General features: G+C 45.4%; 1 protein-coding gene and 1 long non-coding RNA gene across 2 annotated transcripts; both read left to right on the forward strand.

Moving 5' to 3' along the window:
* The first annotated feature begins 13,079 nt into the window (after positions 1 to 13,079).
* On the forward strand, positions 13,080 to 50,816 carry LOC147668990 (uncharacterized). The gene is made up of 3 exons (XR_015303759.1): positions 13,080 to 13,200; positions 39,727 to 39,908; positions 50,066 to 50,816. It is a non-coding gene; the product is annotated as an uncharacterized LOC147668990 (long non-coding RNA).
* A 488-nt stretch (positions 50,817 to 51,304) lies between these two features.
* Positions 51,305 to 53,344, forward strand: LOC147668991 (uncharacterized). Its single transcript, XM_086948304.1, has one exon. The coding sequence runs from the start codon at positions 51,473 to 51,475 to the stop codon at positions 53,342 to 53,344; it is 1,872 nt and encodes a 623-aa protein (XP_086804430.1). The 5' UTR covers positions 51,305 to 51,472.
* Positions 53,345 to 72,089: the final 18,745 nt, after the last annotated feature.

A 72,089-nucleotide genomic window follows, 5' to 3' on the forward strand; every position in this document is an offset into this window, starting at 1 on the left:
TCTCTGGCGATCTCGACCGATATATATATAACAGTGGATGAGGTCGCTGGTGCTATACGTTCCCTTCGATCTGGTAAGGCTATGGGGCCCAACGGTCTGCCAATCGAGCTTTACAAGTTGCGTCCTGACAAGATGGCGGCATGCTTGCGAAATATGTTCATGGAGGCCTTTGAAACTGGCCTCCTTCCTCTTGATCAGCGCTTGGCCACTATTGTTGTCATACACAAGGACGGTAAACCTCGTGACCGATGTACTTCCTATCGCCCCATTTCTTTGCTTAACGCGGAGCCTAAGATACTGGCTAAAGTGCTTGCTACTCGTTTGCTTGCGGTCATCTGCGACCTGATCCATCAGGATCAATCCGGTTTTATCCCGCATCGGAACACTGCACTTAATCTTCGGAGGCTTCATGGAGTTCTCGCGAGAGCTGGGACGCTGACCGAACCCGCCATTTTGGCTTCCCTTGATGCCACCATGGCTTTTGACACCATCGAGTGGCCCTATCTCTGGGCGGCTCTCTCGAAGTTTGGTTTCGGCCCCAATTTTATTGCCTGGGTCAAACTCCTCTATGCACAACCACTGGCCCAGGTGGTGGTAAATGGCAGGGTGTCTGGTTCGTTTACACTTGGGCATGGCACCCGACAGGGTTGTCCGCTGTCTCCATTGCTTTTTGCCCTAGCGCTGGAGCCGCTGGCAGAGTGGCTTCGGTGGGAGCCCTCGATCAGGGGCAGCCGGTGGGCCCCTGATCTTGAAGATCGTGTCTCGCTATATGCTGATGACATTCTCCTTTATTTCACCTCACCCCAGAAGTCACTCAATGTGCTTTTTGACGTCCTCACCTCTTTCGGGGGAAATTCGGGTCTCGTCATCAACTGGACCAAATCCTGCGTTTATGTTCTGACAGGGGAGCTCCCTCCGTTGCCTCGTAGGTTCCCGATCCAAGTGGTTGAAACTGGTTTCAAGTACCTGGGGATTCATATCTCCTTGGATTCTTCCGTCCGTTATGACCGCAATTTGTATGCTCCTCTCCGGCGTCTTAAACTGGACGTCCAGCGGTGGCGTCGCTTGCCCCTTTCCCCGTTGGGGCGTGCGGCTCTTTTCAAGATGATGTCGCTCCCTAGATTCTTGTACGCACTTCAAAATTTCTTCGATCCTATACCCTCTGGGTATTTCCGTGAGGTTGAGAGCCTTCAGAGGCAATTGATTTGGGATGGGCGAGCTCGTATCTCCTTACCCAAACTTACTTTGCCGTGGTACGATGGCAGCTTGCCCTCCTAGATATCAGGCGCTACTACTGGGCCTCCCAGTTGAGTGCGGTTAATCATGTAACCTATTCCCCTGGTTTTGCTCCTGCTTTTGCGATGGACAAGCTCCTCCTGCCGGGTGGGAATTTTAATAGGGCGTTGTATTCCAAGGAGCCATTGCGCGCCCTGACTGGTCCCACGAAAAGTGCTGTACGAGTGTGGAGGGATGCAAGTGCTGCTACGGGATGGGGCGACAGGTTGACACGAATGACACCGCTGTATGACTCTGATAGATTGGGTGGCTTGTGGAGAACGAAAGGATTCGATAAATGGGACACGATTGGCATCAGCAAGGTGGAGGATCTCTGGTCCAAGGGCACTATTAAGTCCTTTGAAGCTCTTAAAGTGGAATACGAACTTGAAGACAAGGAGCTCTTTAGGTACCTTCAGGTGCGACACGCCTTGATCTCCGTTTTCCCTCCGGGGACGGAGATTCCCCAGTCGTCGCCGCTTGAGGATCGGATTCTAGATGGCCATGTGCCAGACAGTACAATATCTCTGATCTATAAAAAGCTTATTAATAACAGGGCGGATCTCCTTGTGCGACTCAGGGCTTCGAGGACCGCCGACGGCTTGGAACTCGATGACGAGGATTGGCAGATGGCCGTCTCCTCCCCTAAGGAGGTGGCCATTCCAGCTCGCCTTCGTTTTGTACAGCTGAAGATCCTTCACCGAGTATATATGACTGGTATGCGACTGGTGTGGATCGGTTACTCGATTGATGGGTTATGTAAGCGTGGCTGTGGTATGAGTGGTACCTTTTTACATATCATTTGCGAATGCCCTGTGGTGTCTGCCTTTTGGTCTAGAGTGCATGCAATTATGGAAAGGGTCACCGGGGTCTCTCTCTTGCCTGGGGCCCGACGGTGCCTGCTTAACGTCTGGGAGCCCACGGATTGTACTGCGGCTCAGACTTTTTGGGTTACTCTTGGTAACATGATTGCCAAGAGGGATATTGCTCAGCTCTGGGGTTCCCCTAGGCCACCCATGATAACTGCTTGGAAGGAGAACATGGACTGGTGCATGTTCAGGGAGAAGACGGTCTATGTGGCTCGGGGCTGTCCTAAGAAATTTGGCACGATTTAGTCCCAGTGGAATGCATATCGTGGGAATATTTGCACCCCCCCCCCCATTTGACTATACCATTGATGCTACATTGTCCCCGAAGTTGACGTTCCGGACGTTTGTCTGTGGTAATTTTTATATATCAAGCTGCTCGTCACTCCCCCATCCCTAGCCATATGTCTCACTATTCTATGGAGTTTGGTTCCCTTGCCCTCTCTACTAGAGTCCCTGGAATCGTTCTTTGCCATGTGTCTGTGTGGTTTGTTTGTTAGATGTTCCTTCACCAAAATTTTAAAATAAAACCTATTTCATCCTTTTGCTTATCCTGTACTATGCGCCTGATGCACCGAGAAGTTGCTGATCTATGTACGAAATGTAAGCTTCAAGATACAATGTTATGATGCTATCTGTCATAGCGGCCGGCCCGTTGGGTTGTAGGCAGACGCTGTGTACTGCGCATACCGGAAATAAAGGTTTAAAAAAAAAAAAAACATTGTGCAACGGGGCAGGTTTGTCCAAGCCTTCCCTCCCCTCCTCCTGAGTTCAAAACAGTTGCCCCACTAAGATGGGTAATACTGTTATTGTAGGTACTGAACAGACCCATTTTAAACACTTTAAAACTCAAATTATTTTGAAAATTGTTGAATTCCCCTAAGCAGAAGTGGGTAACATCACGGTATAGATTATTACTTTGAAAAAAAATGTTTGATTGAGGCAATGCCTACAATTCTTGCCTCTTATTTGTTGCCTTTTCCTTGTGACGAGCTGATTTTTTCCCCATTGGCATCATATTAATCCTGTAAAGAGCCTTTTTCCTACTTTGTATTTCATGGTTTGCTTTTAATTACCTCCGGGTACCTCATGTTAAGGTAGTTTTCATGTGTTGCGTTAGATTGCCTTGTGTCTTAGCCTGTTTGGAATTGTCTTGCTTTTTGTGCTGAAATGTGAGGCATATATTTGATTTATTTTCTGTTTGTTTCCCTTTGGGTGTCCTGCTTTGTCGTGTGTTGCCTTATTTTGCCATGTGTTGCTTTGTTTCAAGTCTTGTCGTAGGTTCTCTTGTGTTGTTTTACTGACCCCATTAGTTGTCTGTTTGCCGTGTCGCTTTATTCAAGGCCTGCAATGCCTTTGGTTGCCCTGTGTTACCTTAGCTTGACTTGTTGCTCTACTTTTCTGTGTGTTGTCTTTCATCGCTCAGTTCTTTCTGTGCCATATGCGAGAGATTAAGCTATTGACATTGTAAATGACAATGCCATTTATTTATCTGTTTTCAAAACCAACACATAAAAAAATTGTCATTTACAATGCCAATAGCTCTAACTTTGGCAAAGGCGAGACCGTTGCATTGTAAATGCTTGTTCCTTTTGTTACCTTAGTTGTTCCTCACCGCCATAACCGCAGTGTCCCCTGCGGCCATGCCCCCCTGACTACCCATTCGCTGCCCCGCTCTCAACCACACACACACAACCACAATCACATAATCACATACAACCACAAACAACCACACACACCACAACCACACACACAACCACACTCAAAACCACACACACACACAACCACACACACAACCACAACCACACACACTACCACACACACAACCACACACACACGACCACACACACGACCACACACACAACCGCACACACAACCACACACACAACCGCACACACGACCACACACACAACTACACAACCACACACACACACACACAACCACACACACATACAACCACACAAACACACACACACACGACCCTCGACCCCACCAGGTAGGTCGCTCCCCCTCCGCACAGCACCGCTTGTGTCTCCCTGCCCCAGCTGTCGCTGCTGAGGAAGTTAAAGGCTCTCCACCAGCAGCAGGCTACCACCTGCACCTCATCCCTGGTGGCCAGTGGTAGGCCGAAGGTAGATTGTTCATCCTCCACTTTATTGCTTTTATTGTATTGCCTGTATTTTCATTGTTGTGTCTGTGACTGCTGTCTGTCTTCCCCCGCTGCCGGTACGTGGTCCGTGCCCCTTTTTAGGTTTTGCCTTGCGAAAAGATGCGCTCTGCGCATCTTTTTTGCACAGGCAAAAACCTCTTGAGATCTATACGGGAGACAGGAACGGCCCTCGTCATTCATTGGCTGGCTCCATAAATGGAGCCTAGCCATTGGACGAGGGGCCTGTCCGTCAATGCCGGAGTAGACACGGGGCGTTCCCGAGATTCTTTGGCTTTTGCCGACGTCACGCGACGTCAGCCAAAAGCCGGGAACGCCCCCGAATCCGGTCCGGCATTGAAGGCACCCGGAAGAAGTCCAGGTGAGTGCTTGCTTTAATTTCCCGCTGTTCCCACCCCCTCTCCTGCTCGCAGCGTCTCCCGTCCCCGTTCCCGCCCCCCTCCCGCTGGTGACCGTGCTTTCCTCTACAATGCCCGTTCCCGCCCCCCTCCCGCTCTCCGTGTCTCCGGGCCCCCTTTCCCGCTCTACAATGCCCGTTCCCGCCCCCCGTGTCTCCGGGCCCCCTTTCCCGCTCTACAATGCCCGTTCCCGCCCCCCGTGTCTCCGGCCCCCGTTCCCGCTCAACAACTTTCCCACCAGCGCCACTGGAGGACAAAACTGCCCCTCTCCCTTCCCTCACTGTCCCTCGACGACCCTCGGCTGCCTCTCATTACTAGCGGTGAGGCCAGCTGAAGGGCACATTTAGGGACCCATCCCCATATTTTTGAATGGAGTTCGATTTGCTATATTCTAAGCCACTGCCCCCTCCTTTTATTGGCTAGCCGAGATATACCAAGGTTTACTACAGACGAGGGGTGTCACAGGGGCGAGGGCCTGTGTTAGTGACCAACGCCCAGACTCTGTCAGGGTCTCTGCCTGTCTCTGTACCCCCAGACACGACCCTTGAGAATCATCTCAGTCTGGCACTGAAGTTTGAGCAGGACTCCCCAACAGAGCACTGAGGTCAGACATGGCTGTCTCTTCCTCTCGCTGCCTCCTCTATTTCTCTCTGTAGCCTCTCTCTTCAAACTCCCTCTCACCACTGCTCTCCCTTCGAGTGACCTGTCTATTACGCTTTCCTACTCAGTCGTCAGCTTCCTGGTGGGTTCTAGTGACTCCTGCAACAAGCTGTCTCTACCCACTTATCAGCGCTACCAGGAGGATCTCTGTCTCCTGCCCGGGATGTCTCTGACTCTGAGAGGTGGGCGCTGAGCGCTCTCAAGCTTGGAGAATGAGGAGTCACCTCTCTATCCTCCCCTCCCCCTCTCGCTTTTCGGGGACGGTGCTCTCTCTCAGCCACCACCGCTCTCTCTCACAAACAGAGGCGGCGTTGGTAGGTGAGCTGGGCGCAGGCCCAGGGCGCCAATATTCACAGGGGCGCACGGAGCGATCTGCATTATCAGAGGCGGCGTCTTCCTCACTCGGCTCCAGTGAAGTAATTCAAAGTGCTTGTAATATTTTTTAACCTGTGCAGGTAGTGTTTTAATTCAATCTAGCGCAAAGAAGCTGGAGTGCATGCATGTGATGGTTTGCTTGATAAAGAAAAATTAATCTCAGTAGCCAATAATACTGGGATTGCCACTAACCTTGGTTTCTGGAGCCGGGCGCTGCCTATCATAAAGTGCTTCAAGGCCTCATCAGGAGTAGTAAGCGCTAAATAAATTCAATTAACATTTGTAACTCCACCAGCCCCTTCCTTGCACTCCTAGTTCCCATTCACCCCCGCCAAACACCACAATAACCCTCTGCGCACCCAACAAACAACTTGTCACCAACGTGACAGAGCAAAGCAGTGCCTGGATCAGGTGAATCCAGGGAGGTGTGGAGATGTTCGGGTTCAAAGGTCAGTCACTCTCTCGAAGTCCCTCATCTTTTTTGCGCAGGCAAAAACCTCTTGAGATCTACACGGGAGACAGGAACGGCCCTCGTCATTCATTGGCTGGCTCCATAAATGGAGCCTAGCCATTGGACGAGGGGCCTGTCCGTCAATGCCGGAGTAGACACGGGGGCGTTCCCGAGATTCTTTGGCTTTTGCCGACGTCACGCGACGTCAGCCGAAAGCCGGGAATGCCCCCGAATCCGGTCCGGCATTGAAGGCACCCGGAAGAAGTCCAGGTGAGTGCTTGCTTTAATTTCCCGCTGTTCCCACCCCCTCTCCTGCTCGCAGCGTCTCCCGTCCCCGTTCCCGCCCCCCTCCCGCTGGTGACCGTGCTTTCCTCTACAATGCCCGTTCCCGCCCCCCTCCCGCTCTCCGTGTCTCCGGGCCCCCTTTCCCGCTCTACAATGCCCGTTCCCGCCCCCGTGTCTCCGGGCCCCCTTTCCCGCTCTACAATGCCCGTTCCCGCCCCCCGTGTCTCCGGCCCCCGTTCCCGCTCTACAATGCCCGTTAATCTGCTCTGCTGCATCGCCTTCCTGCTCCGGCCGTCTTCTGTGGAGGGAATGCATTCCGGACTCCGTTGAGCCTTGGGTCCACCTGAGAAACTACTTTTCCACGCCTTGCCATTTCTGGCTGCTGTAAGTTGCCCTCACCGTGCTCTCCCCGAAACGCACTTCCCGTCCTCCCCAGTTCCTCGCTCCCCCGCTTACACTCTACAGCCCCCTCAGGTTATCGCTAGCTTCCAGGCGATTGTGGTCTCCACCTACCCTCCCTACCATAGGCCACCGCCCCTCTTTTGCCTGTGTGCCAGACTCCGCCAATCGACGGACACAATTCCATTGTCTGGCTTGCGTCCAGTCACTGACTCACCACCCCGCATGAGCGCCCTCCGGCACTCTATTCGCTTCCACACATCCACATTGCCAGTTTCTCGCCTGCCTCCTCCATGCCCCGGCACCTCTCCCCGTGATTTCACCACCCACTTATCGAACCTCAATCTACCCGGAGCCACCGCGCTACCAGCGTTTCTTACATAAACCGATGTAGCCCTACCTCGCACATCCTCCCCTGTCCCGGACACACCGTGTGATGACTTTCCATTCCCCCGCTCCACAGAGTCTTAGCCCTTACCTGGCTCAGCGCACCCACGCCTGCAACACCTTCACCATGCTAAACCTTGCAACCCCCACGGCGTCCGCAGTCCTCCTTCCGGCCCTCATTTTCCCTTTTCCCACTTACTAATCTAGAATGTACTCTACTGACTTCTGTAAGATTGGAGGAGAAAATTCAGTATAATTTAGCACACTAAAAGATAGGGTCATACTGATTGCAAAAGCTAGTTCCTCAGTAAACTCCAGCTAGAAATGTAACAATGGCCGTCTTGCATCTTATTCAGCACCATACCTTCAGATTATTTGGTGCTTTGGGCCCTGAGTCCTGAAATGCTATTAGCCCCATGTTGAGAGCAAAGCCAACAACCTCCGCTTCATAAAATGTGAGGAGACCTGGCTGGTTGGGCAGAGTGATGAGTGTGAGTGAATGTAATCTTAACTACGTTAACCCATGATTCAAGTTTTTGCTTTGAACTGGATCCACAAGTGCCCCGTAGTGACCCTAAGGCAATCTGTCTTATTTTAGAAAAACGAAATAATATCTACTGTTACATGCGTAATATCCAGTGGTGTAATTATCTCTGCCAAAGCATATACTCTGTGAGAGCAGTCAAATACATTTGCGCTTATCAAGTTAAAAGAACACGCATGTGTGTTAATACATTCTAGCCTATTCCAAAATCGATGCTCTTCCTTTTGAAATAAGTCAGAAATGATTGGAGAAAGACAGCCGCCACAAAGTGTAATTTTTCCACTTTAAAACGTGGATACAAGTGATAAAGAAACCTTAGAGAAAATAAAGACTGGGTGATTCTGCTAATTCGAATTGCGGGGCATGCTGTCGCCATAAGTGTTAGCAGCACTTCTTTAAACTATTTGGTCAGTAAAAGTTATTTTGTGATGCGTTGTTCAATATATGCTGCCTTGGTTGTAAGAAGGGGTAGAAATGTAGAATTGGTTCTGTTGTTAATTTCACCAGCTCTTAAGAAGCGCCTCCTGCGTTTCAGGAAGTTAGCCATGATTTTGCACTGTGGAGTTCAACTTTTGGGACCTTTGATACTCCCTTTAGTTTTAGTCAAGTTGTACGAAATCTTCTTTTTTTTCTGCTCCTTTGGCATTGCCATAGTTGTTGATTACACTCCTGCATAATTATGGTAAAGCGTTAAACAAGCTGGAGACTGGGCACTATGGTGTTTACTTTCACTGTGCCGTTCTTCTCTAGTTAACATGTTCACCCATTCCAACCATACTGGCTTTTAATTGGGACTGAACAACCACTTGGCAATATTCCATTGAAGATGGTGTGTGGGAAAATTGTAGAAAGTAGACAATGCCTATAATATAACTACTGTAGTTGGTCACCTTTGGTGTATAAATAGCAGAAAACATTTTCAATGTATATGTAGTTATTGAGACATTGGCCCTTCTGATGCCTTGCTATTTTTAATGATGTTTGCATTCTGCTCCACTCTCTCCTCTCACCAGTTTTCAGATTTTGTGGTTGGCTCTTAAAAGGCTGCTATATCATCTTTGGCTTTGAAATAACTGTTATGATGTTCCTTCCTTTGTGGTAGCTTCTGCTGGCTGTCCTTATCTACCCACAGAGCCTCAACATTTGAGGATCACTTCTGATTAGGAAGTGGTCCAAGTCTCTTGTTTTTTCTAATAATTCGTTGCTCCTTTTGAATATGAAATCTGCATTTGTACACACTTCAGTAGACTGAGATGGAAGAGGACAGGGAATTATGTGGTGTCTACATTTTGAAGTGTACTGGTATTCAGCTGCCAGTTTAGTCTGACATCCCTTGCTTGTCATGGATCCCCCTGGCTCCCACTCTCCATTGAGGAACTAATGCTTGTATTTAGTCTTTAAGATCATTGTCGTTTGTCTATCAGAACTATGCTTTAATTAGCTAGAACTCTTGAACCAAGGCCATTAACAAGGTGAGGTAAGTGTAGGATACCCCACCAACTCCTTGTCATCAAGGTGCACTTCTCTTCAAGCAAATTCTATATTGTTAAAACATGTTGTAGTTATTTTCTACTCTAGCTACTCTAGGTTTCCAATGTTTCCCTATTTTTTTGAAGCATGCGCATTCTTTCACTACCAAGTTTTGTGATGTCCTTTCAGGGGCACATTAAAAAAATGTTTTTCCCATTCTCCAAAGCCCTATTGTCTAATCTAGCGTTTTGTGGCAATTGCTAATTTGTGTGGCCAAGACCCATTTGTTTGAGGTGCTTGTTTTGAAACACGTTTGTGAGCTGTGCCCATGAGGCTTTTATTGTAGTACATTTGTTGCATGCAAATACCGTTTTATATACTTAATTTAACATACTGATGAGCATGTCATCTTATGACACTGCCTGCTGGTGCCTCCTTGTGCTCCTGTCGCCTGCTTGTGCCTCAGTTTTCGTGCCCCTGTTGCCTGCTTGTGCCTGTTTTCGTGCCCCTGTTGCCTGCTTGTGCCTGTTTTCGTGCCCCTGTTGCCTGCTTGTGCCTCCGTGTGCCCCTGTTGCCTGCTTGTGCTTCCGTTTTCGTGCCCCTGTTGCCTGCTTGTGCCTCCGTTTTCGTGCCCCTGTTGCCCGCTTGTGCCTCCGTTTTCGTGCCCCTGTTGCGTGTGCCCCTGTTGTCTGCTTGTGCCTCTGTGTGCCCCTGTTGTCTGCTTGTGCCTCTGTGTGCCCCTGTTGCCTGCTTGTGCCTCTGTGTGCCCCTGTTGCCTGCTTGTGCCTCTGTGTGCCCCTGTTGCCTGCTTGTGCCTCTGTGTGCCCCTGTTGCCTGCTTGTGCCTCTGTGTGCCCCTGTTGCCTGCTTGTGCCTCCGTGTGCCCCTGTTGCCTGCTTGTGCCTCCGTGTGCCCCTGTTGCCTGCTTGTGCTGTGTTGGTGTGTGTGGAAGGCTCTGTGTGGCTGTGTGTGTAGGAAGCTTTGTGTGGCTGTGTGTGTGGGGGGCTCTGTGTGGCTGTGTGTGTGGGGGGCTGTGTGTGTGGGGGGCTCTGTGTGGTTGTGTGTGGGGGGCTCTGTGTGTGTTTGTGTGTGTCATTTGCGATAGATAAAGCTAGTGGCATTGTAAATGACAATGCCATTTATTTATTTTAAAAAAACATAAATAAAAATAATGTCAAGAGCAATGCCAATAGCTCTAACTTTAACAAAGGCAAAACCATTGCATTGTAAATGCTTGTTCTTCCCTCTGTTCCCCTCGCTGTCCTGTGCTCTCTCTGCCCGGTCTTTCCTACGGTACTCCTCGCTGCCCCGGTGTCTCTGCCCTGTTTTCCCTTCTGTTCCCCTCTCTGCCTCTGTGCCTCTCTGCCTGTTCTGCCTTCTGTACTTAGCTGCGCCTGTATTTCTGTATTCTGTATTTTGCCTCTGTGCCACTCGTTTTTCCGGTACTTCTGTGCCCTTTTTGCCTTCTGTGCCACTCGTTTTTCCCTCGTTTTTATGCCCCTTTTGCCTTCTGTTCCACTCATTTTTTGTTCATGTCTGCCTTCTGTGCACTAATTTTTCCCTCGTTTTTGTGCCCCATTTGCCTCTGTTCGACTTGTTTTACTGTGCCCTCCTGCCCTCTGTGCCACTCGTTTTCCCTTGTTTTTGTGCCCCTTTTGTCTTCTGTTCCAATCGTTTTTTGTGCCCTTTTGCCTTTCTGTGCCACTTGTTTTTCTCTCGATTTTGCGCCCATTTTTTCTTCTGTTACCTTCGTTGTCCCTCACCGACCTCGCCGCTGCGTCCCCTGCAGAAAGCCCCCTGACTGCCCATTTGCTGCCATCTCCCCATATATGCCGGCCGCTGCGCGGTCGTGCCAAAGGCGCGCCTAAGTCAAGCCCGTCTGCACCTCCGCCCCTGGATCATGCCCTGCCAGAACCCTTGGCCCCCCCCACCTGCCACGACGACCGCCGCCACTACGACGCCTGCACTCTGCACGCTCTCAACTCCGGACGGAGCCACACCTGCTTCAAGGCTGCCCCGAAATGCAGGCACGGCCCCTTCACCTGCCGGAACTGCAGCTACACCAGCCTCAGAGCCGATGAACAACCCGCCAAGAAAGACCCCAACCACCTCCGATGCATACTACTGAACATCCGCTCCGCACGCAAGCATGCCGTCGAGCTCTGGGACCTGCTCGACACAACATCCCCGGACGTCGCTTTCCTGACAGAGAACTGGTTTAACAACTCCTCCGCACACGACATCGCCATAGCCATCCCTACAAGAGGCTACAAGATCACCCACAGAGACCGCACCAACGGAGTCGGAGGAGGTATCGCCATCGTCCACAAGAACAGCATCAGGGTCTCGACTAGCACCGACAATACGCTCAGCACCGCCGAACACATGCATTTACAGATCCACACAGACCCTAACTCCACCCTCAGAGCACGACCTCAACATAATCTCCTATGCCGATGACACTCAGCTGATCCTCTCCCTCACCAAGGACCCCATCACCGCCAAAGCCAACCTACGCTCCGCCGACCTCTCACTCACCACCGTCCCGCGCATCCGAAGAACAACCACCGGTGGGAGATCCTTCTCCCACCTCGCCCGAAGACATGGAACACACTCCCACTGAGCCTTCGACAAACCCAAGACCTGCTGACCTTCAGGAGGATACTCAAGACTGGCTGTTCCATCAGTAGCGCCCCCCCCCGCACCTTGAGACCCTTGTGGGTATGTAGTGCGCTCTACAAATGATTGATACAACCACACACACACACACACAACAACAAACACACAACCACACACATACACAACCACACATGCACAACCACACACACATCCACACACAACCACAAGCACACACATAAACACACACACAACCACACACACACAACCACACACGCAACCACACACACACACACACAAGCACACACAAAAATCTTTCACTTTTTGACTCATACATTTAGCAGAAACATAGCTTAGTACCATTAAAATAGTTGTGATGGGGAACATTCATGTGGGGTTAGGACTGGCTCGACCAGATTGGTTGCTGACTTGGAGGAGTATGGAATTGACCACCTTGCCTGGTCCGGTTTGGATACAAGCCAGCGATGCTTTGCTGCAGGCTCATTTGCCCTGATAGCTGGTCAACAGTTTAAGGAGGAAGAAGAGGTGAAGAGCTGGCTAAATGTGCCATGAGGCTGGCAGTTCAGTACATCCCTGAGAAGGGAGCTTTGAGTCCTGTAGTGTTCCTCTTATACCACGTGCAATTCACCCTCTCCAAAGCCTCAAGAATTCCTGGGTGTGAAGGGCGGCTGATTCTGATTGGGTGCTTGATAGTTTTCCAGAAACTCATGTTCTTGTTTGTTCATGTTTGTCAGTAGTTAATGAAACACGCTCAGGCGTTTTATCTCTTCAGTTGACAGAAGCTGCAATAAAAGTTTCTTTGTCGTTACAAAATAATATGAATGGCCAACGAGCCCCTGTAGGTCAAAGAACGGAAGGGCTGGGGAACTGTCCTTCATCTCACTGCTAAGCAGAGCCATGTCATGCTTCATCATCCGTCAGGCCTCTGATTTGGCCAACATCGCTTAGAACACAGGGACTTTAGAGACCATCCTTTTAATGAGAAAAACAAAACTACAAGTCCCATAATCAATAGTGGTGGAAGGTGTCACACATGACCTGGGACAACATCCGATTCAGCACACCCAGTTCCATTTTTTAAGTATTTGACACAATATTGAATTTATAACCTTTTGTTTTTTATGGTCATGAGTCACCAGAATACTAAAACGTGTCTTTTATTTTCAGGGTCACTTAAGTATTGGTCATCAGCTTGGAACCTCTGTTCATGCTTCAGTATTTGTCATTGATCTCCACGTGTGGCTGGTTTGGGTCTGCCTCCTGCATCGTTCCCGATAACTCGCACAGGTAAGGAGCTCGTAGCAGCAATATTATAACCCCTTACTCGTCTGTAAGAAGTGCGCTCCGAGGCAGGTATCCGATCATTTTTGTGAAACAAGCAAGCACCAATATCTGCTATGTACATTTGTTAAAATAAAACACAATCAAATCACAGTATACTGTTCCCGAGGTTCAGTCCCAGAGTCATTATCTGTAACTGAACGCAGACACCCTAGGAAGCATGTGCTCTTATGACAAGTTGCGTTCACTCACCTTAAGGTGACATGCTTCATCATTGGGCTATACTCCTCGCCAGGTTGGCGCTACAATGCCTGGCGGGCACCACCAGAGGGCACTTTGTCGGAGATCTTTTATTAAGTACGCCAGTTGAACATAGTAGGACAGAGGATGTTGTGTCATAAGATGTGAGATTGGTGAAAGTCTGAATATAAGATCAACTATCGACCAGTTGCTAATGTGATCTTCCTGGTCCATGTTGAGATTAAAAACAGTGGCAGAGAAATTGAGGAACTAATGGCCCCTATCACTGTGTGAAAGTATTGATCACCAATGGGCCTGCTGGTAAACTGGGGTCTATACTTCAGGCCAACTTTTTTCATGCCTTGTGTAGTCATGGAGCAATCTGTTGGCATTTCATCAGGACCAAATATGGGAAAATGGGTAAATGTGACCTAATCTTCTCCACAGCGTGAGGAGCTCTGTAACTCAAAGCCCTGCACCGTGCATAGGTGATAAGGTGCCTATTAACATCTTACTACCACAGGTGAGCGCTGTCTAACAGAGTGCACTAGATACGGTAACCCTCCTAAAATTCAGGGCATACTGACTTATCCAATAGTGAGGACGCCGCATCAGAGGGCAACTGGTTTGAAAACCACTTGCTTCCTAGGGTGCCTGCGTTCAGTAGAGTTAATGTCTGTGGGACTGAACCTCCAGAACAGTATACTGTGAGTTGATTTATATGAAGAATGTGTATACTGGCCTGCCATTTTCCTCAGCATCTCTTGTGCTATTTAAAATAAAACACAACACACCGGGAGGCCAACAAATCTATCATACATTTAATGCAAAAACAGCAAAAGGCCAAGCAAACTAACAAGTGACAATTGTCTTTGCAATGGACGAGAGCATCCACCCTAAAGCAAGTTGGAGTTTATAATGCTAATGCTGCACAATGTATTTTTATACACTTTTCTCCTAATACAAGTCAATGAAACATGAACACATGATAGAAACAGTTACTAAAACAACACTAATGAGTAGGCGGCAGGATCTTCTCTCGAGAGGATTGTGAGGAGTCCATGAGGTGCAGATCAAAGATACACGGAAAAGCTGCAGAATTCACTGTTCCTGGAAATAACACTTCTGTGTGTCAATATTCAATTTACTACAAGATGCAGGAAAGTGTGCAAATGGACATCACTAAATAAAATGGTTCTGAGCCCTAATAGAATCATGTAACTTTGCAGGCATATTAAGGCGAACAGACACATCAAATTAATATAAGAATATTGTAATTTGGTAATGTAATATATCAATGCACGTTGTGGCATTCATGTGTAACCAATTATCGGTATTAAAGAATCCAGTATATCCAGTTATGCTTTCTCAATTCCTTCTTCCTAGAGGCCACCACTGCTGCTAGCCAGCCGTATTCAGCAGTGGCTCCTGCGACCTGGAATCCTGCATTTAATCAATACCAAAGGTCGTCAATGCTTCTAGCCAACTCCGGTCACTGGTGCTACTCGCACCCCACCATCTATGGGCCTGTTATTCTTTTAGCCAGCTCCCGTCAGTAGTGGCCCCTTGGGCCTGTATGTAAGCCTACTAGCCAGCTCCTGTTAGTACTGGCCCCTGGGACCTGTTATCATTCTAGCCAACTTGAGTCATTAGTAGCACCTTGGGACTAGTGATCATACTAACCAGCTTCAGTCAGTATTGGCTCCCTGAGAACTATTATCCTGCTAAGTAACTCCAGTCAGTAGTGACCCCTGTACCTTAAATCCTGCTAATATTCAAAACCAGAGGTCAACTCTACTGCCAACCAGTTCCAGTCAATATTGACATGTAGTGTTACCCTGCTTGTAATAAATACCAGAGGCTCACGTTGTTGCTAGCCAGCTCCAGTCACCAGTGGCCCGACACACATTATCCTCAATAGGATCAATGCCCAAGGCCTGTGTAGCTGCTAACCTGCTCTAGTCAGTAGTGACCTCCCAGACCTGGTATTCTGCATATAATCAGCAAGGCTTCGGTTCTAAAAACACTCACCCCACATCCTTATGGTATATTAGCAATGTAATTTATTTACATCATATGGTAAGTACCGCACTATATCACATGATTCCAAAAACAAAGAAAATCAAAATGTCCCTAACCGTTCAACACTTCACCTTATCAAAAATGACCAAATCACACCAAGCACTATAGCCTGCCGTATCACATGGCACACTCAGTCACAACATGACCAGATACCACGGCAGGGATTCGGGGCCATTAATCCTATGTTTGAGGCATGTGTGCTGTAGATGTAATTGCTTTGCATACTCCTGCCATCTTGTGTTGGGTCCGGATGTTTGCAAGTTGTTTTTCTTTGAAGATGTCTTTCCAGTCACGAGGTAAAGTGACTCTTCCTTTCGGTTAAAGTGCACATGGGGATTGACTCCATTGTTAGATATTTTTTTACCCCCAACGGGTTTGGATGTGTATTGCTGTGCTCCGAAACCGTTCTTCAGGTTCCACTCGGTAGGCAGTCCACTTTACCCTCGACAGTATTGTTTCAGTATGCATTTCGTTGTTCTCTGCGTTTCTGATCAATCAACAAACTATCCATTTTCGATAGAAAACCTTGCGGGCAACCGTCGGGCTACGTAGGGCCAGCCTTCTACAAATGGAACAGACTCCATTCCATTTCTTACCTTGGTACCACACCAAGTACCCTCACACCGACCTACATCAAGTTTGTAACTTATGCATCTCTCCGGAGCACAAGGAGGAAGACTGCGACGCTTGTAAGTCGTTGTGGTCCAAGAGGACTCTACCCGATCATCAGGCTCGATGACGAGAGAGGCAGCGCCAAAGCATTCAACACACTGGATATCTTTGCAGAAGAATCTAACCAAGAAGAGATAGAAGCATCCTCCGTAGAAGAAGAGGCCCTCTCGATTCCAGAGTCTGATTCCGAGCTCGAAATCTATCTGGAGTCCCAAGATGTGCCTTCGGCACATGGTACAGTGAGTACCGAAGAACCCTTGCCCCCTAAATCCTCTTCTAAAACTCATAAGGCTACGGCACCACCTCTGCCTTCTGGTCACAGTCGGCTCCGAGACAAGGTTTCCAACGCCACGTCCCTCGGCACCAAAACAAACCGTCAAGCCTTCCAGCTCCGGATCGAGTCAGAAGAAATTTCCTTCGGATCCGAAATCATCAGGCTCCAAGGACAAATCTGGTTTGGAGCCTAAACCCTCCGCCGCGAAACACAATCATGCTTCGGAGCCAAAACCCTCTGCTTCGAAACACAATCTCGCTTCTGAGCCGAAACATTCTAAAGACTAGCCGACTACCGAGGACAATGTTCTTGAGCCTCCAGAACCAATTTTAGACGTCCTTAAGGCCAAATTGGATCCCATACAAAATACATTTGTAATGAATCCTGATACTGGACATAAATCCAGCGAAGTACAAGCATCCTGGAGAGGACACTTCTGATAAGATTCCCTTAAAGAAGAAGGAGATGGCTACTAGCCATGTTTATCCTGCTCCACAACCCTTCCAACCTCCACCTTCTTTTCCACAGTTAATAATTAAAGAGCCCTTACACATAACACCTCAGGGATCTCCACATCCAGATCCAGATGTGGACAAGGTGATGATGATACTCATTTGCCTGCAGACCCATGGAATGATTACATCATTGACCTCCAGTAGGCAATGAGCCAGACCTTTACCCAGCAAAGCCATCACCACCAGATGATAATATGGCTTATGATCAGCTCATTGCTTGAGCAGCAGAGTATCATTGGGGTACCATTACATAAAGAGACATTAGAGGAGGACTTTCTATTTGAAACACTTGAGTCTACGCACAGGTCAAGTCAAGCACTCCCTATGCTTGAAGACATGATGAGGCATGCAGATGATCTCTTTAAAGATCCTGTCAGAGCATGTATTTTAACTCCAAGGGTAGATAGATCCTGCATTTATTAAGGGACAATTACCTCTTGGCTCTCTAGTAGTGTCCAACGCTCGCAAAAGAGCTAACTCGAAACCTGTGGGGATGCACCTCCCCCATATAAAGAATCCAAACTTACAGATGCCTCGGGGAAACGAGTAGCTGTTCAAGCCCCTAACCACTGACGCATCGCAAACACACAGGACCTACTAGCTAGGTACGGCAGGGCACACTGGGATGAGATGGAGCAACTGCTCCAATATCTCCCAGGCGAACACAAAACTAAGGCACAGCAGTTAGTTGAAGAGGGGAGACTCATTTCTAAGTCCTCAATGAGATGTGCTTTAGACGCAGCAGACACCGCAGCTCGGGAGATCAATACCAGCATTCTCCTTAGAAGGCATGCATGGCTTAGGATTCCAGCTCGGGAGATCAATACCAGCATTCTCCTTAGAAGGCGTGCATGGCTTAGGATCTCAGCTCAGGAGATCAATACTAGCATTCTCCACAGAAGGCGTGCATGGCTTAGGGTCTCAGCTCGGGAGATCAATTCCAGCATTCTCCTCAGAAGGCGTGCATGGCTTAGGCGGGTCTCAGCTAGGGAGATCAATACCAGCATTCTCCTCAGAAGGCGTGCATGGCTTAGGATTCCAGCTCGGGAGATCAATACCAGCATTCTCCTTAGAAGGCGTGCATGGCTTAGGATCTCAGCTCAGGAGATCAATACTAGCATTCTCCACAGAAGGCATGCATGGCTTAGGATTCCAGCTCGGGAGATCAATACCAGCCTTCTCCTTAGAAGGCGTGCATGGCTTAGGATCTCAGCTCAGGAGATCAATACTAGCATTCTCCACAGAAGGCGTGCATGGCTTAGGATCTCTGCTAGGGAGATCAATACCAGCATTCTCCTTAGAAGGTGTGCATGGCTTAGGGTCTCAGCGTGAGAGATCAATACCAGCATTCTGCTTAGAAGGCGTGCATGGCTTAGGATCTCAGGGTTTCCTGAGGTTCAACAGCCCGTTTTGAACACTCCCTTTGACAAAGAACACCTGGTTGGTCCTGCAGTTGACCAATCCTTAGAAAAGAATAAAAAGGACACTGAAGTAGCAAAATCCATTGGAGCACTCCAGTCCCCATCCAATAGAGGCTCCTTTTGCCGCTCGTTTTACATAGCAGGGTCCGAAACAACATCCTCAGACTCAAATGCTTCCTCTTGCAAAGGTAACATCCAATCCTTTTCCTCTAGAGGTTTCTACAGAGGAGGGTATAGAGGAAACAATACCAAAGGCAGACCCCTGCTCAAGAAGCACTCAGCACCCCCACCGACCTCAAGAACTACCGACCCATCACCCTCCAAAGTCACAGAGAAGATCGTCCATACCCAGCTAACAAAATTCATCGAAGAAAACTCCCATCTCAACCCCTCCTAATCTGGATTCCGCAGCAACCACAGCACCAAGACCGCTCTCCTCGCTGCCATAGACTACATCCACACCCTCCTCAACCAAGGGCACACTGCAGCTCTGATCCTACTTGATTTCGCTGCGGCATTCCACCGTCCCCCACCGCACACTCACCGGCAGACTCCATGACGCCGGCATACAGGGAACCGCCCTTGACTGTATCCGCTCCTTCCTCACTGGCAGAACCCAAAGAATCAGACTGCCACCCTTCCTCTCCAAACCCACAGAAATCAACTTCGGAGTACCACAAGGAACGTAGCTCTGCCACACGCTCTTCAACATCTACATGGCCCTCCTCGCCACCATTGTCAAACAGCACAGACTCAGTATAGTATCCTACCCCCACGACACCCAGGTCATCCTCTCTCTCACCAAGGACACTACACAATCAGACAACAGTACATCTACTTCACCAGTTGGGGTTTACAATAATTGCACAAAAATCTCACCTGTTTCCGGCACAAGTGCAATCTTATCTGGGAGCTTCCATCAACACTCTCAAAGCTCTAGCCGCTCCCAATATTGCCAGGATTCACAATATCCAGGCCACACTATTACAATTTCAACTCAACCAATCATTACCCGCCAAAGTCTTCATGCATCTGCTGGGAATGATTGCATCCTACGTTGCAATCGTACCTCATGCAAGGCTTCACATGCGTTCTCTGCAACAATGTCTAGCGAGTCAGTGGAATCAATCACAGTGGGCCAGATGTACGACGTAATTTTGCATGCGCAAACAGGTTTGCGAACCCGTTTGCACATGCAAAATCACTGTTGGCCGTGTACAATTCCAAAATAGCAAGTCGCAGTTTATTTACGACTCTCTATTTAAGAATTGCAAGTCGCAATTAGGAAGGGGCATTCCCTTCCTAATTGCGTCCGCAATGCTATGTGTGAATGTTTTGTGACCACAATTGCGGTCGCAAAACACTTGCAAATTACCACCCTCTTCAAGAGGGTGGTAATGCAGTCGCAATTTCGAAGGGGTCTCCAGGGTACCCCTTCCACTTTGTGACTGTGTCTAAAAATACTGGAAGACTGGAAGACGGAAGACATCTCCTTGGTGCCTGTTCAAACAGGCACCAAGAAGCATCTTGCTGGTCTGCATTGTCGAGGCTCCCGCCAGATCCTGAAGACTCTGTGACACAGGACACAGACTTCCAGACATCTCTGACGCTGCTCGACGTTCCCAGCAAAGCTGAGACCCGTGGCGGACACGAGATACGTGGGACCGGAACTCCTGGACATCCTGCATTTTGCAAGCTGGATCTACTTTCCGTGGTATTTGGAAGTTGTGCTTTGGGGTTCTTGAAGCCCCATATCCGAGCCACATTTGCACCGATGCACAGGCCTCCACACTCCATGATTGTCCCGTGGGGCCCGCTCCTGCATTTCAGCTCGACGCGTCTTCGCGGTTCCTTGCCCTTTGGCTAGTGAGCCCCTGGAAGATTTTCTTTTAAAACTAACTCGCTTTCCTGGTTGCTCCAGGCTTGCTCCAGCTTCCCTACAAAGGATAAGCTCCTCAGACCTTGCTGGTCTGCTCCGAAGCCAATCTTCATCTCCTGCGTAGATTGCGTTTGCCAAGGCTTGTTGGGTCCAATCCAGATACCGACACCGCAGTCCACTAGATCCTTCGTGGGACAGCTCGAATCCAGCTCCTGGTCATCGTCGACACCTCCTGGTCCTCGTGGCTGCAGAGACAAGCCTCATTTCTTCACCTGAAATCACCCGAAATCGCCTGGTTCCTTCCTGGTCACTGGCTAGTGACCCAGACTCTGTCCCTTCTGCTTTCAGGTTCTTCAGATCTTCAATCCACTCTTGGATCCAGCTGGACACTTTTCCTCCGGTCGCCTTCTGCCCTTCTTAGCAGCTCTCCATTGGAATCGACGACGAAACCCGACACGAAAAGACACCTACGCACCCGGCTTCCCTGGGTGAGGTAACTCGAGTACTCTGGCGCTCCTGCGGGTATTGACTCTCCTATTGTCCTAGTCTAAAAGGGCTCCATCGTAGTTCACTCCCGTGTGCCCATAATCTGTAACTTTGTAACTTCTTCGTTTCCCATAGAAAGTCAATGGTAAGCTGCGGCTGTGTTTAGTCACTGCACGCGTCTCCCGTGGTCCTCCTGCATCCTAACCGTTGGTTGTTTAGAGTAGCCCCAGCGATTCCACAGGCTATAGGCCTGCTTTCTATTCCAAAACTGGTTCTTATACCAATATTTTAGTGTATGGTTTGTGAGGCCCCTAGGGCATAACTGTATTTGTGCAACTTATCGTATGCTAATTAAGTAACTTGTATTGTGCTTTTACCTCTGACCGCATAAAGAGTGCAGAGGGGTTGTGTTTAGAATAAATAAATATATATTTGATATATACCTTGTGTGTGACGACTACTGGTCCATGCTACCACTAGGATAGCTTTCTATAAGGTTGACTTTACAACCACCATCAATAAGGGTCGATTAGACTGGTGCATGGTGCCCACTAGAACTAGTGGACATCATATGCCAGGCTGTAGTGTAGTTCCTATTTTCCCTATAGGCCCTGCGCATTGGAATAACATAAACAGCAGTGTAGACGTAGGACTGCGGTCTTCTAGGTCTCTACTGACTATGTTAGACTTAATTTAGGTTTGCGCCAGCTAGCTCAGAGGTCACTGGAAACTTTCTTGACTGAATAGGAAGTGATCAGCTTCGCTGGCTCAGACAAGAAGGGATTCAGCTTCCGACAACCGCATAAACATGACAACTTTGCTTCTCAGAATAAGAGTCAATCTCTAGAGTCGTGTGAAACAATAGACAGCTATTTCACTCAGTCAGTTGTTCAGATTTTACTTTCACCAGGGTGCAGAGAATAGAGGGACGGGCGTTTTTCAATAAAAGATATTATTTATTGAGCAGTCTTCCTTCTCATGCAAGAAAAATGAATTGCCACAATAGCAAGACTTGTTATTATGAAAAGTGCGTACAGTAAAAGGAGTATTACGAAATAATACTATAAAAGCATTGATATGGTTTCTTACCCATAAGATGGTTAAAATGAATAAAATATATACATTCATATATACATTAGCTAACGACCTCAACTGGTGCTTCTAACTATGCCTACCCCAGTGTACCTGACCTAAGCCTAATACATGGGAGGGAGTAAGTAAGTAGCAGTTTAAGTTAAGTTGGTTTTGCCAAGAGTTTGTTTCAAGAATTCTCTCTAAGGGTTTAGTCAGACCGTACCTCTGGAATAGAATGCAGGAGGTCTGGTATCTCCGCTCAGGACCCGATATCCCAGTTACCCGCAAGGGTAGGCTGGAAACGCCGGAGCTGGATTTTCTCGGCAGGAGAAAAGACAGCATCTTTCTCAGCGCGTCAAGGAGGAGGAGGGGCAGCGTCCGCGGGCTTCTCGCATCTGCTGGGCTCTCTGCAAGGGGACAGCTGTTCTGCTCCAGTATTCACCACCACTGTGTGTTTGCTTAAGGCAGCATTGGTATATTTATACCTGAAAGGTGCTGAGTTTGACATACGTTTTTGGACATAAGACGTCAATAAAGATGTCACCAAGAACTGGTCGTTCTTACAGTGCTCGCAGGAGTTCTATTACTAATCAAAATAAAGCAAGCGGGCTTTCCCAGGTTGCTGGGGATTTGGTATGTCGAAAGAACTCGGTGTGCTATCTAGGAATCTAAGGAAGTAGCTTCTGCTGTGTCATGGACTGTCATGAGCTGCAGAGACGAGTTACTGAAATATGGCTCTGATTGTTTATGCCATTATAGGGATATGTATTGATTATAGCCGTATAGGGGCATGAGGTCACAATATTGATCGGGGTCCTAGATAGAACACAACAAGGCTAACTTCTCACAAACTTCATCCCCAAGTTCTTCTTCCCTACTTTCAAAACTGAGGTTTTCCAGTGAACAACGCAAAAGGCCCAAACTCTGCATCCAGGTTCCCACACCCAGCATCCAAAGGCAATGCCCTATGGATGATTTGGTCAGGGATATTTGCTTACCCTTTTCCGCCTCTCCTGCTAATTCCATTACTGGTTCGGACACTCAGACAAATGTCCCTCTCTGATCTTAATAGCCCCCACATGTTCCCGTCAACCTTGCTACTCTCATCCTTAGAACTCTCAGTGGTTCCACATCAAAAGCTACATCTCACACCTTGTCTCCTCACTCAGAGCCATTGAGAAATCAGACATCCAATTCCCAGAGAACTCAACCTAGCGATTTGGCTCCTGAAGTCATAGAGTTTAGTTATTTACAACTACCACCAGACTGTATGAATATTCTCAAGGAAGCTAGGAAGCTAGTACTAGAGCATGTTATGCAGCAAATGGAAACGTTTTGTTGCCTATTGTAACAACAACAATATCAATCATCTTGATGCGTTTGTGCAGAATCATTTGTTAACTGTTGCATTTACAGCAATCTGGATTAACTTACACATCCATTTGTTTACACCTGGAAGTCGTAGCTGCACACTTGCAAAATAGACAACACCTATCTCTCTTCAGAGTACCAGTGATTAAAGCCTTCATGGAAGGATTAAAAAGGGTTATACCGCCAAGTATTCCCCCTGCCCCATAGTGGAACTTAAACATAGACCTTACAAGACTAATGGGCCCGCCATTTGAACCAATGCACAAATGTCCGTTACAATTCCTGTCATGGAAAGTTGCTATCCCCATAACGATAACCTCACTAAGGAGAGTTGATGAACTTCAGGCATTACCTATACAAGAGCCTTTCTTTCAACTTCACAAAGACAGAGGGGTTCTACGTACCAATCCTAAATTTCTCCTTAAAGTAGTTTCTGCTTAGGGGTAATTCATGTGCGATATCAAATTAAAATAACATATCATTAGCAGTTTCACTATTAATTGAACCATCGGAATTCTGGTATAGAATTTATGTGCTGCAATGATAATAGAGCAAAAGACACACAATTGATGGACGGAATGCAGAACAAATCAAAACATTCACCCCCAGCCAAGAGATCTGGGTTGAATCCATCATTATGCTAGTTGCTAGTTTTGCCGCCATCTTAGGGAAGGTGCTGGGTGACGGTGCATTTGGCCGGACGATCCCACCCCCGGACAGCATAAAATGACATCACACTCTCGACCGCGCAGCGGACGATCGCAGCGGGCGCGCCTAAGGCAAGCCCGTCTGCGCCCGTCCGGGCACAGGGCCACACTCCCTGCCCAAAATCTTCCTGACAGAGGGCAGCTGAGTTACTCCAGCCAGGAGCACCTATCCCTAAGACCCAGAGCTACATGTCCCATTATCGAGTTACAGAAGGAAGGTAAAAACTGTCCATCCTGCTTGCGCGCTTTTGCATTCGCATCTACCGGGGACCCAAACCTGCCCCAAAACCAGTCCAAGATACCAAATCATAGAAACAACACTATCAAGGCTAGCTTAATCAATGTCAGGTTCTAGGTTAAACACAACATCCACACAGCGGAACTGATTGAAAGCCAAAAAATTGACCTACTATTTGTTACGGAAACCTGGGCAGATGAAGCCTCGGATGCCGATCTGACCTTGGCTATCCCAGAGGGCTTCTCCATTTATAGAGCCGACAGGAAAATGAAACGCGGGGGAGGTTTAGCAATCATAGCAAAAGAGGGGCTTAGGATCAAGAGTTCAGAAAAAGGGAGTAACCCGGACAGTGAAACCCTGATCTTTCAGATTAAGATCACAAACAATTACACGTTCAATGGCCTATTAATTTAGAGACCACCCAGTGCCAAAACGCCTCTAATTGAGCTACTAAGTCCGTTCTTAGAATTTAGTGTGATAGGCCCTGACTACACAATTCTAGGAGACTTTAACCTACACTTGGAGAAAACTTCTGATCCCAAGGTAGCTTCATTCAAGGATGCATTGGAAAACTTTGCCTTGAACCAAAAGGTATACCCCGACACTCATTGTGCTGGCCATACCTTAGATGGTATTTTCACCTCATGTCAGAGCCTAAACAAAATTGGCACTCTCCCGGTTCCATGGTCAGACCACAAGCTGGTCTTCTTCTTATTAGAAATTAAAGAAGACACAGGGAGGCCCGCTGAAATTCTTAGGAACACTACATATCCCGACTGGTCAAAGTCAACCCTCCGGCTCTTCTTGACACACTCCGCTCATCCTACCCAGTTCTTGATGCGGACAGCAATACAGCCTGTAAGCAATTTAATGGGTGGTTGGATGCCGCAGTTCAGGTCACTTCCCACAAAGGAGAGAGACTTTCAAAAGGAAAACCCCCTCACAGCCATGGTTCTCAGAAGCACTGAAGGCACAGAAACAGACGTGCAGAAGGGCAGAGAAAAAGTGGAGAACCAATTACGACACCAAGCTCAAACAGGAATATAAAGCAGTCCTAGCCAGCTATAAAAAATTAACAATGACGGAAAAAAGCAAATACTTTGTGCAAAAAATCAATGAGTCAAAAAATTCTAGTAAAGCTCTCTTTGCCACTGTAAAAAAAACTATAAAAAATTGGAAACAATAGTTTGGAAGCAATGTCGTAACACATTGGGTGAACTCTTTGTCAACAAGGTATCCTAAGTTTATGACTCCTTTAAAAGTCACCACACAGATAACGCAGCCCAGGCTCTCTCACACCTAACAAATCTAGCGGAACAATCAGCCCAATTCACACTGTTCCATTTCATCCCTCCTACAGCAGGTAAATTCGGCAAGAGGTGCTTACCACTAATTCAGGCAGTCCAATGGACCCTTGCCCGCCTAAAGTAATGCAAGTCCAATCCATACTATACAATGCCACACGATTCCACTCAACGTCATATAATTTGGAATAAGAGCTGGGTAACAACGCAGTCACGCATAGCAAATGTCATTTCTTTTTACAGGAGGCTTTAGAGGTGGGGCTTCTTTATCTATTCCAATACCACGGGAGGGGATTGGTGTGGGAGGAGTGTGAAAGGGACTGTGTGTGTTTCGGGAGGGGGCGGGTTGAAGAACAGAACACGCTGATGTCACGAGGGGGGATATTTCAGCCAAGCGTCCTGGACATGAATAATGTCCCAACTGTGGGTAGCATGAAAGCGGAGGGGGAGGCGGGGCTTTTAGAGATAGTTAGAGACGGAGACAGGACGGTTGGAGAGGGTAAACAATCCCGCGACCACGAAGAGGCAGAGTTAAGAGGGGTTTGAGGGACAGACTGCCAAGCAAAGAGACAGCTCACTGGGAAGCGGCGTACACGCCCTGTGGCCACAAAATACCAGAGAAACTGGCAGCAGTAGAGAGAGTCGGGCACAGAGACAGCCCCGCCTACGGAGGGCGGTGGAATGATGGTAGCCCACAGACTAGTGGGCAGAGGAGGGACTGCTAAATAACACTACGTGGGTAGCTTTGTAGTGTAGTTCCTATATTCCCAATAGGCATCTGCGCATTGGAATAATATAGACACCAGTGTAGACCTGGAACTGAGGTCACCTAGGTCTCTGATGACTATATTAGACTTAAGTGTTTACCAGCTAGCTCAGAGGTCACTAGACACTTTCTCGAATGTGCAAGAGTGTTTTACGCCTCCTACTTAGACAAGAAGGGATTAGTTTCTGACAACCATACAACATGACAACTTTGCATCTCCATGAGTTAGGAGGGAATCTCCAGAGTCGTGAAAAACAATAGAGGGGATGTTTCACTCAGTAAGTTTGTGCATGCTTAGTTTCACCAGAATATTAGAGAAAGAGAGACGGGCGTTTTCAATAAAAGATGGTATTTATTAAACAGTCTGTTTACTCGTACATGAGAAGTGAATTGCTACGATCGCAATACTTGTCATAAAGTAAAGTGCGTACAGTACAAAGAGTAGCATAAAATAATATTGTAAAAGCATAATATAGTTTCTAAGCCATAAGATGCATCTAAGACGGTTTAAAATATATACTGTAATAAAATACGAAACTTCCTCAACTGGTCCTTCTAAGTTACGCCTACCCCGGTGTACCTAACCTAAGTCTAGTACTGGGTTGAAGTAAGTGAGAAGTACTTTAAGTTAAATCGTTTTGCTAAAAATTTATAAAACCAAGAATTCTCTCAGCGTCTAATCAGCTCCAAACCTTATCTAGAATGCGAGAGGACTTGTATCTCACTCGGAACTCGATCTCCCGGCTTCCCGCGAGAGCAGTCGGGAAACACCGGAGCTGGATTTCTCGGCTGGAGAAAAGACAGCGTCTATCCCAGTGCGTCGGACAGGAGGGTCGCCTTCCTTCAGCTTCAGTAGGACATCGGGCGTGAAGACGGTCGATCTGCTCCATGAATACCACCGTGTGTTTTACTGGAAAAACCTGGGCATATTTATACTGTACAGGTGCCTGGCTTGATGTCAAGAGGTGGGCAAGTTATCGACAATGCAGACATGTTAACGTCAATGTAGACAGGTTAACATCAAGGTAGACATATTAATGTCAAGGGTGGGCATATTAACGTCACTATATGCACGAAGTGCGTCTATCCCTCCATGGGTCGGGTACAAATAGATACTGAAGATGTGGGTGAAATCCCCCGGGACTTACAGTGGGCTGATTTTGTCTCAGAGCCAGTTTTGTACTTTCTAGGGGCTTGGTGGAAGAAGAAACGCCATGTAAGGAGTGCGTCGACTCTTACTCTTATATGGGCTTGATTCTAATGTCCACATAGGGGTTTGAATGATTGAATCCGTTATCGGGCATGAATCGGGCAATTTAGATTACGGACCTAGATAAGAACATGACAGCTTGGGGTGCAGAAAGAGAGTGCCGTAGAAGATGGGTCTTAAGAGATGTGAACTCGGCTGTTGAAAAAAGCCCAGCGCTGATCGAAATCCTAAGAGGCGTACCAGGGCATCATAAGAAAGCGGGGCAGAGTAACAATGGATGAGGGAAGGACCGGTAACAGAATACGAGGAAGGAGGGCAGAGGGGCGGCAGGCCACAAGAGGAAATATGCTGGTGAGGAAGGAGGGAGAAGCACAGAAACGAGCGAGAAAAGGGGCTGGCGAGGGTGAAAGAAACGGTCAGTTCATTCGGAAGGGAGGGATCGTCGAAAAAGGGTTGTGAAGGAACAGCATACGAGGACAGAGACGAGAACAGCACAAGCAGGAAGTGGTATAAGGGAGGGGGTGGCAAATGGTGAGCACTGTCGCGGCCACTTTGATGTTCTCAGTGCCACGCGGCTCACTGAGAACAACAAAGCGGCCGCGAAAGTGCTCCCAATGGCTGCAGGCTGACAAATAGTGCACGCGCCCAGCGCACATGCACTGTATCTCATCCGCCTGCAGCCTTTGGCAGCACTTTTGAAAACCCCTTACTAAACTCTCACAGAGCAACGCATGTGCGTTAGCTCAGCAAGACCTAAAAAGGAACAGGACCTGCACTACACTCCCAACATGTTCCAGGAGGAATGTTGCTCCATCAGGTGATTATCAGAAGTTTGATAACAACAAGAATAGTGCACAGAGGGAGTCAAATGTTGAAGTTGAAGAGACAAAAAAAACTGAGATTAAGAAAGGGAATAGAGAAGGAAGAAACAGGGGAAAAGGAAACTTAGAGTTATAGGAATCCTTACCTGACAGTTATATTGTATTTTGTTCCTCCGAGGGTGGCAGCCACGCTGCACTGCCTGGTCATCACCAGAATATCTTGAAAGGAAGTAAACAAATAGTTTTGCTTCAGACGATCACATTTCATCCCATCTTCCAAATAACCGTCCTGAACTTCCAAAACAAAAGAATCTCTTGTTCTCTGGAAGCCATTGCCAAGCAACTCTGGTTATGAATAAATACTTTTTTTGGTTCAAGAACCACGATCCTTTGCTGGGAAATGTCTCTGTGAATATGGAGTGCACCCACAGTCTCAGAGAACAAACCCTAACAGCCCAGTCCACGTCTTCATAACCCCCATTTTTCCATTTAGATCCCATGAAACTTCCAAATCAAAACAATCTGGTTCACAAAAGGCATGTTAAAGTCCTTGTACATAATTCTGTCCACCATTCATAAATAATTCAACCAGACTCTTAGATTTTTCCAAACCATGTTCTCTGAGCAACTGCAATTCAAGCTCAAGCTGATGCAGAGTTCGAATGAATGAATGAATGAATGAATGAATGAATGAATGAATGAATGAATGAATGAATACGCACTTATATAGCGCATGACTACCCGGAGGCATTCCAGCGCATTAGACAACCTAGTCATTACTCAACGGTTCAGGAAAACAAAAAGGTCTTTAAAAGTTTCCTGAACCTCAGATGGTTAACTTCCAATCGTATGGCATCAGGAAGCTGGTTCCAAAATTTCGCAGCCTGTAGGGAAAAACGTCTGCCACCCATACGGGTCCTTTTGATCCTAGGGACATTCAGAAATTTCTTATTGCTGGACCTTAAAGTCCGTGGAGTTTGATGGAGTTTGAACATAGGTTGTACCAAGGCAGGTCCGGAATCTATCATCGACTTATGCACAATAGTCATAGCCTTGAACCAAATCCTTTGTTGCACTGGCAACCAGTGCAGTTGACGTAATGCTGGCTTAGTCAAGTTCCTCCTAGGGATGTCCAACAGCAGACGAGCCGCACAGTTTTGGACTGTCTGCAGGATTTTAATCGTTCCCTGAGGGGCACCCAGATAAACTGCATTCGCGTAATCAAGCCGCAATAGGATCAGGGCCTGCACCAGGAGGCGCCTGGCTTCAAACGGGAGGAGCTTAAGAATCTTTCTTATTAATCTTATTAGGGCGTAACAGGTGGTTGCCACCTTACGAGATTGAACCAGGAAACTAAGAGTTGGGTCTAGCCAGACACCTAAACTCTTAATTAGTTTCTTGTGGGAAGGGGGCTGGCCAAAGCTGCTAGGCCACCAAGCATCCACAGTAGTGGGTGCATTGTGCCCCAACATCATGACCTCGGTTTTTGTACTATAAGCTTCAGGAAGGACTCGTCCATCCAATCGAGTACTTCACTTAGGCATGCAGAGAGATTATTACAAGCAGAGCCCTGACCAGAGTGAAATTACTAACTGGGTGTCATCGGCATAAGTGACCAGTTGCACCTCTCTGGGCAAAACCACCTCAGCCAACGGCCTCATGTAGATGTTAAACTGGTGGGACTGAGGGAGGCTCCCTGGGGGACGCCGCAGTGCAGGGGCATCTGGGTTGAAATTACCTCCTCCTCAAAGACAGCAAAAGTTCTGTCCGTGAGAAAGGAATGAAGCAATTTCAGGGCCACACCAGATACCAATTATGTCACTTAACGTTTGAATCATGACTGTATGATTGACAGTGTCGAAGGCTGCGCTTAGGTCTAATAGGATGATGGCTGAACAGCTTCCAGCATCCACAATTTTCCTGGCTTCTTCGACCACTGCAATGAGGGCGGTCTCTGTGCCCTGTTTGCGCCTAAAGCCCGTCTGGGTGGGGTGTAAGGATTTGTGGTTTTCCAGGAAGGTGGAAAGTATAGCGTTCACATGTTTTTCCACCAGCTTACTAATGCCCTGCAGCAAGGAAATGGGGCGATAATTTGTCCAGTCCTCCGGGTCTAGATTAGGTTTTTTTAAAATAGCCTTCCACTCGTCTGCTTCCAAGGAGGTGGAACAAGACCCGATGCCATGGAAGAATTAATTACCTCCTGAATGACTGGCTCCACCGTCTCTGATACCCTCTTAAGAATGGTACGGGGAGCAGCATCGGCGGGGGACCCGGACTTAAGATTTCCCTGCAGTAACTGCAGTGTTGAGCAGTCGAGCGGATTAAACTCCTCAAGCCTAGTCATCCCAAGAGGGGGAGGGAGGAGTGGTACCGGGTCAACCTGCTGAAACAAGGAGTAGATTTTGGTCACTTTAGTAGCAAAATAATTTGCTAATTCATCGCAACGTTTATGTGCGAGTAGTGGCTCACTGAATGCTGACCAATGGGAGCAACAAGGCATCAATGTGTTGGCGCTTTGAATTTATAAATTATTTAAAGGTGTGATGCGGAGGGTCAGTGTCTTGTGAGCCCTACAGGACGGCGACCCAAGGACTATAATTTGGAATAAATCCTTCGCAAGACAAAGCTTAGAATATTGAAATGTTGAGACCTCCATTGAAGTCAACGGAGCAGCAGCAGCCTCTAAAAACGGATATAGGCCCGCTGCTCTCAACATCACAATGTCCTAAAACACAGCCTCTGCCTTTCTCTTTCCCCTGCCTCTCCAAAATATATGGATTGGGCAGGAGAAGGCAGAGGATAGAGCCTACAGCAGGGCACACAAGAGCCTCCCCCCCTTCCTCCTCGCAGTGTCACTGGCGTCTAGGAAGGAGGTGGGGTTCTGCTCATCTCTTGCATCTCTCCGGCTCACCTGAATGATGAAAAGCAGTTTAGCCGAGCCCAGGGAGAACCAGGGACTGACTTCAGCCTCTTTTCACAGCTATTGCTGTGAATTTTCAACAATTAACCGCCATGGTCCTGCATGCATGCAGCTGTTAACTGTTGAACATTCACAGCAACAGCTGTGAAACAAAGGTTTCAGAGTACCGGAGGTGTTTCAACCCCCTCGGTCTCTGGGACACCGTTGTTTTATTAATGAACACATTCTGCCCTCATGGGGCAAACAGTGTAATGACCTTGTAGTTAGCCGTAGCAGGCAATACTGCCCATTAAAGGATCGCTCCCTTGATAAAGGCCATTGCCTTTGGAACTACAACAAGCTTCAAAGCTACATTAAAGGTTTCAAATAATTACTGAAAGCATAAACATGGTTACTAAGTCAGAGAAATAATTATCATAATATTTGCAGGAGAATCACATAAAGGTAACCTCTAAAGTATATCAAAAGCCAGAATCAGAAATAACTCTATCTGTAAAGTCAATAGACAGACCACAACAACAAATGTGTGCTAAGAAATAAGAAAAACTGTTTCTATAATATCAAATAGCAAACTGCCATAGAGTCTGCTTAATTAAAAATCAAGGAAAAGTTCTTAACAAAATCAGTAAGAGGACTGACATGTAGTTTGACTATAGGAAAACTGTAAAATAAAACAATTCCAGGAAATATCCCAAAACAGTACATTTTATAAGTTTTAAGACAGAGAGAACACATTATTGACATGGTTCATGATGAGGTAAAAATGACAGCAACCAATGAATGTTCATGAAAACATGGCACAACAAAATGTAGTTAAATAAACCACACCTACAAAATGAATAATTAATTGTGACTCTTCCCCTAAAAGCCACAAGTCATTTTACAAGGTTATTCCCTAACATAATAACTGGATCTTAATCACAGTTTAAGTTTCTGGCCATTCATAATTGACCCAATTTGTACGGGAACATTTGCTGACAGCTCATTAGTTGTTTATTAGAAATAACCGAGGCTAGAGTTAACAGCTCGGCACAAGCTCTGCTAGCCTCGTATCTGTGCAACAGAATTTTTTCAGTCGAGCTGGGGGAAGCTAGTTCAAAAGCTTTCAGTTCCCCTTGCGGAGTGCCCCAGGGGTCCTCTTTAAGTCCAACCCTTTTTAATTTGTATGTAGCCCCATTAGCTGAAATCATTAGGGCAGCTGGCTTCACACCGGTGTCTTACGCCGACGACACCCAGATTGTGGTGTCTATTAGCAAGGATGTGAAAGAGACAGCGGAGAAATTCAGATCCTGCATGGTACAAGTCAGACAATGGATGCTCACCAATTGTCTGAAATTGAATGGGGATAAAAGTGATGTTCTGGTGCTAGGGGGTGATCCAAACATCTGGTCCCCGGAGTGGTGGCCTGATAGCCTGGGCAGCTGTTCGGTTCCAGCAGAGAAGGTCAAAAATCTGGGTATGACCTTAGATATCAATCTTTCCTTCGACACCCAGGCCAGTAAATTGGCTTCGGCAGTCTGGTTCATTTTAAAAATGATTAAAAAACTATTGCCCTTCATCCCAAAGGATGCCAGGAAAAAGATGGTAACTGCCCTTGCCCTGTCTAGGATAGACTATGGGAATGCCCTGTATGCCGGAGCTAAGCTGCAAATTCTATCAAAACTTCAGCGCCTGCAGAATGCAGCTGCAAGGCTGGTGCTAGACATTCCTAAACACGAGCCAATTACCCATAAATTAAAATCCCTGCACTGGCTCCCTATCGTCAAAAGGATTCAATTTAAATCACTGTGTCTGGCCTACGAGGCGCTCCAGGGGTCTGGCGCTCAGTTCTTAAAGACCCGTCTGAAACAGTATGAACCCTCCAGGCTTCTTGTTTTCCAGTCAAGCCAAATTGATCCTGGTGCCCAGATTCAAAAGAGCCAGATGGGGAGGCAGAAGTTTCCTTCTACATACAGCAAAAGTTTGGAACCTGCTTCCAATTTCTATAAAAAACAGTCCATCCCTGCTTTCTTTTAGAAAAGCAGTGAAAACCTGGCTTTTCACGGTAGTCTGCTAGAGGGCTTGATCAGGCCAGAAAACCTTCTTCTGTCTTAGCGCCAAGATGCCCTCGGGCATTCGCGCGCTCTATAAAATAATAAATCAAATCAAATCAAATTAAACCTGCACTACTTTTCCCAAGAGGGGTGGGTTGGGAGCTCCCGTCAGTCTGACTGTGGAACGTGTAGGACATTTATTGATTAAAAGAGATGCTGGATTCCCATTTACTTCTTCTACAAAAGGGCCACTCTGGGTGACCTCTAGGACTGCACCAAGCATGCAATCCTTCTCCCGTCTCAGGCACCGTCATTGTGTCTGATTCAGTCCAGTAGAAACTCCTAGTGTAGATGCAAGTTGTAGAAAATCCTTATTAATCACTGAAGGATTCTGTTGAAATCCTGAATTTGTTGAGAATTTGGCCTTCTATTCTGTATTGGGCTGTGGGACCATCGGGACTGAAGGCATGTTCCAATTGATCTGCCTTTGATTCTGCATGCTCGTCACAAAGGCCAGTTGGGCTGGGACCATTGACTGTGACATCCCATTGTGTGCCGTCTGATTCATGTTCCAGTTTCCCAGGTTCCTGCAAACATCGCAAGGATCATCTCTTATTCTGCACATTATTAGTGTTTGAGGTATTTAAATTGCCAAAACATCTGTGTTGGGTTTATATCTGTATATATACATCTGTTTTGGGTTTATATCTATAACTAGAATCAGAAACAACATTATTACACTTAGCAATTCTTCTTACATTCCACAATTTTCCATCTTGAGTAATTACAGAATTACTAAACACTTTTTTGATTTGTATAGGTTTACCAAACTTACATGACCCTTTCATCATCAGACCTGGTCTCATAATCCTTACCCAATCCCCCACAATAAAATGATGAGTTTTGACCTTCCATTTTTTACTGTACCAACTCATGGCCTTGTGTTGCTTCGCTTCTACTCTCTTAGCTGTATCATGTACACATTCTTTAATGTCCAGTTTACCTTGACACTTATTCTTAGACCACCATGGACACATTGTTGAAGGTGAATCTCCTCCTTTGAGTAGTTTAAATGGACTAAGCTCTGTGGTTGTATGGGGTGTAATTTGATACACCCACAATCTCTCTCTTAACTCATTCATCCATTCACCACGCGTTCTCACCACATCTGTTATATAAGACTTCAACACCCTATTAGACCGTTCCACCTGGCCATTCTCATGTGGTTCATATAATGATATACACTTGTGTGTAATATCATGTTCCTTTACGAAATTCTCCATTTCTAATGATTTCAATTGCACCCCATTGACCGTAACTAAACTCTCTTTAAAAAAACAATCACCGCATTGGTAGTGGCATTGGGTACAAATTTTACTTCTAGCCATTTTAAGTGGAAATCAATCAACACTAGCGCATATTGTGAATTTTCTGGTAAATTCTTAAATGGGCCTGAAATATTAAAGGCTAACTTTTGCCACGGCATGTCTGGCCACTTAACAACCTTTAAAGGTGGAACATTAGTTTTTAGCATTTTCTCACTCGACACACACTCTTACATTCTCTTACTGTCCTATCTATAAATGCATCCATTCCAGGCCACCAAAAGAAACTCCTAATCAACCTCTTCATAGAAGATATACCGGGATGTGTCTTATGAGACAACTTGAGTATGACATCCTGTATACCTTGTGGTGGAACACATTTGCCCTAACTTAAACAAAAAACCATTTTCCCATTCCAATTCATCCGCCACCCTTGCAAATGGTAAGAGCTCTTCTTTAATTAAATTTTTTTTAGGCCATCCTTCCATTATATATTTTTTAAGAGTACTCCACCTATCCTCTATCCTGACACAACTGTCCCACTTCTCCTCTGTAATCTCTTGAAAATGGTCACCCATCACATCAGCAATAAATTCTCCTTCCTTAACCACATCCACCTTGTCCTGTTCACACAGCAGACGAGATAGAAAATCGGCAGTGACATTTTTCTTTCCTGGAACATACTCTGTGCTAAAATTGTACTCCTGCAATCTTGATGATAACCTCGCAATCCTGGCAGTAGAATGCCAACCGCCACCTGTGGACAATATATTAACTAGCGGTTTATGGTCTGTCCTAAGGATAAATCTACAACCCCACACATATAACCTATAATGTTCCACCGCCCACACACACGCGAGCAATTCTCTCTCAATTGCTGCATATTTCCGTTCACACTCGTTCAATGTGGGTGAGGCAAAAGCCATGCACAACTCCTCTTTTCCTTCTCTTTGGGACAGAATGCCCCCTAAACCATATAAACTGGCATTCACCGTGATTATGCACTCTTTCTTCATTCTAATGGGTTTCAATGTAGGAGCATTAATTATATCCATCTTTATACATTCAAAAGCCTCCTGTTGTTCATTTGACCACACATTTTGTCTTAATAAAACCCGCAATGGTTCAATTTTAGTCGCAAAATTTTCCACAAACTTACTGTAATATTCACACATACCTGTGAACGATAACAACTGATCCTTATTAATAGATTATGGGGCTTTAACAATTGCATCTACATTAGTCTTCTTTGGAACAATTCCATTTCCAGACAATGTGTGACCCAAATACTCGACTGTACGTTTGAAAAGATAACATTTGTGTGCCCTCAATGTGAGACCATGGCTCTCTAACCTTTTGCAACACTTCATCTAAATGAAATACATGCTGAGTTTCGTTCCTTGAGAAAATTAAAATATCATCCTGGAAGCATTTGACAAATTCATCCAAATCTCTAAATATCTGGAACATCACTCTTTGGAACACTGACGCGCCGACGCCAGGCCAAATGGCATTCTCGTATATTGGTATAGGCCAAAAGGCGTAATTAACGCTGTGAGTTTCTTTGACTCCTCCTCAAGTTCTATTTGGTGGTATGCTGATCGCAAATCTAACATTGCAAATATCTGGGCTCCCTCAAACATTGATACAACTTCGTTAATATTTGGCATTGGGTGACAATATTAGAGTTGAGAGCTCTAAGGTCAACACATACTCTCCATTTTTGATCCGGTTTGCGGACCAAAACTATGGGGGAAACCCACTCAGCCGATTCAATAGTTTCAATAATCCCCTCATCTGATAATTCTTTAACATATCCTTCAATTCTTGTCCTACACTAATTGGAACTCCCCTAATTTTTTGTTTGATAGGTGTGGCATTTTCCTTTAAAACTATTCTATGATAGAAATCCTTTAATTTCCCTAACTTGTCACAAAACACATTCTTGTAACTGTTTACCAATTTCTTCTCTTTATCATTACAGTTATCGTTGTTACCAATGGTGGCAATCTGATTATATAGTGTATCATCACATAAAGAACTTAAAGAACTACCGCCCCATCTCACTCCTCCGTTCCCTGCCAAAGTCATTGAGAAAGCCGTCAATAATCAGCTCGCCGCCTTCCTTGAATCCAACAATTCCCTCGACCCCTCACAGTCTGGCTTCCGAGCCAATCACAGTACCGAAACCGCCCTCATCGCAGCTACAGACAACATCCGAACGCTACTGGACAACGGAGAAACAGTTGCCCTCATCCTACTCGACCTCTCCGCCGCCTTCGACACAGTCTGTCATAGCACCCTCATACAATGCCTCAGCAATGTCGGAATACAAGGAAAAGCTCTGGACTGGATCATCTCGTTCCTCGCCGGAAGGACTCAGAGAGTACGCCTCCCCCCATTCAAATCAGAGGCCACCGAAGTCATCTGCGGCGTTCCACAAGGATCATCTCTCAGTCCCACCCTCTTCAACGTTTACATGAGTCCAACATCCATCGCGCGACAACACAACCTCAACATCATCTCCTACGCAGACGACACCCAGCTGATCCTCTCCCTCACCAAAGACCCAAACACCGCCAAATCCAATCTACACGAAGTAGCCGAATGGATGAAGAACAGCCGTTTAAAACTAAACTCGGACAAAACAGAAGTACTCATTTTAGGATCATCCCCCTCTTCCTGGGACGACTTATGGTGGCCACCGGCCCTGGGCACAGCACCCACACCTACAGATCACGCACGTAACCTGGGCTTCATACTAGACTCCTCCCTCTCGATGACCAGACAAGTCAACGCCGTCTCATCTTCATGCTTCAACATCCTACGCATGCTCAAAAAAATCTTCCGTTGGATCCCCACCGAAACAAGAAAGACAGTCACCCACGCACTGGTCACTAGCCGACTGGATTATGGAAATACCCTTTACGCCGGAACCACAGCCAAACTACAGAAAAAACTCCAACGCATCCAAAACGCCTCAGCCAGACTCATACTGGACATCCCCCGTCAAGCTCACATTTCCGGTCACCTGAAAGACCTCCACTGGCTCCCCGTCAACAAGAGAATAATGTTCCGTCTCCTCACCCACGCACACAAGGCCCTCTAGGACCTAGGACCCGAATGCCTCAACACAAGACTGTCCTTCTACACACCCACCCGCCAACTACGATCATCCAATCAAGCCCTCGCCGCAATTCCGCGCATCCATAGATCCACCGCGGGAGGAAGATCCTTCTCCTACTTAGCGGCGAAAACCTAGAATCCTCTCCCCACTCACCTCCGCCTTACACAGAACCACCTCTCCTTCAGAAAGCAGCTTAAAACCTGGCTATTCGATAAGTAATGCACCCACCCTCCCTCAAGCGCCTTGAGACCCTCTGGGTGAGTAGTGCACTATACAAATTCCTGAACTTGAACTTGAACAATAAAGTGACTGGTTCTTTTGCTCTTGGATTCAATATAATTCCTAGTTTATATTGATCACGCCATCCCAGGACATTAACCCCTTTCCTTGCAATGTACAGTTTAATATCAGTACTCCTATGCTTAAAACAGATTCTCACTCCAAAGTAACCCTCAACTTCAATCTGATTGCCTTCAAAACTTTCAGCCAAAAAGTCAGATGGTACTAAATTCTCTAAACACAATTGTTCAACTGCTCTACAAAATATTGATGTGTGATAATTGTCCACTGGGACCCTGAATCTACCATTAACACTATGTTCACTCCACAAACTCTAAAATCACCATTAGGTGATTTCCTAATATAATCAGGAACTCCATCAATAATAGAAACAACAAAACATCTATCTACTTTGTCTGTTTCATGTACAAGATTAGGCCTGTTTACTTCATTATTCGCAACACATGACACTGCACCTCTGGAGGGTGTGACATTACGTCTAATGTCCCGACATACACTTGTGAAGTGCCCTACTCTACCACAGTTCCTACATTCCTTGTTGATTGCAGGACAACCCGGAAATGATGCTAAATGAGACTTATTGCCACATCTAAAACAAACCGCATTGTTCCGTGTTGACCCTTGAACATTCCTGTACATCTTAGTGTTCGAACTTCCTCGATAGTTGTGTTGGAAACGTGTGGGTTGTCGTTGCATTTGGTTCTCATTTTTTGGTTTAATATAACAAACCTCCTCCTCTGCCATTTTTTATTTGCATTGTCTTTGACAACCTCCATCCATTTTTCCGACTGTTCTAATGCCTTTGCTTCTGAAATTGCCTCAGCCAAACTAGGATTTCCTAAAACCCATAATCTTTCCTGTATTGTTTTATTTTTAACATGTACTATGATTTGATCTCTTATCATTTCATCTGTTAACAACCCAAAATTACAATGCAAAGATAAAGATCTCAATCCTGTGAGGAAGTCATCGAAACTTTCATCATATTTTTGCTCTCTAGTATAGAACTTGAATCTGTTTAAAGCAATACTTGTAACAGGCTTAAATCTTTTTTCTGTTCTTAATAAAGCCTCATTATACACATTCAAATTATCACCGCTTCCATAGCTCTGGGAAGTAATTTGAGGCAATGATCTAAAAATATCTTGCCCTCCGAACCTAAACAATGCAAAAAAATACTTTTCTTTCTTTCTGCCCCCATGTGTTCGCCATCTATAGCCTTTATGTTTGTGATAAATTCTTCCTTCCATCTCGCCCAAGGCATGGGAGGATCACCGTTGGACTGCAAAAACTTTGCTGGGGGTCAAATTGCATAGTTACACGTTGTATTAAGAAAATGTAACTCTCAGAATTAAATACAGTATATATGCATCAACTAAGTTTTAAATGTGTAACTATATATTGTGTGATAATAGAATGATAATTGTTATACTATGACTCTAAACATATTAATATCATTTGAAAATACCCTATCATTTAAAAAAAAAATTAAATACCACATTGTAAAGAAACACCACATTAGTTGTCCTTTGCGTTGAAATGAAGAGTAATCACCGTGTAGTATTTCTTCGTAGAACACCAGGAAGAGAAGCTGGCTAACTTTGAGGAATAAATGGTTGCGTAGTGTTTATTTGTAGTTTACCAGAAAATGAAGAATAAATTGCTGCGTAGTGTTAAACTGTAGAAAACAAGAAAAACGAAGCATTTAATGTTGTGTAGTCTTTAGATGTAAATCACCGTATTTGTTTGTGTTTTGTTTAAGAACAGTTGCCCCGGTGATAAAAATGCCCGCTGATGACATCAGACGTAAGCGTGCTATGTCCTGACGAAGATCAACGCGCTGACTTGTGTAACGTCTCGACGAAGATCAACGCGCTGAAATCATTGCCAAGACTCGGTTGCCATGGACGTTCGTCGGTGTTGGAATTCTGCAGTGCCGCTTAACAAGCGTGAGTGAAACTCAAAAGATGCAACAAACTCCCAATGTACACGATGCGGTGCCAAAGTAATGACCGTCTTGTAAGCTTCCCATAAAACTGACGGGGAACCAACAGATGCAGTGTTTTCCGCAAAGAAGTATTTTGAGGCTTTGCGGATTTCTTTTCGAATTTACGGGACTTGTAAGTATCTGGGGTAAATAGGGTAAAGCCTCTTACGGGACATTTGGTGGTAGGAGTAGGTTAACACTACTGGTGAGTGGTCTGATATACCTCTGGGTTTGATCGTAATGTCATCAACGTTCTGCAGACTGGTTTCCGATGTCAAAAAATAGTCTATTCTAGATAGACTGTTGTGTGCATTTGAATGAAACGTGTATTGTTGTGTTGTGTGATGGGTATGCCTCCAAATTCAACCAGCCCCAGTGCCTCCGCGAAACTCTGCAAGCGAGAGAATCCAGGTGCCTGCGTCCTCACCGGATATCTGTCTAACTTAGCATCCATTGTGGTATTAAATCCCCCCGATAATAAGGTCTCCTTCCGGCAGGTCTCCTCTCGCCAGTGGTATAGCGTCCGATATGTGCCCATTGTCCGTTACATACGCCAGTGGTCCAGTGTACAGGAGGCGGATCCACACACAAAACTTAGGGACAAATCCCAAATGAGGAAGGACAGCGAAAAGGTAACTCCACTCCACCATATCAAAAGCCATCCTCACATTTAGGGATATGACAACCGCCGGCTCTGACAGGGCTGGTGCTTGAGCCATCGCTCCATGCAAGCGTCTGAGGTTTAGCGCAGTGTTTCTATTTGGCATGAAGCCTGATTGGTCCGGGTGAACTAAATGCGGGAGGTGTGCCATCAGTCTGTTTGCCAGTACTTTAGCAAACATTTTTGCCTCCGCATTGAGCAGGTATATTGGGCGATAAGCGGTACACTCTGACAGAGGTTTACCAGGTTTCTGGATAGCCACTATTGTGGCCAGTCGCTGGTCAAGCGGCAGTTCGCCTCTATCTAAGCTGTCGGTGTACATTCGCAGTAAGTGTGAACTGATAGTGTCCGCCATCTGTTTATATAATTCTATCGGGATCCCTTTGGGTCCCAGCGCTTTGCCTGACTGCAGCGAGAAGATTGCGGCTTGCAACTCGTCCTCTGTGAGATCCGCCTCCAGCTTCAAGGAAGCCTCCTGCGTTAGTTTTATGCATTTCTATACCTTTTATGGAGGCTGCTGCCTCGGCCTCGGACATGCCCGATGCCGATGTATAAACATCTCGGAAATGCCCTGCCAATGTGCGTATAATGGCCCACGGGTCTATTGTGAACTGTCCCTCTGCTGCCTGTAGTTGCGCTATTCCCTTAGTGCTCTGCTCTCACCGATCAAGCCAAGCCAGGAGCTTCCCGTCCTTGTCCCCTACATCATATACCTTATGTCTGGTTGCTGTGAGGTTGGACATCGTCTCTCTTCGCAGATGATCCCTATACTGTTGTTGTTTGAGGTGCAGAGTGTGCGTCGAGTCAGGTGTGGGGTCCGTCGAGTGGTCTGTTTCGGCTGAGTGTAATTCTAGCTCTAGATCCATTAGTTCTTTCTTTTTTTCTCGTTTGTGTCCCGTATTGGAGACTATTGCCTGCCCCCTAATTACAGTCTTGTAAGCTTCCCATAAAACTGACGGGGAACCAACAGATGCAGTGTTTTCCCCAAAGAAGTATTTCGTGGCTTTGCGGATTTCTTTTAAAATTTTCGGGACTTGTAAGTATCCGGGGTAGATAAAGTAAAGCCTCTTACGGGACATGTGGTGGTAGGAGAAGGTTAACACTACTGGTGAGTGGTCTGATATACCTCACCAGTAGTGTTAACCTTCGTTATGTCATCAACTTTCTGCGGACTGGTTCCGATGTCCAAAAATAGTCTATTCTAGATAGACTGATGTGTACATTTGAATGAAACGTGTATTTTCGCGTTGTGTGATGGGTATGCCTCCAAACGTCAACCAGCCCCAGTGCCTCTGCGAAACTCTACAAGCGAGAGACTCCAGGTGCCTGCGTCACCATTGGATATCTGTCTAAGTTAGCATTCATTGTGTCATTAAACTCCCCCCCCGATAATAAGGTCTCCTTCCGGCAGGGTAAGCAGAAATTCACTAAGAGCTGGGAATGCCACTGTGTGGAGCGCCGGGGGGATGTATACTGATATCACATTAATAAGCTTACCTTCCCATTGACCCTGTATTGCTGCAAATCTCCCCTGATCATCTTTTCTGGTTTGGATTACTATGAAGGAAGAGTTTTTCCGCACCAGGATACCCGTTCCCCTGGAGCCCGACGAGAACTCCGAGTGTACCACCATCTTATACCCCATCTATCTAATGCCTTACACTCAGTGACTGTGAGGTGTGTTTCCTGCAGGAGTGCCAATGTGGGAGCTTGACATTTCAGGGCCTGTAGCACCAGTCCTCTCTTAATCTTGTCTCCTAGCCTGTGTACATTCCAAGTGAGTAGTGTGACGGGGGTCACCTCAGCTTCAGGGACTGTGTCCTGGGTACAATCAACTGGGGTGTGTGATGCGGTAGTTGATGAGCGTGAGCCGTAATCCAACCATGTTATGTGGAAACCTGTCAGCCAGGGGATATTCCACCATGTTATCATTGCCGTTACAAACTAGAACAAAAAAACTCGGAACCCATACTTCCCAACCCCTTGTCAAACCCTCCCACCCTGCCTCCCTGCCCGACGGACTCTGAACTTCCCGCTACCCCAACTCAGCAGAGGGCTTCATCCCAACCCAGAACAGTGTACTTGCGTGAAGGGGGTAGAAAGTCCATGGAGAAGCGCAGACCTTCCCTTCCCTCCATAGCCCGCATCAGCCCAGTGTCCAAAGCCGGCGCGTCTGCCGCGTTATCTATGTTTGGGTGTCTATTGATCGGCCCGCTTTCCAGTTTTATCCGTGGGCGAGGTCGTCCACTTCTGTCCGCTGTGAACATTCCCGGTCTGATTGCCTTTGATCTTGGCTGCTTGAATCTCCGTTCTCGTTCCGATAGCGTTGGCCTCTATTCCCGCGACATGGTCCGTCTACTCGTCGCCAGCCTTTTTTGCACCGTTTTTTCTTAGCTTGTTCCATTGACACTGGCAGTACACTACTCGTGCATTATTTACACTTATTGTGGTTTTCTGCACCGTTTTTTCTTAGCTTGTTCCATTGACACTGGCAGTACACTACTGGCTTTCTTAATGGCGGGTACGCACACCAATCCTACCCCACCTGACCTCAGCTGACGTGTGGGGACATAGGGGGGTCAGGAGATCCGACCGCGACGGAGGGGCCCTTCCCTGCAGGATCCGATGACAGACACAAAGTGCCTTGAAAGTGACTCTTTCTTTAATTGGGAGTCAGTGTAACGCGGCCAGGGCTGCCCTAGCCGATGCCCTTCTCGGACGCCTCAAAATAAGGCGGGCTGCCACATTCTGCACTCCCTACAGACGGAGCATACACTTGGTTGTTGCGCCTAGATAAAGGACATTACCATAGTCCAGGCGCGACGTCACCAGGGCATGAACCAGAGTCTTCCTAGACGCTACAGGGAGTAGGTCCAAGGTTTAACGCAGGACCTTCAGGATCCCAAAACAGGCGCCTGCTACCCGTCTTGTTTGATAGTCTTAGGAAAGACTGGGATCTAACCAAACTCCCAAGTTCTTTGCCTGCACACAGGGCGTAGGTGACCCCCCAAGTCCTGGGGGCCACCATGCCGATGACAACACAGTCGGGGCCTTACCCACCACAAGCACCTCTGTCTTGTTGCTATTCAACTTCAGGCAGTTCTTAGCTATCCATGCAGCCAATTCTTGCATGCATGCCATGAAGTTGGAGGCAGCCAACTCCTGTGCCTGGGTCAGGGAGACCACCAGGTGCGTTTAATTGGCATAGGATACGACCCTGATCCCAACCCCTCAGCAGTCTCCGCTACGGGAGCTACATAGAGATTAAACGTGGTCGGGCTCAGGGTCGAGCCCTGCAGCACTCCCTGGTTCAAAATGATGACCCTGGAGTAGTGTTTGCCCGGTCTCACCTGGAAGCAGTGACCAGACAGAAAAGATTGTAGGCAATTCAGGGCATTGCCAGATACCCCACCCTTCCTCAGACACTACCAACGTGTGATGGGCTACAGTGTCAAAGGCGGCACTTAGATCCAACAGGATCAAGGGCACCGTTTGACCTGCATCCACAAATTGCCTGATGGATTCAGTGGCAAGAAGCAGCGCGGATTCTGTCGAGTACCCAGCTCGAAAGCCGGACATGGTCCCAGCCCTACTGGCCTGTCTGCATCCCTGGATGATCCTGAACCAAAAGTCAACTCGTCTTGCAGCCCAGCTACCTCCAGAACCTTGGGAGGACTGCCTGCCTTCGATCAAAACCAAGGTCTCCTGGGAAAAGCAGACCTATTCACAAAGTGGCTTGGTATACTGTAGGGGCGTTGTCTGGTATGTAAATACAACAGCTAGGCCCAATCAATTTGCATACTCCGCCTCTATCTGCAAGAATAGCATCCAACACCATTCTGTTCTGTAAAGTTACGAGACAGTCCGCCTGAAGCTCAGCGGTGAGGTCTCAATGCCCCCACCGTATTGTTTACTGTAGCCTCGACAACGTGAATAAGGTGTCTGATGTCTCTGCTATTAGCCATAGGCCCCCAAAATTGGAGGAGTCCTCATAACACGATCCCGAAAAATTTATCGGCAACCATGTGACAGACAAAATATGTACCTTGAGCTGGTATTAACAGAGGAGAAGTCTGAGATGAAAAAGTATAAGTATGGTTACAAGTGCTCTTTCCTAATTGGGCTTTGACATTCTGACCATTCCCTTGCAAACAGTAATGGCCTTGACAGGGTAGAGTCCAAACGGGTGGAGATCTTTTTCGTCCAGCCCTATCTGTAAGGCTGTTTTTGTATCGGGTCAAGTTCCAACCATCATATGCTTGCTTCTCGTCAGGTGGGATCTTCCCACCTTCACCAGTATTCTTTGTCATGGCTACTATTCCCTTCATCAAGGGTTCGTGACCAAACATCAGTATTAACAGGGTATCGAGGTTGGTGCTCATATGCGTTGGAAAACATGGCCAGAAATGCCCAGGAGGATCCTTCATAAGAAAACGGCAAGACTAAAAATAGCATCCCCTTATCCGTGCTGTGAGGCATGAGCCCACAGACCCAACAATCGGTGGTGTTAGTGACCAGTTGATGCTGATGCAACAACTGTATGAATGAATTGTTAAAGTATTCCGTTCTCCTGGTCTGTTCATGTTCAGAGAGGGTATGTAGCTGGTGCGGGGAGACAGTAGTGTGAAAAGATATAGGGTGAGAGGTGGGTGTAGGTACAGGTATTGGCTGCAAAGTGTGAGTAACCCAACCCACACAAGCTAATAAAACACATAGAAAAATCAAAACACATAATACTACGCCACATCTACTAAACAATAATTTACAATATTTCTTTTTCATTTCTGCTCTTTTATCATTTTCCGATTCACCAGAATTCATCCTCTAAAGTGTTGCTCGTGGCAATCTTCCTATCTCACTTAGTTGTGGTTATTAGCCGTCCTATGACACTACAGGTCATGCAGGCCTATTGCCACTACTCAGGTCACAAACCAAGTCTCCTACCACGACCCTGCAACTTAAATTGGATGATTCCAGTATCACACAGGAAAGGAGAGAAAAAAAATATATATGCAATTCAAAATTTGAAATGTAAGTTCAGAAAAAGGAAAAGTTTTCAAATGTCTCTTGTCTTTCTAGGCCAAAGATTGTATTTGTTTTTGTTCGGCGCAGTCTGGTCCTGAAAAAGTGTCTCTGGATCAGTTGTATCTATTTTGAGATGCGATGGTACAGCTTCTTGCAAAACATCATCGTCTTCCTTCTCAGTCCGAGTTCATTCAAGGTACAAACCGGGGGACCCTTTCTCCTTCAAAATCACCTATACCTTTGCGGACCCACTGGTCAAAAGGCAAAGGCAAGGGTACCTTTTTGCAGTGCACACCATGAATGCAGTTCAGTTCTTTTTCCCAACAACCTTCACGGCTGTACGTGTCGTCAGCAGGACCTGTCTTGGCGGTCCCCAGCGAGCTCCAGATTCTTTTTTCTTTGGAAATTCTTCAGACACACCCAGTCCCCAGGTTGGATGGTGTGCCCGGGATCGGAAGAGGCCTGAGGCAAAAGCGTCTTGTACCTGCTGATGGAGAACACGCAATTTAGTGGTGATGTCATGCAAATAATCAACCAACATTGGATACTCTATATCCGAGTACTTTTTGGGCCTAGGGACACCCCAGACATTAGCCTGGCATCTGAACACAATTTCATATTGGCTAAGTCCCACACGAGAATGAACAGCTGTTCGGGTGGACAAGAGAGCCAAAGGTAAAGCATCGGCCCAGGCAAGACCCGTGCTGGCCTGTATCTTAGCAAGTTTAAGCTTGAGAGTGCCATTATAGCACTCTACCAAACCTGCTGACTGAGGGTCATTTGCCGCATGGAATTTCTGCTTAATACCAAGACCTGTACATACTTTCTGCATGATTTGGCCCACAAATTCACTTCTATTGTCACTCCAGACAATTCGAGGTAAACCAAACCTCTGGAAGTATTCCTTCAGAAGGACCTTTGCTGTAGACAAAGCAGTATTATCCTTTAGGGGGTAGGCCTCTATCCATCTAGAAAAAGGCGCACACCACCACAAGGACATCCTTTAGGTTATTGCATCTCTCCATATGAATGTAGTCTATCTGCAACACCTCAAAAGGATATGTTGGGGGAGCAAAATGGCCTGCTGGAGTTGGTGTCCCTCTTCCTGGGTTATGCATTAAACAATGCAATGCTTAACTAGATTGTCTGCACATTTAGGGATTCCCGCATTCTGCCATACCGTAGCCAAAAGCTTGCATATTCCTTTCACACTGATGTGGGTTGGACCATGCGCCATAGTCACTACTGGAAGTACATAGGCGTCTGTTAGCAGCCAACGCTGATGTTCCGACAATTCTATCCAACACCCCGTCACATCTAACATTCCCGTACCATCTTTCCACTTACTTAATTCTTTCTCTGTAGCCTCTTCCTGAATCATTTTCACACTTTCTATTGTGTCCTCACACATTCCTCCTTGACTGACCCATCTGGCAGGTCCAGCAAAATACATACGACTTGTCACATCTCTAGCTGTCTCTTTTGCTATCTGATCCGCGAAAGCATTTCCTTCACCTACGTCATCAGTGATCCTCTTATGTGCACTACACTTCACAATCGCTATCTGAGTGGGCAAGGCAAGTGATTCTAAGAGGTCATTTACTAGCTGGCCATGCTGTATTTTAGTACCGTGTGAGGTAAAGAATCCTCTTTCCTTCCAGAGGCGGCCAAAACTATTGACTACCCCGAATGCGTATTGGCTATCGGTGAACACATTCACTCTTTTTCCTTTAGCCAATACACAAGCTCTAGTCAGAGCTATCAATTCAGCTGCTTGGGCTGAATTCTTCCTAATGCGTGCTGTTTCTACAATTGTATGCAAGGTGGTAACAGCATAGTCCCAAGGGATCCAGAGAATTGTAGATCAACTTCCTATAGATGGTTGAGATTGCTTTTTCGGTCAGGGGATTAGTTAGCAGCTGGTCCTCCAGTGGGGATGCCTCAGGCAACTTCCCCCCCCTTCCCAGATGTTACCCTGCAGAGCGTGACCCACCTGCAAATGTCAGAACCGTTTTTAGTCGCCTAATTCATACCAACCGGACCATCGAGTTGCACCTCCACCAGCAAATGGTCTGAGATTCCCCCTGCTATGTGTGTAGCGGCCCTAAAGTCATCTTTATGGACAGTCCGGGTGAAAAGATAGTGCAGGCATGCCAGACTACCATGTGCTGCAGACAGGTGCGTCCAGTTCTGATACCCTCTTGCGCTCTGGGGGCATTTATGAGTATCATGAATATAGTATAGGGTCAGTTCTGTCACTCCAGTTACCCCCAATGCGTGTATGCTCTGTCGTAAGTGTCTTACCCTTTCACAGGATGAGTCAGTCTTGTCTGGGTCTCTTTCCTGTTTCCCGACATTTGAATGGCACCTCCGAAGACTCGCGAGAGCAGTGACCCACCAGCAGGTTTTGTGGAGCGCTTTTGTCCTGGATATAGTGCTGCATTCAGTAGGGCACCCACTCTCTTTTCTTTGCAGTTGCCTGTAGATCAGCAGTCCCAAGGTAGCAAGTCACACCTGGCCTGTCTGTAAGTGCAGCCCCCTCTGGAGGCCTGACCATCAGCAATTGAGCCCACATTCAAGTCAGTAGATTCAGACTTTGTTGTGTTAGGAATTTGGCAAATGCAACCTTGAATGGGCCTGTTGGCAGCACACAATCGTCCTACTGGACCTCAACAATCATGTTGTCGTAGAGTTTTATTTTCTACCTTGAACTGTTGGGAGAGTCTTGGCATCCCTCAGACTAGCTGGTCTTGCTGGATGGCTTTCCGGCTCGCCCTACAGATAACGAGGATGTGTCGGACCTTGCTTCTTCCAGGACAGCCTTGTCCTCCTGCTGGATAGTGAAACTCCCTTCCTTTTCTTACCAGACAGGCAGGCTTCTAGGCAGACTTCTAGGCTCTTGTGGACAGTTACACAGCTTTTCCATTAAGTAATTCAGCCTACAGGTGATGTCCATTCAATTTTGATAAACTGTCAGGCTGACACCATCCCTGGTGCCACAACAGGCACCTGCTTACTTTGTAGAGCACATTATTCCTTGGTAACAGAGAACTTTGAACTCTGGTATAAATGAGGGAAAGATGGTCCCACTTGTATACACAACTGGCAGACAGGAGATGGTGTTTACTCTGTCGCACTCTTACATTGCATTTATGCTACGCACACCAACACCGTAAACATGCACTTGATGTTATTGCAAAGTCTGGGCACAGGTATAGAAATGGAGCATTACATGGGTGTGTCAGTAGAAAGCCACTACACTGACCACGATGCAAAGATCTAATCAGGCTATTGATCCTTACAACAGGGTGCATTGCCACCACCGCTCTAGCTGTTAAACACATGACAGTCCTCTGCCTTAAATGAGGGCACACTTGGTGTGACCCTCCAGGTCACAGGACCGGTCCAAGATCTCTTATAGCCCCTTGTTAGAAGTTGCACAGTACTGGGGTGGCAGAAAAATCTCATGTAATTGTTTTGTGGTAGATTTATCCCAGTAACGTGCAGTTACAGTTTTGACGCAATGTACTGGGGAGTTGCCACGAGGAACAGATTCTTCTGCCTTTCAAACCACATGCCATTCACTATTTCATACTGTTTTTCTGCTTTCATTTACCACTTGTTTTAAGCAGGAGGTAGATATATGCATGTGGTTGGTTGGGGGGGGGGGGAGATGGGCGAAGCAGGGGAGGGAAGGGGAAAGATATTTCTAACAGAGGGAAGAATTGTGTGTTTCCCCCAGTTTGTAAAAAAACAGCATGAGTCTTGGCTGCTTCTGCTGCACCGAGTCTTGTGGGTCTTTTCAGTCTAATTTTTCTGTCTGGAAAAAAATGGTGTCCTGTTTCTCTAAATCCAGGTGCAGAAAAGCCTAACGACTGATAATCAGGTGGAATAAAATGAACACATGAAAGTACTCCTTAATTTCATTGCCCTTGATTCATACTCTGGACCATAGTTGAGAGATAGGTCTAGGCATAGTCCTCGCAACACACAATAGATTTGCGTGCGGCAGAGGCCAGAGCTCAAAAGTCAGGATACCAGATACAAGTAGGTGGTAACTCAGGGCAGCGGGAAACGCCTGTTGTCCGTGGAGGGGAAATTCCCATCCTAGAAATCTACATTAAAAATTAATTAATAGTATTCTATTTTCAATATCTTTTTGGTGCCAGTCCATATGACTTTAATGTCTGCTTTTGGGATTCTATGTTACAAGTCTATAGGGTACATGTATCCTTTCTGAGCTTAATAAAATGTTGGAAATTCTACAAATCCTCACTCCTAGATCCAAGTACTCTCAGGCTACCATTCTACACTCTGCTCGGTCTGAAGAACAGCTCAACACTTTCAAAATTTTGCAACTCTGCTTTGATATGGCTTGTAAATTATTTTTGGGGATATTTACATGTATTAACTATTTAATTTTAATACTATAGGTGATTGAAATTACGGACGAAGAAAGCAAGATTTAGCACCAGCCAACTGAATGTTAGTGCCATAAGAAGGATTATTTTGAAAAACTGAAGGACATCCAGCATTCTAAGTTTAAACAATTTCCAAAATCTAGGTGTGGCGAGGAAGTGGGAGCTGAGGAAAGTACTATACCTGTAAGTGAAGTCTCTAATTTTGCATTTCATTAACCCAGAGCAAAGGCATATCTGTCCACACAGCATCGGAAATAGTGCCAGAAAGACCAATCACAACGTCCTCATCTGAAATATTACCAGAAAGACAAATTGCCTCAGCATGACAGAATAACGTTCATCTAAAGCACGCATGATCTAAAGCATCATGTAATTCAAGAGAGGAAGCACACACTGCATAAAAGAAAGATATAACAAAAGGTTTCTTCTGCAAACCATCAAAAAAAAGACACTGAAAGAAGACTCCGAAGCTGACACGCTAACAACCAAAAGATTGGAAAATCACCTTTGTTCAACAACTGTTTTTAACCAGTTACGCAAGTTTGAGACTATCTGCCTCGGGATATAACACCTCGACCCACTCTGCTCACTCTGGCGAAAACGTTAAAAATTCACCACTTTATTGTGTTGTTCATGACCATCTCAGATTGTTTCCTTTTTATTGTGTACTGTTCTGTAATTCTATGTAAATCACCTCAACCTTATCTGTTGTGCAGGAGTGATATTTAAAACTGTTAAATATCAAAATGGATTAAATGAGCACCGTTGCGCTACCTAATGTAAATAAATCCTTGTCTTCAGAACTACAATCCTTAACCTTACACCAAACACAGAACGGGTAAAAGGAACTGATGTTCTGCGACTGATGAGCCACAATATTACTGTGCATGTTCTAATGTTCTCAGTTACTACCATTATGCCAGTGCAAAAAGGTACTTCTCAGTTTAATCATTAAATATCAGACTAACACCTTATCACTGCATTGCTAAGAACCTATACAAATAGATTTGAGAAAAACTTCAGTCACAAAATAAGTTGCTGCCGGATAGGCTATAACCAAAAGACTGTTATCTGCTACAAACATTTCAACCGGTGTTACAGGGCTGCATCCAGACATATTTTGCTCAATTCAAGTGTTAAGAAGATTACACACAATATCTTTTAGAGATAAATGCTGAACATTATCTAAACAAGCCCGACTCTAAAATCAGGTTCACTCTTACCGTGGCCCTATAAGCAAGAGAAAACTAAATGTAGAGATATTAACTCTAGTAATACACATTTTAAAAACACGGGCTGTGAGAACAATTTCAGTGTTCAAACCCGCCTCAATCAAAGCAAAATAACCCAAGTTGGGGAAAAAGTTACCTGTGCCAAAAAAGATTCAGCCATAAATCTCATCTCACTGAATTTGAGAGAATGCACACTGGGAAAATCCTCTCTCAGTGCTCAGAGTGCCAAAAAAGTTTCAGCAGTAAATCTAATCTCACTACGCATATGAGAATCCACACTGGGGAAAAACCTTATCAGTGCTCTGAATGCCAGAAAAGGTTTAGTTTCAAATCGCAACTTTATCGACATGCATTAACCCACTCTGAGGAAAACCCTTATCAGTGCTCTGAATGCCAAAAAAGTTTCAGCAGTAAATATTATCTCACTGAACATATAAGAATCCACACTGGGGAAAAACCTTATCAGTGCTCTGAATGCCAGGAAAGGTTTTATAACAAACAACGTCTTTCTCAACATGTAATAACCCACTCTGGCGAAAAACCTTACCAGTGCTCTGAATGCCAGAAATGTTTCAGTCAAAAATCCAGTCTCACTCAGCATAGAAGAACCCACACTGGGGATAAACCTTTTCAGTGCTCTGAATGCCAGGAAAGGTTTGGTAACAAAGAAAGTCTTTCTCGACATGCAATAACCCACACTGGGGACAAACCTTATCAGTGCTCTGAATGCCAAGAAAGGTTTTATAACAAACAAAGTCTTTCTCGACATGTAATAACCCACTCTGTGGAAAAACCTTACCAGTGCTCTGAATGCCAGAAATATTTCAGTGAAAAAAGAGACCTTACTGTACATACAAGGACCCACACTGGGGAAAAACCTTATCAGTGCTCTGAATGCCAGAAAAGGTTTTGTAAAAAACAAAGTCTTTCTCTACATGTATTAAGCCACACTGGGGAAAAACCTTACCAGTGCTCTGAATGCCAGAAATATTTCAGTAAAAAAAGAGACCTTACTGTACATACAAGGACCCACACTGGGGAAAAACCTTATCAGTGCTCTGAATGCCAGAAAAGGTTTTGTAAAAAACAAAGTCTTTCTCTACATGTATTAACCCACACTGGGGAAAAACCTTACCAGTGCCCTGAATGTCAGAAATATTTCATTAGAAAAATAGGACTTATTATACATATAAGGACCCACACTGGAGAAAAACCTTATCAGTGCACGGATTGCCAGAAATGTTTCAATACCCAACCTGATCTCGCTCGGCATAGAAGAACCCACACTGGAGAGAAACCTTATCAGTGCCCGGAATGCCAGAAATGTTTCATTGACAAAAACAGTCTCACTCATCATATAAGAACACACACTGGGGAGAAACCTTTTCAGTGCTCTGAATGCCAGAAATGTTTCAGTGTAAAAATCAGACTCACTAAACATACAAGAATCCACACGGGGGAAAAACCATATCAGTGCTCTAAATGCCAGAAAAGGTTTTGTAACAAACAAAGTCTTTCTAATCATGCAGTGACCCATTTTGTGGAACAACCTTATCAGTGCTCTGAATGCCAGAAATGTTTCAATGAAAAACGCAATCTCACGGTGCATGTAAGAACCCACACTGGGGAAAAACCTTATCAGTGCTCTGAATGCCAGAAATGTTTCAGTTTAAAATATAGTCTCACACAGCACATAAGAATCCACACTAGGGAAAACCCTTATCAGTGCTCTGAATGCCCAAAACATTTCAACAGTAAATCACTTCTAACTGCACATGTGAGATTCCACACTGGGGAAAAACCTTATCAGTGCTCTGAATGCCAGAAAAGGTTTTGTAATAAACAAAGTCTTTCTAATCATGCAGTGACCCATTCTGTGGGACAACCTTATCAGTGCTCTGAATGCCAGAAATGTTTCAGTTTAAAAAGTAGTCTCACACGGCACATTAGAATCCACACTGGGGAAAAACCTTATCAGTGCATTGAATGCCACAAATGTTTCAGTGAAAAAAGACATCTCACACTGCATATAAAAACCCACACTGGGGAAAAACCTTAGAGGTGCTCTGATTGCCTAAAACATTTCAACCGTAAATCACTTCTAACTGCACATGTGAGATTCCACACTGGGGAAAAACCTTATCAGTGCTCTGAATGCCAGAAATGTTTCAGTGACAAAAGAAGTCTTTCTCGACATACACTAACCCACACTGGGGAAAAACCTTATCCATCCTTGCTCTGAATGTCAGAAATGTTTCAAAAACATTCGAAAAACATGTGGATGTCATCTGCCTGCAATTCCTGACATCTCGGGCATTTTGGTGGCGGTGAGGGGGCGAATTTCCTGATTTTATAAGGAGTGTAGTAAAGCCTATTGACCACGAAAAAATGGTTCTTTTTCAGACAGGCAGGCTTTATATGTTTGTATAGTGTCTTCAAGGATGGTTCAAGCATGCCCTCTGCCAGTGGTGCCATGGAGAAATTGTTCCAAACCCCCTCTTCCGAAGCTATCCCATTAGTAGATGTTGATACCATACCGAGATTTCTTTTATAACAGGTGTGAAGGATTGACTTAGCCTTTCTATTTCCTCATTACTTTTTATCTCCTCACGTTCCGCTGTATGCCAAGACAGCAATTGAAGATATTTAAATCTTGATAAATCTGTCCCTACCTTTGCCCTCAAGTACACCCATGGGTATATCCCTTCCTCATCCATTAACTCTTTCCATTTCGTAATCCCAGCCCTTTTTATAGGTATGCCAAGGCATCGTTCAAGCAGTCAGGGGTACCAGGTGAATCCCAAACTGGAGCTGAGTCTGAATAGTACCCAATCCCACTGCTTACCCTTACCCTGTACCATGTTTCTAGGGCAGTTTTTAGAATCTTCAAACAAACCCACTTGAAGAATCTAGGAGATCCAAATTTATACATAAAGGCATCGCTTCCCCCTTCTGCTCTCACCATCTCTTCCAGCAATCTGCCCCAGGATGAGTCGCCTGGCTTAGTAAGTAGCATGCGTAGGCTCTTAAACTGGAATGCCACTACATATAGACTAATATCGGGGAGAGCTTACCCACCTTTTAATAACCTTCTTCTGAGTTTCTTCCAGGTCAGGCGCATCCCTTTGTCCCCCCACAGAAAACAACCTATTTTGCTCTGTATCTTATTTATGTCTTTCTTAGGGAATGTTAGCGGTATTGTGGAAAACAGGTAGGAGAGCTTGGGGAGAATGACCATTTTCACTAGATTCACTTTCCCATAGATTGACAATGGGAGGTTCTTCCATCTGCTAAACAAATGGTCCATTTCCCTAGTTGTTCTGTCCAGATTTAACTTAGGAATTCGATCCAATTCCCTCACAATATATATTCCCAGATATCTAAACTCCCGACTCTCAGTGCCATACCATTGATCTACGTTCCAACACATGACCTCAGTCTTGGATCTGTTCACCTTGTATCCTGATAATGCCCGAAACTCTGCTGTCAGTTCCTCGATCCGAGGAATATCTGTACCTGGATCACCCGTATATAAAATCAAGTCGTCCGCGTACAGCGCCAGCTTAGAGCTATACTGACCTGACTGAAATGTGAGATTCCACTCTGGGGAAGAAACCTTATCAGTGCTCTGAATGCCAGAAATGTTTCAGTGAAAAAAGAATACTCACTACACATACAAGGACCCACACTGGGGAAAAAACCTTATCAGTGCTCTGAATGCCAGAAATGTTTCAGTGAAAAAAGAATACTCACTACACATACAAGGACCCACACTGGGGAAAAACCTTATCCATGCTCTGAATATCAGAAATGTTTCAATGAAAAAAGAATACTCACTCGGCATACAAGAACCCACATTGGGGAAAAACCTTATTGCATTGAATGCCACAAATGTTTCAGTGAAAAAATCAATCTCACTCACCATATAAGAACGCACACTGGGGAAAAACCTTATCAGTGCTCTGAATGCCAAAAATGTTTCAGCCGTAAATCTGATTTCACTGTACATTTGAGAATCCACACTGGGGGAAAAAACACCAGTGCTCTAAATCTCAGAAAAGATTCAGAGGTAGTGATGGCTACATGCATCATAAGAAAACACACCATCAAAAATACTTCAGTGCTCCAAGTGCCAGAAAAGCATCCATTTTAAATGCAATCTCACTCTACATGAGCAGACGCACACAGGGAAAAAACATTACCTATGCTGTGAATGACAGAAATTCCTATTTTTTGATAGGCACAGCCTCACTAACCATAATCCACTCCATACTGATGAAAACCTTATGAGTGCTCTGAATGCCAGAAAAGCTGCAGAGAAAAACGCTATCTCACCATGAGAAACTCCACACTGAAGAAAATCCTTATGCCATAAAAGCTTGAATCTGAAAGACAGTTATGCTTCATGAGAGATCCCACTCTGGGGAAAAACCTTATGAGTGCTCGAAATGCAAGCAAAGTTTTGGTCACAAATTACGTCTCACTTGTCATGAGCAAACTCACACGGGTGTGTTCTGAATGTCAGATAAGGTTTAGTCTTGAATACAATGTCACTTCACATGAGAGAATTCACACTGGATTAAAGCCTTATACAGGAGGGGAAAGCCAGAAACGTAATACTCAGAAAGGAGATCTCACTAAACATGAGAAATGCACCCGCACCAGGTAAAAAGTAAGGCGTATCTTAAGTTGCAGAAAATCTTCTAACAACCTGACTTTACATGAGAAAACACTTATTGCAGTTGCAATAGGATTAATCAAGAAATTCTTGCAGGATAACTTAGGCTGCCCGCATGCAACCTCCAAAGAAATTTCAGGCCTTGAAAATGTTTTAATTGCCACAAAATCCACAATTTGAGTATCTGAAAGTTACAAAACTCTCAAGGTCTTTACTTGACACAGAGAAGTGTTAGTACTTGCAAACATCAACTAATTAACAAAAAATTCACAATATTAATGTCTTAAATTTTCTCCACCCAAAAGGTTTCTACTCACACTTGTTTCTTAACATATGACTGAAATCTAGATTTTCATGCTAAGAATAGGTCTAGGCGGTGTTTCTCAATGAAGAACTCGGCAAAGTGTCAAAAAAACTCAACCGCTCAATGCAGAGTTCTGCGAGCAGCAGAGTGCGTTAGGGTCAATTTGAACCGCTTTTTCGGCGAGTGGCACGCTACTCCAGGATCCCAAAATGATTAGTGGTGAATTAGTGTAGGGAAATATAAAATGTATTTGAGAGATGGACATGTTGGTCTGTTAGTTAGGTTGAAAAAGAGACTGGACGGATAGATGAGGGAAGGTTTTGCATTTATATAGCGCTTGCTACCCCTGATGAAGTGTTGAAGCGCTTTTCAGCGAGTAGCATGCTACTCCAGAACCCAAAAAGATGAATAGATAGATGAATTATTGTGGGTAGGTTGTTTCATTATATAAATACAACTGTATGAAAATTTATGAAATTCTCTTGTAAAGTTGTATCCAAGTGGCAAGTATAGTCTCTGATAATAATGTATACAAAGTTGGCTTGCCATCAAGACTGATGCCCCGTAATATTGATGCAAAGTCAGTTGTGCTGAAGTATTTTAGACTCTTGTTGAATTGTAACATCCACCTAGTAGTGTTGTAGACGAATCTAGGACCCTAGTGTAATTTTCCCGATTCATGCCCTTATATAGATATAACTTATTATATCCTTATATAGGCATAAGAATCATAACCATATTTAGACATAGCCAATGCAGTCCAAATACGACATGGCTACTTCCACAAGTTCCTAGAATCCACAACGAATTCTTGGAGAAACTAAACTTCAGCAGTCCGGGACTTCCCCCTGCTTAAGTATTGATTTGTCCAAGAACTCATGGAGTTTTCAAAGAACTGCAAGTTCTTAGTGAGGTTATTATGTCCAATCTTACGTCGAACTCTGCACCTTCCAGGTATAAATATAGCCACATCTGCCCTAGCAAACACACGGTGGTTTGGAGCTGATCGACTAACTGCTTTCCCGATACCCTGCTGTAGCGAGTGACGAAGGAAGCCGACCTTCCAGCTGATGCACTGAGAAATCCAGCTCCAGTGTTTCCCTGCTACCCTTGCGGGTTACTGGGAGATTGAGTCCTGAGACCTCCTTCATTCTAAAACCAAGGTATGGAGCTCATTAGACCCTTAGAGAAATTTTGGATAGATTCTTGGCAAAAAATACTGAATTTAAGCTATACCTCACTTACTTCTTCCCTCGTACTAGACTTAGGTTAGGTACACCTGGGTAGGCGTATTTTAGAAGCACCAGTTGAGTACTTTTAGTCGTTATTCATCATTGTATGTATTTTATCCTTTTTATGTATCTTATGGCTTAGAAACCTGCAAATCCTGGTGAAACGAAGCATGCACAATTGACTGAGTGAAATCGCAATGTATTGTTTCTGCGACTCTAGAGATATATTTCTTATTCTTGGGGAACAAAGTTGTCATGTTTATGCGGTTGTCAGAAACTAATCCCTTCTTGTGAATTCGAGAAAGTTTCTAGTGACCTCTGAGCTAGCTGGCATTCACAATCAAGTCTAACATATTCAATAGTGACCTAGTTGACTTCAGTCCTACGTCTAAACTATTGTTTATGTTATTCCAGTGCGCAGAGCCTATTGGGAATATAGGAACTACACTACAGTAGGTACTGTTGTTTGTATCATGTCCACATTGTAGGCAGACACAAACGCCGAAATTGTGCACTATTTATATTAAGCATAATGTAGGTGAACAGATTACAGTAACCAATGTACAAGCTGTAGTAGGTGCTTGGAAGTAGAGTGACATAGAGGGCAATAAACACTCATTTTACTCTATCACTAGCTTAGTACAGACGAACGCCAAAGGCTTCGTACATGATGAAGCATCAGAGTGCACCCTCTTTCTGCGTCCCATGGGCATTTTGGCTTTTGTTCTACAGAAGAGGCTGCAGACACTTACATAGTCCTTTATGTAGTGTGGATCACGTAGGAGAGATTCTCAGCGGGCATGCTTTCCGTTGTATTGGGCATGGCCACATTCAAATGTGGGAAAACCTTTTGTCTTGCGACTGCACTGTATTATTGACACGGGCGAAAGGGCAAACAAGCAGTTAGGAGGCGCACTGATTGTATACCACCACCTGACAGGATGGTGACAGACCCCAACCAACTGCAGGGGAAACATGCCACCTCGTTTAATAGCTGCCAGACGCTTTACTTTGTAAGCAGACTGGTGGTTTACAACTGTACCTACGTTGGGGCACCACATGCGCGCCAGGACAGTCTTGACTAACGGAGCGCGTTATAAATCCGCATATAACATATAACATAACATGCTTTTTCCAGCATAATCTGGTGTACTTCCCCTGTGTGACATGACAGCACCCACTGAAGACTGCACCGTTGTGTAGTCTGGGACAGTGCACCTTCCCTGTAATTCTGAACTGGGCCTTGAAATACGGTACTATTTTGTGTGCCTTTTAATTCAGGTATACAAAGAATGTGGTACTACTTGTATACTAAGGTACATAATGAGATTACGTAGATTACACCCCTGTGTGCCTAATGCTGCCACTTGCATTTCAAGACCAGTGATTAATGTGGCTTTATGAAGTTCAATGCCATTGGGTGTTCCCGACCTGTCTGATACTTGCATATGGAAAAGATGGACCATTTGGAACCTAAAGATAGATAAACATATTCATAGGTCACAATTTAAGTCTGCATCTAAAATAAAACTGAAAATTAGGAGAGGTGATAAGTGAGATGTTAAAAGGCAGCCGCTTATCGAGTTGCATTTGTAAGTAGGCCTCCCGATATTATGAGATCTATTCCTGCTTCAGCCCTTAATTGCAATGAATACTTTAATACCCAGGCATGAAGTCATTGTCGAGCTGTTTAAATATCCACCTGTCTCCCCACCTCTTCCCCAATGCATCCTTAACCAGTGGCCTAGCCAGTGTGCCCTGGGCCCTAAGGCAAGAAAGGAAATGTGACACCTGCCCTCTGTTTGGACTGTGGAAAACAGCAATAATTGTTCTGTGGGCCCCTCATGCCTTTGTTTGAACTGTGACAAACTGCAGTTATCAGGGTTTAGTGGGCCTTTAAGGCGTCTGGGACCTGGTGCCACTGCACCTGCTGCACCAATGGGTAGCTAATCCCCTGCCCTTAACAGCTTCTATTCTAGCCCCACTGGTGAACTGAACCAGCCAAGTACTTCTCTGGCCATATCTGCAAGCTGCAGCCGCCTCTTTGACTGAAGGGATTTAAGTCACATGAAAGAAGCATGCGGGAAACAACTATTTCTGAGGCAGTCAACCAACCTGAATCCATTTAAAACCAGGGACGAAAAAACTGTTCATCCTCATCTCTTGCTTATCAAAAGTGTAAAACAGATTCATCTAACACTAGAGTGTACCACATAAAAAAATTGTGATTCTGTGTACAAATTAAAACTAGCATGCATAAAGAAAGGGGAGCCTTTGGCCAAAATAGCCATTTTCCCTACCCATACTTCTAACGCATCTTATACAAAAAAATGCTAACTACATTTTCATCCGGAAATAGTCATTAGCGCCTACTCATAAGCAAATGACATTTAGAATTCACTTTCACTTCAAGCTTTCAAAAGTAAAATGATATAAAAGCAGTTTTGAATTTTTATGACATTGTGTAGTCTTACCAAAATTTAGAGCATCAATTTTATATGACACGCCATAGAAAACAGGACTTCTATACATATACTAAACCTCCAGAAGCATTAGATTAACCAGTTATAAAGTCACGTCTAGCTTCGTTAGTTTATAGTCTTCTTTTTTAAGAGAAATTCTTTCACATTGCTACTGGATCTGCATGGCTAAACACTTATAAGGTCCCAAAGGTGAGCCTATTGGCTATGCTAATGCTTGTTATTGACAATGAGCAGCAGCACTTTTGATAAGGTCCTGAAGAAAACCGCAAACACCTCCTTGGAGGGTTAATAGGCTGAAACATGTTGACCTCTTATTAACTTTCACTCGGCTGCCCCCACTACCCTGAGCTAATTTTTGTGGTATTTAGTATACCATTCTCTATAACAAACCATGCCTGAACTCCTCCCTCTCAGTGAGGGGGCTGTACCCTGTACTGTGACTAGTTATAACGGTGGGAGGAGATTCTGAATGGGGAAACATGCCTACTATGGTGGGTGAAGGAAATCTTCACTTTAAAGGGATATTTCATCTTAGCTAGGTCTTCATTTGCAACAGTAATCCTCATAGACTCAAGGGTTTCTTGATTGGGGTAGAAATTAATTTTTGATTTTTGATACCACAAGGTATAAGAAATTAGGGGATCTTTATCTGATATCTTTATCAGTAAATTATCTGAAATTATTGGACATAAACTTTTGCAAGTATTACTTCTAAAGATAAAGGAAGTTCTATATTTGTCTTTTCTAAACTAACCCCAGTTCGTACGACTACAATAACCACCTCTCTCAAATCAATATTGTGCTTGGTTTAGTGAGAAAGCTAAATGATCTAGGAGAAACCAGGACTGCGCGTCAGTATTTTTCTGAGGAAGCTTTAAGTTAGAGAGTGAAAACACTTTTTAGAATGCCCCAAAAATTGTGATAAAGATATTTCAATATGTTTGACAAAAAGAATAGGTACATTTCCTGACAATATTGCAATGGGAAATAAAATATTAGAAACAAATATTTACACCACATGACAAAAATATTAGAGACTACATTTCAGCAATATAGGAAATACTGAGGTTCATGTATTAATAATCCATTTGGTAAAAGTGTTTGCTACTGTGTCTGTGATGGCTTTTAAATAAAGGCATTTTTAATGCACTCCATTTTACTTTCAGATTCATAAATGTCCCCCTGGGTTACTACCTCCTGTTACTGTTTATCAGCCCACGTATGGTTTCAAAGCTTAATACATACCTTAAGGATGTATTAAGTATTGAGAAGGGACACTATTAACATTCCCCTTCCAAATTCTTAATTGTTAAATGGGCTTAGTACATTTCAAAAAGGGGGTTAGCATTTGCAAACTTCGTGAATTACCGAACCAGTGGATTTTTGAACAATAAAACCCTTGGTACAAGGGTAAATTTTTCTCAATTCCCTCCAAATTAAGTTTGCTAATAATGTTAGTTGAATGATAACCGGTGCACGTACCTATTTAGTGTTAGTGTTACTTCAGATCAAATAAAAACCATCACACATGACTCTTACACAACGCTTAAAGACAGAATTTCTGACATCCAGCTTTAATGTTTTGTTCAATATATTTGCAAATGTTGTCACTTAAACAGGAAAGCATCTAAACCGGTCTCTGGACATAAAATAGGATGTAATCAATTTCTGAGTTTCAGGAACAATGTGTGTCATCTATGTTTACTCTAAACCACTATAATAAACATATTCAATGCTTTTATATGTGATCTGTTTGCACTGGTTTCTGTTGCAGACAATAATCTAGATTTAGACCAAGGATCAATTCCACCCATGGCTTTTAAAATCTATTTATCATTGATCTCTATTAGTGTTATCGCAAATAAAACAGTAATAGAAAGGATTTGAGAGATTTACCTTCAAGTATTATGCCTAGTCAATTTATTGAACAAACTATGGAGTTAAAATCTGAATAGATTACATCCACAAGCATTGCCTGACCACTGTATTAAACATCAATAGATTGCTTATCAGCACATGTTGTCTAAGTACAATTCACTCATCTTCAATTTTTCATGGAGCTCATCGTGGGTCTGTTTGAATTCTTTTAAAATGTGACATTTAAATGTCCAAAAGTTCAGGAATTCTAGTTTCAAGCCTGGTCAAACCTCAATGAATGCTATACCTACAGATGCCCTTCTGTTCCTACATTTTATTGTGCACCATGATTCAGAAATGGCATGTTTTTGCTTTCGGAAGTAAAATACTAAACATATCTATTGTTTTTGCCATCTGAAACATTATCACTAATTGGGAAGATAACAACAAGTGGTCCTGTGATGCTTGCTGGAATGGGAAGCGTTTAATCAAAAGGTGGATTGAATTCAAGTTTAGGTGACCATTTTACAAAAGTGTATAGATTTTGTATATATTTAAAATTGTTGATTCCAAAAAGGCCTAAATCAATAAATTGAATTGAAATTCAAGTTTATCACTTTAATCCTATTGTTGGAAAAGATGTGATTTTGAACCCCATGAGGCGGTTCCTTTCCCGAAAGCATTCAAGTTGTAATCATGAGTCAAATAATGCCGAGGAGGTTAAAATATTCAAATTGAATTCTAATTACACATGAAATGTTCATTGTTCAATATATTTCTCTTAGTATTTTAATGTGAGGACTTTATTGCTTAAGGAAAATAATTAGTGTTAGTTTTTCTATATGTAGGAAGCATTACATTAATGAAACTACTGTATCCCACCTTCGTTCTCTCCTTTCCTGTTCTTTATTAATGTTTCTATTGTTAAACTTTAAAGATTGCCCGAAATTAAGAATTGTGCTCTACATATCTTTGCTGTGCAACAGTATGTTGATTTTTATGTACAACTCTGTCTCTTATGTGTAGGGCAACTGATGTTCTGTTTTACTTTAATAATCAGCTTATGTTTATTAGATTTTATTATTAAAATGTTCCAAACACAACAAATGGTAGTTGATATGTATTTACAACTACAGCATTTTTATTGTATGGGCACTTTCAAAGGGGCCAAAAAATGGCTGCGGGTTGACGGAGTACCACATTGGCATCAGCAGGGAGAGGTTTGGGCAGGTGATTGGGGAGACATGTAAAGTTGGAAGTAGGGGAAACAACGCATGTACATTTTGTGGAATGTGACTCCTGGAGTTATTGTGAGGGATACTATGCTATCCTGTACTGTAAATGATTTCCCTAGTGATTATTAGCAACAAACTTTATTTGGTTTTATAAAAGAAAACCATAAAAGTCATACATAAAATGATAAAACATTTTCCAAGTTACAGATTGACAAATATAATATGTCCAAGTTAATCAAAACACAAGATAAAAATTCATGAATTACAGAGCAGAAGTTAATTGCAGCTTGACCTGAGTCTAACAGCGAACCGTAAAAAGTAAAGCGTGTGCAAAATAGTGTCTTTAGAGAGGAGTTGTAAAAAGATAAGAAGTGGTCTCACCCTCCTAAAACCTGTTTTTTTGAGAATGGGAATAATAAATAACTTTTTAGGGACAACATAAAAACTACAAAACATTATAAAGTGCATCATGTCCTGAGGAGACTCACTGTTGCAGCCACAGGGCATGAGGCACAGGCCTCTGTGGGAGCCTAGAGGGTGTGCCATGAGGTAATGGAAGAGGTTGAGCCGAAACCGGGTCATTCAAAATGATTACGGATGCTTTTAAGCCCTAGAAGATAAGGTTCGCTGGTTGGTACGGTTTTTAACACGATGTACATACGCACACTAGGCTTATAGAGCTCATTTCCCTCTCTATCACAGTGACTCATTCCTAAAAAACACTCTTTGACCAGAGAAAAGTCACTCTTACATCTGCGCTCAGGTTAGCGAATAGAGTTCCTACCTACCCTGGAGAGGCCAACTCTTATAAACTGGAGCCATCGGATGCTTGAGACATGGTCAAGTGAAAGGCATTCCCGTAGGATGCCTGCTGAGTATATTTTCTTGCTTTGCCTAAATATTAGGACACATAGCCAGGGGACGGAAAGCCAGTACATCTGAGAGGAAAGGCATTCCCAACTCTTTGTGCACAACATAAAACGAAGTGCTTTGTGGGATAGAAAATGCCCTTCGCAGGTAAGAGTTTTCAGCACTTTGCACTGCTCCTACCCCAATGTGGCCCAAAATCTCACTCCCATAATTAACCTTTGAGCTATATTTGTCTTCATATGTCTTCAACAGTGCCCCTATTGGCTTCCCTTCCCCTCTGCTGGCAAAGTAAAAAACAGCTGCAAAAGCTTTAACTAGATCGCCTTTCTTCCAAGTAAGCAAAGGGCACCAACACAAGGAATCGTCAAACACAACTCCCAAATAGGGGAAAACATTGCTCTTCGGTATTGATGAAAGTCAGAGTTTAAAAGTGAACTGCTTAGCTTTACAAGGTCCCACCTGCATGAACGACTTGGCATGATGAAACAACAGGTCCAAGTTCTCCATAAAAAGGGCAAAAGAATTCAGAAGTTTTAGGCCCCTAGCTGTCCTTGCAAAGAGGACTGCGTTGTCCGCGTATAGGAGGACAGGCAGGCTATGGTTGCCTACCTTAGCACAATCCGCATTTGTGGCCAAAATGGCCTTCTCTAAGGAATGAATATATAGATGCTAAAATGCACCCCTGATGCACCCCTCTCTTGATGTCAAGCTGACTGGACGCTTTCAGGTCCTTTGAATAGTGGACAACCGCAGTTTAATCACGGTGAATAAAACGATGTTACTGTCAATGCCAATGGAAGACATAAACTGCCACAGCTTGGACCTATTAACCCAGTTGAATGCTGAGGACCGGTCCATGAAGGCTAGGTATATGGGGCTGGAACGAGTCACAGTGTATTTGTTCAGAACCATGTACAGGTTTAAACACTGTTCCACAGTGAAACGACCTGGGCGAATGCCGTTTTGGATATCGGATAAAAAGTTGTTTTCATCAACCCATGATACAAGTGTGTCAAGTACCATGCGGCCCACCACCTTCACCACAGAGTCCAGCAGAGAAATGGGCCTATAGCAATAGTTACTGTCCCGCTATCCCTTTTTAAATGCCAGGACTAAAATCGATTGAGCCCAAGAATCTGTGCGGAAACTCCTGGACTGCAGTATTGATGACAGCTGTGAGGACAGGCACCCAGGTTTTTAAGTGGGCGATGAAGAGATCTGGTGGGATCCCATCTGGAGCAAAATTATGTACCCAATCGTCCTCTGTGATTTGAGCATCCACTAAATTAGCATTATTTTCAGATTGAAATGGGCTGTTAATAATGCCTCAGAACTTTGAGCTATTACGCAGTGTACTAGCCTCCACTAAATTGATCCAGGCCTCCTCCTTCAGGACAGACTCGCGAGTTGCTAGAGCAGCCTTATATGCTCTTCTTAGTCTTTTGACCACCACCTGGTCTCGGGGCTTATCACCCAAGGTCTGACTCAGGTTCCTGGAAGCCTGGGAGCACGCCGAGTCAAACCATCATGGACCTGGTTGCTAACGGGCCCCGTAGAAACTTCCTTATGACAGTAGACATGGATCCAAATGCACCTATGATGTCCGGAGCACTTGCCTCATCGTCGAGACAGGTGGCAAACTCGCTGCGACACCGAATTAAAAGGGACTCGTGGGGTAGCTCTGGGACAATACACCCCCACTTTACACTCCTTCCCGCTTCCACCTCTTTAAGGGGGACACGAGCCCCCGCCCAACTTGGTGTGTCTGAGTGTTTGGGTCAGCCTGTTGAGACACAAATGGGGTTGTGGTCACTGCATTCACTCGCCTGCACAGAAAAATCGGTAACCAGAGAGTAAAAGGGGGTATATACAAAGGTGAAATCAATAACGGCCTCACACCCTCTCCCAATAAAGGTGGGAGTAATGTCTGTTTTCCCCGGAGGCAGCTTATTATTACAGATGTTAGATCAATTTCAAGTAAAATGGAGTTAAGCTCAACACCCTTGGGAGTATGTTTCATGTGTAAGCCTGCTTGTCGTGCACAGCCCATAGCTTCCACTCCTCCTTGCATGATGTCCCTACACATGGGTGTTAAAATCGCCTGCTAAAAAATGTAGTGATAACTTTGACCTTTCAAGATGCTATGCTGAAGTACAGGCCCCAGCAGAGTTATATTTCCCTCATCCGGGTGTGTCTCTCCAGCGTTGAAGAAGTTAACAGAGCAGCTTGCTCCTTCCACTGGGCAACAACATCACATGTAAATTGAGAGAGACATACTGTGAGGTATTGTAAGAAACTGGCTCTGTATACTGCACCAAAGTGAGGTACAGTGTGTATAGAGTCCAAGGGTCTCCAGAGGTCGGCAGAGGTTAAAGTTAGATAGAACCTTACTCTCTGAAGTTGTAGCTTGGTCGAGCAGTAAGGCAGTATCAGAGGACAGTGTTAAGCAATTGATGTACACACTCAGTCAGCAAATGAATTCACACACTCAAGAACTGAACTCTAGGCCAATTGTTTTTGCATGAAAAATATACTGTTGTTTTATTTCTAGAACCAAGCAAGCCTGGCACAGGTAAGCATAAAAATACTTTGCGGTAATCATTTACTTGTATGAACAAAGTTCAAGTATGCAGTAGAAATTGTACTTTGTTTGATTTACAGGGGAGAAGTAGTATGCAACACTTAGCAAATACAGTACATTGAAATGAATAGGCCTTTTCACTAAATTGCAGGTAAGTTCCTTTTTGCTTTACTTTTCTAACTCCGTGCTGGATACCTAGATTCAGCACTGGTACATTTCCCAGAAACAGCTAAGTAATTACGTTTTGGTTAATCGCATGATTTTTAAAGAATATTTCCAGTTTTCAAAACTCCACACTTGGAAACTTTTTGGAGCAGTACATTGAAATGAATGGGCTTCTACAATAAATTGCAGGTAAGTTACTTTTCGTGTTACTTTTCTAACTCAGTGCTGGATACCTAGATTCCGTCCATCATCCCCTTTTGTATCGCTTTGTTCGCCCTAAGTTGGCAGGGTATGCTCGGACATGAGTCCCTTGCTCACTTTGCCACTTGATTCAAGATAGCCTGGCTGATGAGGGTTATGAACCCGAAACCGGTCCCAGGATACCTGTTTCCGGTCCAGGGAAGACATGGCTTGGCAGTTCGGGCTGGACTGTTCCCATGAGGCACAGGGTCAGACTGATTTGCATATGGCCATGTCTGAACTGGGGTAGCGGAGTGAGCTAAAGAATGGTGATGGATTACACCCAGATCAGTTGACCGGGGGTTAGTGTTTGGTTTGCTCAAACGCTCCGTCCATCATCCCCTTTTGTTTTGCGTTGTTCACCCTAAGTTGGCAGGATATGCTCACTTTGCCACTGGATTCAAGATAGCCTGGCTGATGAGGGCTATGAACCCGAAACCCGTCCCAAGATTCTTGTTTCCGGTCCAGGGAAGACATGGCTTGGCAGTTCGGGCTGGACTGTTCCCATGAGGCACAGGGTCAGACTGATTTGCATATGGCCATGTCGGAACTGGGGTGGCGGAGTGAGCTAAAGAATGGTGATGGATTAAACCCAGATCAGTTGACTGGGGATGAGTGTTTGATTTGCTCAAACGCTCTGTCCATCATCTCCATCATCCTCTTTTGTATCGCTATGGATACCTAGATTCAGCACTGGGACATTCCCTTGAAGTTGAAGGTAAGTAAACACGTTTTGGTTATTTGTGCAATTAAAAAATATATTTTTAGATTTCAAAACTCCACACTTCGAAACATTTTGGAGAAAAAGTGTCTATGTTATCCAACGGAGGGAAATCAGGTTAACGGTTCTCAGGTAAGTAATTGACTGTGGGAGTTAATGTTCTGGGGTTAGACTCAGGGGGTCTCCTAGGGTCAGTGATGCACTGTTGTTGCACCCTCAGCTGTACTAGGACAGCCGGGTGCAGAGTGTTGAGGCCCAATGTTATCCTAAGGAGGATAGGGGGGCTTTGTTTGGTGGCGGCTGGCAAGCAGACCACAGGATTGTGGGAGCAAAGCTCCTAGGGTTTAGCTCAGGGCAAGTTGGGGACCAAAGGTGCACCCTCAGCGGCACTAGGGCGGCCGGGCGCAGGGGCTGTTTTGAGGTAGGGTGCCCTGTTGATTTCAATGGAGATTCTCCGGGACAAAGAAACACTGCAGGCTTGTGGATGAGGATCTTCCAGGAGCGACCACCACTTTGAGTGGTAAGTTGGGATCTTGTAGGTTGGTTAGGCACCGCTGGGTTGGGCACACAAGGCCGCGGGGCGTCGGATGTAGGGGTGCCTTTGGACGTCGGATTTTCTTACCCGCTCCGGTCACGGTAGAGGGAGCCCTCTGGATTGAGGCTACAGACGTCTTCTGGAGGCTTGAGGCAAGTCATGGGTCACCGGATCTCGGGTCAGGATCGCCGGGGGGACCTCCTTGTGGTGTTTTTCCACTCGAGCTTGGGTCGGGTTCGGCGGGTGTGGAGTGGGCTGGATTCTCTCTTTCTGACTGGCACCCGACTCTGCAGTTTAAACACGTCCGGTGTTCACAGGAGAAACAGTCTTGAAAGTGAAGGCAGGCAGGCCGGCCATTTGGGGTTTTTGAGGGTGCTGGCTGCTCGAAAGGCCGGGGTTTCGCAGGAGCAGGTTCAAGGGAAGACAGGCCTGTAGGGCTGGGGCCAAGTCAGTGGGCGTCGTCCTCTTGTTAGCTCTGCACAGCTTCTCATCCTTCTTCTCTTCTTTTCTTGTTGTTGCTGGATCTGAGGAAGGAAGGTTCAGGCTGCCACTAAATGCTAAATTTAGGGACGTTACAGGTAGGTAAAGGGCAGGGACCAATGGGTCCCTTCCCTGGGGTGGGTACATCCCCTATTATGTCACTCTCCAGTGGGAGGAGGGCAGGAGCCTGTCCCTGGTTGGCTAGGTCCCCCCATCCTCAAGATGGTAGGGACTCGAGGTTGTGCTTCACCTCGCCTCCCCCACCTTAGGGGTGGAGTTGGCAGAGGTGGGCACACCTCTCTTCCGCACTTGTTTTTTCCGCCGGTTCTCCCACCCAAAGTGGGGGGTAGAACCACTGGGGACCCATTGCTGAAAGCGGCAAATGGTCTGGAGAGTCTCACAAAGGTGGCATGCCTTTGAAGCTTCCCCTTCGTGAACCCTGGATATCCTGGGGGAGGAGGCTTGGCACCTCTTCCCAGGATGTACATTGTTTCAGGCCCCCGAGATCAGCAAGCTCTCGACCCAGGCATCCAGAAACATGTCTGGAGGTGGCAGCCTAAGCAGCCACTCAGTCAGGTCACTAGGAGTTGGTCGAGTTTCAGGGGGCATCTCTAAGATGCCCTCTGTGTGCATTTTACATTAAATACCACACTGGCATCAGTGTGGGTGTAATGTGCTGAGAAGTTTGATACCAAACTTCCCAGTCTTCAGTGTAGCCAGAATGGTGCTTTGGAGTTCGTAATGACAAGCTCCCAGCACCATATATTCTTAATGGCAGCACTGCACTTAAAATGCCCAGGAATAAACTTGGGCACTGTAGGGATATAGGGCTCATGCACCTGTACACTCACCACTGGCATAGGGCACCCAGCTAGAGGGGTGACTGATGTATGCCAGGGCAGTGGATTGTGGGCATGACACACAAGGATGTGTGCCATGTCGACTCTTCACTTTGTTCTGCACCAAGTTACTGTAACAGAAACCCACTGTTCGAGGCATATGAGCTGCAGAATTCACACTCTGTGCATAGATCGCCATCTGGTGTTGGGTTTGGATGCTTGCACCTTGTTGTTGTCTTTGAAGAAGTCTTTTGTAGTCATGAGATAGGTGACTCCTCCCTTAGACGATAGTGTGCATGGGCATCGACTCCATCCTCAGATTGTTTTTTTCTGCCATCGGGTTCGATGTAACTTCTGCGCTCCGGTTCGGCACTATATCTCCAAACCTTTTCGAAGCACAAACCATCATAAAATTTGACGGTATTGTTTCTCGATCGCGTGACCTTCGACACGCTCCTCAAATATCCCATTCCGGTCGTCGACACCGGCCGCTGGGCCTATCAACGCCATTCGGGCCTACGGCTCATGGAAAGGACTCCTCACAGTGACCACCACAAGGTCTGTAATCTGGGACTCTCGACAGAGCACGACGAGAATAATTGCCATGCCTGCGCCTCCTTTAGATCCAAAAAGACCATCCGTGATTGCCGGGCCCGACGACACATCATGGCGCAGCAAGCAGTTCTGGTACCAGTGGACATCTTTGATGAAGGCCCGATGTCCCAGAGGAAGATTCTGAGGAACTGGAAATCGTGTCCGAAGCAGACGAGTCTGACTCGGACCACCCCTTCCCTCCCGATCAACAAGTGAGTATCACTGCCGCAACCCCAACCCCACCTGCAAAAAAGAAGGCCCTGGTCAAGACTTCGCCTGTTGGTCCCAGCCATGACCAAAAACAATGTTCAGAAGCCCCGCCCCCGGGCTCGGCTCCAAAGACAAAGGACAAGCCTTCAGGCAGCTCGTGACCGAGCAAGCCGCATGTTAGTGTCCCACAGGCTCCATCGGCACTGAAGTCGGGTGCACAGCCTACTCCCAGAAAGAAATCAGCATCGACCACCCCGGTGCCGAAAGAAATGGCATCTGATCGAAACCAACACATTCGGAACCGAAAAAGATTTCCGCCTCCACATCGAAGCCGAAGGATCCAAAAACACCTTCCAAGGCTCCGGAGCAGAAATCCAAAACTCGCTTGGACCCGAAAAGATCGGCACCGAAAGCGTCTACCGAAGAGGAATAACTTTTTCGACCGGATCCTATCGATCCGAATAAAAAAACACCCCACATAGACCCTAACACCGGACATGTGTCTACTGTTCCACACAAGAAAAGGAAACTGGATACACCAGGCATTCCTGCAGTGCCTCTTAAGAAAAGAACTGTGCTACTTCTCCTGTTCTTCCTACCAATCCTATCTCTCCTCCATACTCTCCTATAATTACACCAATCTCATGATTACTACAGGTTGATGATGGTTTAGGGGATGGGGGAGGCAACAATGACCCTTTTACAGACCCTGATACCAACAGACGTACCACAGGACGACTGGGACGATTATGATGACTCGGTCGACCCTCCAGACCTCCCTGATCCCCAGGCATACCCAACAAAGCCATCTCCCCCAGATGACAATATTGGCTTTAGTCAGTTGGTAAATAGGGCAGCTACATACCATGTTGTGTCAATGCATTCAGACACTTTTGAGCAGTCACTAAAGACTGTACAAACCCTGCCAATGTTAAAAGGTGTCATTAAACATGCCCCTGACATATTTAAAGACCCTGTTAGGGCTAGAATTCTCAATGTGAGAATTGACAAAAAATATAAACCTCCTCTCAATGATCCCGCCTACATCAAAAGTCAACTCCCTTAAGATTCCCTGGTGGTAGCTAACGCTAAGAAACGGGCTAATTCGCAGACCTCTGGTGAGGCACCACCTCCAGACAAGAAGTATAAATTATTATATGCTTCCCGCAAACGAGTTGCTGCTCAAGCAGCTAATACCTGGCGGATACCCAGCACACAAGCATTACTTGCTAGGTATGATAGGGCTCACTATGACCAAGTAGAAACCCTATTGCAACATTTACCAGATCAATACAAGACCAAGGCCAATGATCTCATCCAAGAGGGGAAATTAATAACAAATGCATCAATCAAGTGTGCCCTTGATGCAGCAGACACCGCCTCTAGGGCCTTTAACACTAGCATATTACTCAGACAACATGCTTGGTTGCACATTTCTGGCTTCAAACAGGAGGTACAAACAACTATCCTCAACCAGGTGTTCAATCAGCAACAACTTTTTGGACCGGCTGTAAACACCAAAAAATTAAAAAGGACACAGAGACTGCTAAATCCATGGGAGCATTACAGTCTCCATCGACACGTGGTTCCTTTCGCCGCTCCTTCTACAGAGGATAATCCAAGAACATTGGTACAGGCACAATTTCCTCTTCATACAAAAATACCACACAAACATCTCCCAGTAGGTGATATTTTACAGGTGGATACAGGGAAAGTAACAACAAAGGGAGAGGTCGCGGTAACAACAACACTCGCACCTCCCCCGCTAGTAAGCAATGAC

This window comes from Lissotriton vulgaris, unplaced genomic scaffold (genome assembly GCF_964263255.1).
Source record: "Lissotriton vulgaris unplaced genomic scaffold, aLisVul1.2 SCAFFOLD_4458, whole genome shotgun sequence".
In the NCBI taxonomy this organism is placed as follows: domain Eukaryota; kingdom Metazoa; phylum Chordata; class Amphibia; order Caudata; family Salamandridae; genus Lissotriton; species Lissotriton vulgaris.

Coding starts and splice junctions, on each gene's coding strand:
- LOC147668991 (XM_086948304.1), top strand. CDS start 51,473: ATGCACACTGGGAAAATCCTCTCTCAGTGCTCAGAGTGCCAAAAAAGT.